The sequence below is a fragment of the Oryx dammah genome, unplaced genomic scaffold, assembly GCF_014754425.2.
Source record: "Oryx dammah isolate SB20612 unplaced genomic scaffold, SCBI_Odam_1.1 HiC_scaffold_29, whole genome shotgun sequence".
NCBI classification, from domain to species: domain Eukaryota; kingdom Metazoa; phylum Chordata; class Mammalia; order Artiodactyla; family Bovidae; genus Oryx; species Oryx dammah.
The window spans coordinates 42,802,415-42,863,362 of record NW_024070213.1 but is presented as its reverse complement, the minus strand read 5'-3'; the positions used below and the strand labels follow the sequence as shown (position 1 = coordinate 42,863,362).

General features: G+C 51.9%; 1 protein-coding gene across 2 annotated transcripts; it reads left to right on the top strand.

The window, feature by feature from the left end:
• Positions 1-11,879: 11,879 nt before the first annotated feature.
• On the top strand, positions 11,880-42,992 carry LOC120858555 (cytohesin-4). 2 transcript variants are annotated; one of them, XM_040234687.1, is made up of 13 exons: positions 11,880-12,003; positions 21,466-21,548; positions 23,443-23,507; positions 24,766-24,832; positions 26,328-26,446; positions 28,189-28,269; positions 29,842-29,954; positions 31,986-32,134; positions 37,039-37,150; positions 38,543-38,619; positions 39,084-39,155; positions 39,682-39,836; positions 41,062-42,992. In XM_040234687.1, exons 1-13 carry the CDS (start codon positions 11,985-11,987, stop codon positions 41,132-41,134), a joined length of 1,185 nt encoding a protein of 394 aa, XP_040090621.1. In that variant the 5' UTR covers positions 11,880-11,984; the 3' UTR covers positions 41,135-42,992. The 2 variants fall into 2 exon arrangements, with proteins under 2 accessions (XP_040090621.1, XP_040090622.1); XM_040234688.1 differs by lacking the exon at positions 11,880-12,003 and adding an exon at positions 14,858-15,156.
• Positions 42,993-60,948: the final 17,956 nt, after the last annotated feature.

Genomic DNA, 60,948 nt, shown 5'->3' with positions numbered 1-60,948 from the left:
TCTTGAGCAGAGGCAGTGACATGAAAAGACAGATGTGGTTGTTGTGGGATCTCACATCCCTACCACTCACAGACCCTGGGACCCTGGACAATACACTTCACCCTGGGGACCTCAGTTTCTCATCTGTAAAATGAGGATAATCATAACTATTTTACGGAATGTTTGTGAACATCAAGGATCAATGGATTGTTTAATGATGTATTCAAGTATTACAGGAATGATTTTTAAATGTAAAACTCTATCAAATGGGACCTGTAGATGTTGAATGGACACATAGATCACCCAGGATGGGAAGCCAGGATGCAAATGCAGGCCATCTAAATGGAGAATGCAAGTTCTCAACCACCCTGGCAGATGGACAGATGGTAAAGGGATGGATGAAAGAAAGGATGGTGGATGATGGACGGAGGCCGGGAGGGTGGGCCAGTCATTGGATGGAGTCAAGAGGCCGCCTGTGAGGCCTTTCCTGCTGAAGTCCAGCCTCCCCCCACTTACCCCCACTACCCCCTAAAAGGGGCTGGACTAGGGTGAGACACTTTGAGGCAGTCATCTCTGGTGCTAAAGGAAAGCCAAAGTCACTGATCAAGATAAATTTAGGTGATAGCTTTGGAAATCAAGTGCCAAAAAGTCGTGGTGAACAGAATATCAAAGTAATGTTAATTTTGTACCTTTGAAATAAAGATTAAATCTCATCCAGCAGTTGTATGACCTCATCTGCCTCCCTTGGTCCTGACCTTACCTACCACCCCAACACCTCCTTACCCCTCACCCATTTCCCCCAAGACATCATTTCACCACCACCCCCATCCCCACCCTGAGCCAGCATGGAGAGTCAGGGAGGGAAGTGATGGAGAATGAAAAAGAAGGCAGATTTGGGCCACCGCTGCCACGTTATTCCCAGCGCGCAACCCTGACCCCCACACAGACCCCTCAGAGGAGCTCCAGGCCATGGCGTCTCTGAGTGGTATCCCCTCAGTCACCACAGGGTGGAGCCCGTGGGCCGGTTTTGGTCTCAGAGGAACCCAAGGAAGAGGGAAGGGAAGAGGGTGGTCAGAACCTCCTGGGTTCCCCATGGCTGGGTGTTGGCTGCTTTTTGTGGATTCTTTCATGAAATTCCTCTCACCTTCCCTCGTGGGAGGTGCTGACATGATCCCAGGTTTTAGAGAGAAGGAAAAAAGAGGCCCAGGAAGGGAAAGTGGGCCACAGCTGGTGGGGACCTGGCCGTGTCTGCCAGGCTCCAACCACTTACTGGGAGCCCAGAGCCCTTGAGCCTCGAAGAGCACACTCTGGGTTGGTCTTGGGTGGGCAAACGGGCCCATTCTATAGAGTTGGAGACTGAGGCTGATGTGACAAAGGCTTTAGTTCCTGTCACACAGCCAAGGGGGACAGAGGAAGCAGGGGAAGCTTGACTGCCTGGCATCATCCCATGCCTTCCACCCCCCGCCCAGAGTGACCTCCAGCCGTGAGGCCCCTTGTCCTGGCCTGCAGACCCAGGCCCAGACAGAAAGTTCTAGCAGGTGGGGGTCAGAAGTCTTTGTCCATCCCTACTCAGTGATGACTTTAGCCAATTCACAGGCCCCATCTGTCCCAGGACCATCTCAGGGCCCTGTGGGCCTGGGGTCACTTGAAGAAACCAGATGGGGCCTCCTCTCAGCACTCCCAACAGCCTGGTGACCCGGACAGCAGAGTCTGAGGGGCAACCAAGGCAATCGGACAGGAGATAAAGAATAAAAAGCCCCGCCACCATTTTTTCCTCTATAACCATAAGGGGCCTTTGAGCAGAACATTCTGGGATTTCAGGATTGCAGGCCCATTGCCATCACAAACTGATCTATAGCACCATCCCTGGACATGAGTCCTATGGCCCAGCCTGGCCTAGGGGCCTGGCTTCCTGATGACTGAAGGTTCTGGTTACCAGAGCTGCCATGATCACATGGGGATGAGCAACCTCAGAGAGAAATAATGGCTCTCATTTCATCCCAGGGCCCCACTGGGAGCATTACCATCTCTGAAACCACGGTTAGCAGATGGAGAAGAGTTGCTGGCTGGCCACCTGCCTTTTGGTTAGAAGGGACTTTACAGTTGTAAAACAGAAGGTTGGGGATCAAAAAGTCCTGAGAACAGATTTCGTCAAACCCTGACACTCACCCCAGCCATTTATTCGTTCAACAAATACTTAACATCACCATGTTCCTCAGGCTAATGAGTTAGAACCAGCCCCTTAGAGTTTATGATCCAGCAATGAAAGCAAATATTATTGTCCTGAAGGCAAAAGGGAGCCAACTAAGTGTTCTGAAGCACAAGAGTGACGTGACCAGATTTATGTCTTAGAAAAATCAGTCTGAGTGCTATGAGGGCAAAGGGTCAGGGTAAGAGTGGGGCAAGGCTTGAGGCCAAAGGACCTACTTGGCCTGTCACAAGAGGAAGGACAATGATGGCCCGAATAGGGAGGTGGCAGTGAGGAGGCAGGACTCCTGAACAGGGAGTCCATGGCTCTGAGAGTCGTTCCAGACACCAGGCTCTAGGGAACATTGATTGTCCAGGCAGGGAGGAGGGAAGAGAAGGGGTCAAAATTGACACTTGATCCCACCTGAGTGACTGGGGGTGAGGTGGGAGCAGGGAAGCAGTGTTGCCCTTTGCTGAGCTGGAAAACATGCAAGGAGCCAGTTTTGAGACCCACTGAGCTGAGAAAGCACCCAAATGGAGCTGTCAGGTGGAAAACTGGAAATGTAGGTCAGGAGTCAGAACAGAGCACTGGACGGAATGTCGGTGTGGGGGTGCAGGCCTTGAACGATAAAGCAAAGGTTGCTAGCCTGCTACACGCCACTGCGCCCGTGTCTGCAGGGCCCAATGTGTTGACTGACGTGAGGAAGAGTGGCAGCTGGTGTTTTCCAAAGAGGGCACCACCAGTCTCCCACCCACATATCCTCTCCCAGTGTGACCCTGTGTCTGTGGTGGAAGTGACACGGAGAGACTTCCAGGGCCAGCTCATAAAAGGCGACTGTTTCCACCTGGCTCTTCCATGGGCCACACCCCTTGGCTCCCAAAGCTGCTGGCTACCCTGGAACAGAGAGCAAGAGAGAGATGCCAAGGAGTTCTAGATGTTCAAGCCCACAGACCTGTCACCAAACATGTAAGACAGAGAGTCGTCAGATATCCCAGGACCAGTCTTGGGCTGACCCAGTTGAGACCAACTGGGGTTGAGACCAGCTGTCCCCATTGAGCCCTGCCTACATTACAGATGTGTGAGCAAAATCAATGTCATTTACATCCACCAGGAAGTTTTGGAGTGATTTGTTACACAGCAGAGCAGACTGGCACTTCATAAATATGTATGAACAAACACTTCAGGACACGTGGAGAAAGAGAGCCTGCAGAGGAGACTGAGAGATGGTCAGGAGGTCAGAAGGAATCAGAGAGTGTGAGTGAGTGGCCCAAGGATACACAGCAGGCTGGTGGCCAAAACTTTAAGTTTGGTCTCCCCTGACCACTACACCTGGGTTTTGCCTGAGATTTTTATTCCATCTTCTTCCCTTTCTTTCATGTTGAGAATCTATATCTCCCAGACTCCCATGTATACAAAAATCTAGGAATATGAAAGTAGAAACTCAGGTTCAGGAGAAAAGAAGAAGGCAAATATGGCAAATGATGTTAAAACTGAGCTTCAGATTTGCCTGAGTTTCCTGGCAGCTGGAGTGAAAAGGGAAACAGGGCAAGTTACTCAGTTCTCCTTACTGGAAAGGCGGAAACAGACGAGTTCCCCGGTGAGTTGCATTTTTCTAACACCCTGCTAGAAGAAAGCTCTGTGTACTCTTGATGTAAGGACCACTGAGTGACATCATGCCTTCAACAGCAAACACAGAAGTGGTTTCCTTATTTCCTGTACTTAACCACTTTGCTAAAGACTGACCCCAGAGCTCTGAAGCCCGGAATATATCTTGACATCATTTCAGAGAGGAGGACAACGTCTCCCTTGCTGAGGTCTCAAGCATCTGAGCATATGTTGATTTTTCTAAATTTTCATTTATTTTTGGCTCTGCCGGGTCTTCATTGCTGCTCGCGGGATTTCTCTAGCTGCAGCAAGCAGCGGCTCCTCTCCAGTTGTGGTGTGCGGGCTTCTCATTGAGCTGAATTCTCTTGCTGCAGAGCTCGGGCCCAGTAGATGTGGTGCACAGGGTTATTTCCCCCATGGCATGTGGGATCTTCCCAGACCAAGGATTGCAGATAAGGGGACTGGGGGAACCCTCGAGGACATGTGTAAACTGAATATTTTATTAAAGCTCTATAATGAGACTTTTGAGCAAAAAATGAGACGGTGGTAGACCGAGGCTGACTCAAATTTACATTCTGAAGTACTGGGTTTCCATCTTTTGAAGACTGACAGAAACTTATTTTGGAGGAGCAGCCTCCAAAATAAGTAGAACTGATATCCCAGGGAGATGACCCAACCTCAACCAGAGTAACCCAAAAGTCAGAACCAAACTCTGGGCTGAATCCCTGCCTGCTGGTGGTGACCAGGGGGCGAGATGGGGGTGAGGCATCTCTGAACCGGTTTCCTAGTCTACAGAGCAGGGAGCTGAGGGGCCTGGGGGACTCTTCTGGCCGCCCTCTCAGCTGCCCTCCACTCTGGTACATCCCCTCCTCCTTCCTGGGACCCTTTTCAGTCACAAACACCCTGGGTCCCTAGCCTGGCTCAAGTAAAGTCACTCCCTTTCTTTAAAGTGCCCTCCTCCGCCCACCAGCAGACCCTACTCTCACTCTTTCCTCTCCAACAGCCCTGCACTGCCTCCACTTCCTCAGCTCCCCTGCCTGCTGCCCTTGCCTGGCCACTTCCCACTCCAGCCACCCAGCCGTAATGCAATGGACACTCAGGGACCTTCGACTCTGCCCCCTGACTCTGCTGGGGCACCCTCATCTCAGGGTCTCTGACCACACCCAGGTTTCCTTCTGTCTCTCCAGCTGCTCCTCTTCCATCCCCATGGTGACCTCTCCCTCCAAGGCCCCACAGCAACACGTTGGTTCCTACTAACAGCCCCTCCCTGGCTGGGAGAGCCCACCAACTACCTAGCTGCTGCAGACACCAGGGGCTCCATTTACCAGGATCCCTGGCATCCAGGTGTGAGCATGGGTCTGCCCTGGCCACATGGGATGAACAGAGCCCTGGTGGGCACAGTCAAGTAAATATGAGATGCCTGGAGCTGCTGCAACCACCTGGTGATCACGAGGGAGGGAGGACATGGGGATACATGGCCTCTGGCTTGTCTCAGACCTCAGCCCCATCCCACCCCACGATGCAGCCACCCAGGCCCACTGGAGACTTTCTGCTTCTTCCCTGTCCCCAGTCCAGTGAACTTGGGAGGAAGGAGGCACCTGGGTCACCTTCTGCCTGTGGGTTATACACACAGTGCCCTTGATTTGTGCACATGTGTGTTCCTGTACACAGCAGAAACTTCTGTCTCCAAACTACTGCAGCCCAAAATGAGAAATCAGAGAAAATTATGAAGGATTGGAAAGGGGAAGTGGGTGTCAGGGAACCGCCAAGTGGAGGGCAGAGGCCTGGGAAGAGGAAGAGGGGCAGGGGAGGCGCAGAGCTCAGGCAAAACCAGATCCAGGCCTGAATTCATCCCAAGCCCCACCCTCCCTTTTACCTCAAGCTTCCAAGCCTTGGCTTGTGCTGTTTCTTCACCTTCTCTGAAGCACAGACCCTCGCTTAAACTTCCAGAGGATTCTTTCCTTCCTTGTACACATACCAAAACTCCAGACCAGCATCCCTGCTCTGGGAAGCCCTCACTGAGTGGTGTGGCAGTGATTGGTCCAGGGATGGGCACGTGACCTAGGCCTAGCCAATGAAAGTCATTCCTTGAGAATCTTTTCAGGTATGTCCTCTTTCTGAACTCAAAGGTGACTTGATATGAACCTGGAGCTTTCAGGGGCCAGATTGGCTGCCCCACGGAGAAAACCCATGAGACAGAAAGAGCTAAGACAGACAGAAAATGAGGGAAAGACAGAGAGAGAACAAGGATATTTTGAATTTCTGGCCCAAAGCCAATCCCATCCCTGACTCTCCAGGAACTGAGTCAGTATATTCCAGTTGAATCCAGACTGAGTTATTCTTACTTACAAACAAAAGATGGTTGAATTCTGCATTATCCTCACTCTTTTTAATGACTCACACTGATCCATCATCTGGGCACAAAATAATTTATTAAGCGTTTAGTCCCTGATTTGCCTTTTGGCTCATCCCTGATTCCCCGATTATCAGTGATACTGGGAGGAGCTTCTGTGAGCTCGCTCACCCGTTTGCACATCTGTGCAGTTATCTCACTAGAGCCAGTTTCTAGATGTGACCTTGAATGTGAAAGTGTGCCTCACTGCCCATACACCTATCCACCCAACCCTGTCTTTGGCTGAGCCATGGACCCTCCTACAAGTCTACTTCCTCTGTCCCTCTGTCCTACAGGCGCCCAGGAAGTCTGGTGGTCAAATCCAGATGAGGAGTGACAGGTCTGGTGGAAATCAGGCTTGTTTGGTGAGCCCATGGACTTCGAGAGCCCTGCTTGCTGCTCAGGTCTCACAGGGCTGACGCCCAGCAGCCCCCAAATGCAGGACTGCCCTACCCACCAGACCAATGCTATCTCCAGCTACAAGTCATGAGAAAAATGAGAAATCAGAGAACATTGTGAAGGGGAGGGACTTTAGAGATGACTCATCCCAGATACTCACCCTACCCACCGCATCCCACCCAGTCCAGCTGACTTAACCACATGCCCCATGAGGGCCAAGATTTTTGTCTCTCATGTGCCAGTGCCCAAAACAGCACACAGCACATAGCAAGTCCTCAAGAAACACCAACTGAACGAGTGGACAAATGGATGGACGGGTTGGGTGGGTGGGGGGGTGGATGAATGGATGGATGGATAGATGGGTGGGTGGATGATTGGGTGGATCGGTGGGTAGATGAATGGATGGATGAATGGGTGGATGGGTGGATGGATGAAGGGATATATGGATGGATGGATGGAGGGTGGGTAGATGGGTGTGTAGGTGGGTGGATGGATGGGTGGGTGGTGCATCGGTGGGAGGATGGAACACTCTAACTGTGCAGCATAAAGGGTTTCAAGGGCAGGTTCTGCCCCTTCCTCAGTCTAAGTCCCCTCCCTCTTCAGGTCTCGGTTACCTTATATGTAAAATGAGACCATTGAATTAAACCACCTCTAAGCTCCTTCCAGGTCTCTTTCCCTGAGGCAACTGTGTTCAGATGAGGAATTCTGAGTGTTGTGGCAAACGAAGGTGTTATCCACATAGTTTTGCTACAATTTGATTCAAGTGCTTTTTGTCTTTTCCCTAAGGTGTGGACAGGATGCTGAATTTCTTTTTAAATGTTCAAAATGATGCTCGCATAAATTCAGAGTGGCAATGAAGTCAGCACAGGGCTTGAATCTGAGTTTTGCTTCTTCCTGGCTGCCTGACCTTGGACAATTGACTTAACCTCTCTGAGCTCAGTTTCCCCCTGTATAAAATAGGAATTGTAACATACTTCATTGAGATGTAAAAAGGATTAAATGAGGTGATATGCACTCAGCACATCACCTGACAGGTAGTGAGCCCTCCAGAAATGGTTGTGGTGGTTGTTTGGGGATTGCTGTGTGTTATCCCATAACCAACTATGAACCTTCACCTAGTGTACATGAAGGAAACAGAGGCTTCTAACATCAGGTCAGAAAGAACTTCAGGAACAGCCCTTTAAGGGGAGCCCTTCTCATCTTCACTCTTCTTCCTAATCTCAAATTCAAGCATAACAGCTAGAGATCATGCGGCCACTTTGGACCATGAGGAAACCTCAAGGACAGAAGCAGTAAGTTAGAAGGAGGCTTCATCACTGATTACCAGGCTTTCATGAGGGTAGTCCTGTATTACCTACCTTGGGCTTCTTCCTCGTAAGAGATATATACCTCTGCTGCTGCTGCTGCTGCTAAGTCGCTTCAGTCGTGTCCAACTCTGTGCAACCCCATAGACGGCAGCCCACCAGGCTCCCCCGTCCCTGGGATTCTCCAGGCAAGAACACTGGAGTGGGTTGCCACTTCCTTCTCCAATGCATGAAAGTGAAAAGTGAAAGTGAAGTCTTTCAGTCATGTCCGACTCTTAGTGACCCCATGGTCTGCAGCCCACCAGGTTCCTCCGTCCATGGGATTTTCCAGGCAAGAGTACTGGAGTGGGCTGCCATTGCTATACCTCTAGTTTCTTTAAACCATTGTTATTTGGGTTTTCTGTTTCATGTAAACAAACTTGGTCTTATCTGTCCCCATTTTGCAGATGGCTAAAAACAAGGCTCAAAGCAAGGGAGAAGTTCACACAAGTGGCAGATGTTGAGTCGGGGTTTGAATCCAGGTCTCCATAGTTCCCCTACTGTTGACTCTACCAAACCCTTTGCCACTCATAGTAAGAGTACCTGAGCTGCAAGAGACATGGGTTCAATCCCTGTGTCAGGAAGATTCCCCTGGAGTAGGGAATGGCACCCCACTCCAGTATTCTAGGCTGAGAAATCCCGTGGACTGAGGAGCGTGAGAGTCGGACGTGACGGAGCAACGTGACGGAGCAAATGAGCACACACACTCCGCCACTTCCCCTTTTGTAGCCGTATATTTGTTTTCTGTGTCTATGAGTCTTTCTTCTGTTTTGTAAATGAGTCCATTTGTAGCAATTTTTTTTTTTAGATTCCACATATAAGTGATTGCACATGGCATTAGTCTTTCTCTGATTTACTCCACATAGTATGATAATCTCTAGGTCCATCCATATTGCTATAAATGGCATTATTTCATTCTTTTTATGGCTGAGTAATATTCCTCTGTGTGTGTGTGTGTGACATCTTCTTTATCCATTCATCTGTTGATGGACACTTGGGTTGTTTCGATGCCTTAACTACTGTAATAATACAAGCGAGTCTTTTAAAGGATAACATTTTCAGACCCACTGTTAACACTTTTTTGCACAGACAATGGTACCTTTCTCCCCATTTCTCTTTTTGAAGTGACCCAGGAAATTTTTTTTTGTGCCTGAGGCCCAGATTTGTTGAGAAAGTTCTAATTTATCATGAATATAAATTCAATAAGTTTCCTAAGAGACAACCTTGAGTTAGGCAAGAACCAGTGGGCAAGGGGTGGTGGCATGGGGGCAGGTTTGAAGAGTCCTGAGAGTTCTAGACCAGTAGTGAATAGGCCCAGCCACTGGTCCTGAGCTGGCCACTCACTCAAATTCCAACTTGGCCACGCATCTCCCAGAAAGGAGCCCCAGTTTTCTCTTTTCCGCATGTCTCCATCCTCAACAGGCCACCCAGGGTAGCTGGGCCACAGGGCTTCCTAAAACCTTGCCTCGAAAATCATGTAATATCACTTTTGCCTCATTCTAGTGGTTGAAGAAAGACATAGCCCAGCCTAGATTCAAGGGGAAGAGAAGCAGACACCACCTCTTAGCGGGAAGAATGGCAGTGTCACAATGCAAAGGGTGTGGAGAGAGCAAACGGGGGGGATCTCAGCCAGCTTTTGCGTCAGCCAGCCCGTCTCAACTGTGTGCCCGTCACTCACTCATACATACATCCATTCATTGTATACATGACCACCTACCAGACTCCCAGCACTTCCCAGACATGGAATACAGAGGGGACCTTGTCTTCATGGGGCTTCAAGATTGATGGGGAAACAGACAAGCAAGCCAACATGCGCCACAAAGTTACAAGGAATGAGTGTTTACAGATCTTTATTTACACCATACTTTTTTCTGATAAAGGATTGAATCAGCCTATCCAAAAAGGCACAAGCAATAAAATTATGCATTTTAACCCCCAAAGAAAACTGAAACCAAAAGGAGAAAGAAGATAGTGTTTACTGAGTAGCCAAGCACCTCACACATATTCTCTCCCTCCATCTTTTTCACAAGCTTGAGGAAAGGATTCAGTTCAGTTCAGTTCAGTCGCTCAGTTGTGTCCGACTCTTTGCGACCCCATGAATCGCAGCATGCCAGGCCTCCCTGTCCATCACCAACTCCCGGAGTTCACTCAGAGTCACGTCCATCGAGTCCATGATGCCATCCAGCCATCTCATCCTCGGTCGTCCCCTTCTTCTCCTGCCCCCCATCCCTCCCAGCATCAGAGTCTTTTCCAACGAGTCAACTCTTCACATGAGGTCGCCAAAGTACTGGAGCTTCAGCTTTAGCATCATTCCTTCCAAAGAAATCCCAGGGTTGATCTCCTTCAGAATGGACTGGTTGGATCTCCTTGCAGTCCAAGGGACTCTCAAGAGTCTTCTCCAACACCACAGTTCAAAAGCATCAATTCTTCGGTGCTCAGCCTTCTTCACAGTCCAACTCTCACATCCATACATGACCACAGGAAAAACCATAGCCTTGACTAGACGGTCCTTAGTCGGCAAAGTGATGTCTCTGCTTTTGAAAAGGATTATTATACCCCTTTTATAGTTAAGTAAACTGAGGTTCATGGCAGATAAATGACTCACTCAAGTTCACACGGGTCCTGAATGGCAGGGGTGAGTCTCACTGCTGAGTCTGGCCTCAAAGTCTGTGTGTGACAACAGAGCAGCTGTAAAAGAGCTTTGGATTTGATGGAGCTTCCTAGCAGCCTGGGGGAAAAGGGAAACTGAACATATTACCCAGTTCAGTTCAGTCGCTCAGTCCTGTCCGACTCTTTGTGATCCCATGAATAGCAGCATGCCAGGCCTCCCTGTCCATCGCCAACTCCCAGAATTCACCCAAACTCATGTCCATCGAGTCAGTGATGCCATCCAGCCATCTCATTCTCTGTCATCCCCTTCTCCTCCTGCCCCCAATCCCTCCCAGCATCAGAGTCTTTACCAATGAGTCAACTCTTCACATGAGGTGGCCAAAGTACTGGAGTTTCAGCTTTAGCATCAGTCCTTCCAAAGAACACCCAGGACTGATCTCCTTCAGAATGGACTGGTTGGATCTCCTTGCAGTCCAAGGGACTCTCAAGAGTCTTCTCCAACACCACAGTTCAAAAGCATCAATTCTTCAGTGCTCAGCTTTCTTCACAGTCCAACTCTCACATCCATACATGACCACTGGAAAAAACGATAGCCTTGACTAGATGGACATCTGTTGGCAAAGTAATGTCTCTGCTTTTGAATATGCTATCTAGGTTGGTCATAACTTTCCTTCCAAGGAGTAAGCGTCTTTTAATTTCATGGCTGCATATTGCCCAGTGGATACCTAGATGAGAAAAAACCAGGTATTTCATTGAGGGGAGGCAAAGTCCTGCTTAGCACTGACTTAATTTTTCTCTGCTCAAGGAAGAGTTGGTGAAAGAGGGTTTATGGGGTGGAATTGATGGGGCTCAGCTTGGACCATCTAAGTTGGATGATCCTTTTTAAAAGCAATTATGTATGTATTTGGCTGTGCTAGGTCTTAGTTGCTGCTCACAGGAGTTTGTTCTTCATTGCAGCATGCAGAATCTTTAGTTGCAGCACGTGGGATCTAGCTCCCTGGCCAGGGATTGAACCTGGGCCCCCTGCATTGGGACTGGGAATCTTAGCCACTGGACCATGAGGGCAACCCCCTGCATGGCCCTTAAGTTTATAGGCAGGGAGGTTCTGTCCTCCAATAATCATCTTCATCTGTGTATGTGTGTTTCTCTGTGTCACTGTCTTTCTCTTTTTACCCACCCTCTCATCCCTCTTTCTGCCTCCTTTGCTTCTATTCCTCCCTTGCCTACACTCGAAATGCAAAGAATCCCCACCACTCAAACTCTGCTGGTTTTAGGAAGTGCTGCTACGGCAAGAGCCTGCACACCAGGCCCCAGCAAGACAGGACTTCCTCCCCAGGCTGTGCTGGGCGGGGCGAACGGGAAGGGGCCTGGTGTGTCTGAGGTGACACAGCCCTGCCTAAGCAGCCCGAGTGGCAGCGGGGTCAGCGGGCTGTGGGAGCGCAGGCCACTCTCCCCCGGGGGCTTCAGAATGGACTTGTGCCACCCAGGTAAGCACCTGGGCCGACCTGGCTGGGTCTCACTTTCCTATTCTGTAGAATGGGGGTAATAGTGCCTGCCTCACAGGAAGCAGCTTGTATAAATAGATATAACACAGGTGGGACATGCAGAAGCAGGCAACAGACGTTGATGAGCTCAGGCTAGGGGCCACGTTGTGTTGCAAGTACTGGGAGTCCAGCAAACCAAGCAGGCATGGCACCTGCCCTAATGAGCTTACACTCCAGAGGAGACAGACAGTGAATATATGAATGTGCTGTCAGATGGTGACAAGCAGGATGAAGAACAGTAAAGTGAGATAAGGAAGATGGGAGAGGGTGGCCAAGAAGGCCTCAAGAGGAGGCACTGTTTGAGCAGAGACTTGTAGCAGAGAAGGGAGTGATCCATGTGAGTTTCTGGGGAAAGAACATTCCAGGCAAAGGAATCATCAGTGCAAAGGCCCTGAGGTGGGATTGAGAAAGGTGGTTTGTGTTGAAGATGATGATGTTGGTGAGGATGATAACTGTCTGGGTGACATAATAACCCTGCAGCCCGTTTGGCCTCTGGTGGGTGATGATGGCCTTTGGGGAGGCTGAGGACACCAGCTTTGCCAGTGAAGGGACTGGCAGGGTTGAGCAGCAAGGGCTGTGGCTGAGAGTCTGCCTGGTAAGCAGGCAAGGAGGCTGAGCAGCTGGCATGAGAGCAGGACCAGGCTGTGTTGCATTGTGTATCTGTGATGCAGAAAGGACTGGGACTAAACCTCTGCGCCCTGCATCTCAGAATGTTCCAGCATGGCCTGGAGCTCCAGAAGACATAGGCTGCCTGGAGCTGTCCAGTTCCCCAGGTCCAGATGACATGAACCCTGTTAGCAACAGAACCCTTTCTTCAAACAAAACCTAAGACAGAGCATTCTGACCCCGCCCACTAGGCCTCCCCTTGCCCCAAGTGTTCTGGGGAACAGAGAGAACCACTGATCTGTTTCAACAGCCCTCATTTACTTGTGTGCTCAGTTGCTAAGTCGTGTCTGACTTTTTTGTGACCCCATGGACTGTAGTCCGTCAGGCTCCTCTCTGTCCATGGGATTTTCCCAGGCAAGAATACTGGAGTGGGCTGCCATTTCCTCCTCCAGGGGATCTTCCCAACCCAGGGACTGAACCCATGTCTCCTGAGTCTCCTGCATTGACAGGTGGGTTCTCTACCCCTGAGCCACCTGGGAAGCCCTCATTTACAAATGGAACCAAAGGAGGGACACAGTCTTGCTGAGGCAGACTCAGTCCGCTCCTCCCAGCTGCCTGTTCAGCACTCTCACCACAGCCCCTGTGCTTCTCCTGGGGGCTTTTGGGGCCCGGTGGCTCATGGAGTGTATGTCTTCAGTGAACACATCTTAGTGGCAACTAGGGGGCAAGAGGAGCCCCAGGAGGAGCAGAGCCAGGCTCAAGGTCACTCAGCAGCTGCGAGGGTGATGGGAGACAGTGAAGTAATTCCTGCCCCCCAACTACCTGTCTTTGCACCATTATTCCTGAGGTCTTCAGACACAAAAATCTTTAGGATGGTTTGTCTCCACCATGCAAGGAGGTTGTCCTCAGGAGACTGAAGCTCACAGAGGTGAACTGGAGGACAGGATGGAATTGCTCAAAGTCAGGCAGCCAATAAGTGGCAGAATAGGGACAAGATCTGAGAGGAGCGAGAGCCCCAGTTTAGCCTGGGCTGTGGGGGAGGGATGGGAGGGGCAGGGCCTCCCAGGGAGGCCAAGAGGTGAGTCTCTGCTTCAGGCTGGTCCTGGAAGGACAGGGATCCAGCGGAGTCATGGCAGGCAGTCTCTTGGGAGATCTGAGGATTCCATTGATCAGTTCGCCTATTCATTCATCCATACAATAAGCAGTCCTCTGGTGTGCAGGTCCTGGGCTGTGCGATGCTGGAGACAGCAATGACCAGGCCATAAACCCAGCCCCGAGGGAGCTGCTGGTCTGGCATGTGGGGCAGGGGAAGAAAAATCCTGCAGGACGGTGACCCAGGGCAGATGTGCAGAGGGGCACAGACCTGCAGCCTAGGAGGGAGACACTTTCCACCCAGGGCAAGGGTGATCTGGGAGGACTTCCTGGAGGAAATGAAGGGAAGGAAGGTCATTTCTCTGCTGCCTAGACTGGGTCTTTATTGGAGATCCTTCACAGCCTGGTGACTTTCCCTCTCTGAGCTCAAGTGTGTCATCTCTAAGTGGGCACCATCATCCCAGCAAGACCTAGGGAAGCGACCTGGTTCAGATCCCACCTCTGCACCAACCTGCCAGTGGTCACAATGGGCCTCTTCCTTCTGTGGGTTTCAGTTTCCCCACTCAGTGGATGGGATGGTGGTGAAGGGGCTGCCTCCCCACCTCCAGCTGTGGGTGTTTGATACCCGCAGGTCCCCTCCCCCGGGTCTGCTGAAACGCTGAGCGGTCTGGGCAACAAAGCCCCGGTGTGACCAAAGGCAGCCGTGGGGCTGGTGCAGCAAGACTGCAGGTTAAAAATAGAGGCAGCTGGGCTGGGGGAGGAAGCCACACGATGCGATGGGAGCACAGGGCCTCAGGGGCTGGGGCGAGTGTAGCTCTGCTGGCCGCCCCCCACCCCAGATCCCCTTGGATTCAAGGCCCGCGGATCGCACCCCCTCCTGCCCTAGAAAGGGGAAGCGGGTCCAGCTGTCCTGGAAGTGGGGCTATGAGCAGATTTCTAAAAATATGCTGGGAAAGAGGAAGGACAAAGGGGAAGTAGAGAGGAGCTGGGGAGCTGGCTGGGGCGGCACCAGGGCACACTGAGCCAGCCTGGGCCTGGGGCACAAGAGGCGGGGCGGGGGTGGGGGGACAGCCCAGCTTGGTGAAGGGGAGTTGTTGGCGAAGGCGGCCTTCCAGAGGTGTGGATTTACAGCCCAGTGAAGGGTAAACAGATCTCATGGCAGCGGCAGTTGTTACTAATATTTTAATATTCTTGTGGTTTTTTTTTTATCGTTATTGTCACTATTTTTATTATTATTAAAAATCCATCTCCCACAAGCCGCGCCAGTGCCTGAAACTTCTTCATCACCTGAAGTGGAGTCAGCAGTGACCCCTCTCATTCTGCGCCCTTGCCACCCTTTCTGAACCTCAGTGCCCTCTGCTCTGAAATGGGGAGAAATCTCCACTTTTAAGCAAACAGGTGAAGCGTCGGAAAGCCCCTGTCCACCACGTGAGGAAAGCAGCAGGCTCGGGGCGGTCTGCACTGTTTCGGGGTTGGAGGGGCGTTAGATGTACTTGGCCAGCCGCCAGCTGTTTGGGTCAGGATCTGACAGAAGGGGACGGTGGCCTGAGAGGGTTCAGGAACACACCTGCCAAACCATGAAAGGAGCTAGATGAATAAAAAGGCAAGACTTCCTGGCGGTCCAGTAGTTAAGACTCTGCACTTCCAAAGCAGGTAGCATGGGTTCGATCCCTGGTCAGGGAACTGAGATCCCGCATGCCATGCGGCCAAAAAATTTAAATCATTAAAATAAAATTGAGCCTTAAAAGAAACATTTTTTTTAATAAATAACCTCTCACTACCCCCTTGTCATTCCACTCTCCCAGGTGGAAAAAAATACCACTTTCCCCAGCTCTATGATGTTGGCCTCGTTTTATTTTTTTACCCAGAAAGAGAAGGGGGCTCAGACTGTGGACATCACCCTGCACCTTGTCTTCATCCTCCTTGGTGGTCAGCAGTTCTGGGTCAGAAGATCCACACTTAGCGTCTCGTGGGGGTTTTGACAATCTGTATAGAGATGCCTGGCTGCAGAAGATGGGTGTCAAAATGGGTATTAAAGCTGTGGCCTCAGAGCCCCAGATGGGCTGGGGTGTGAGCCACAACTCTGCCACCTTCCAGCTGTGTTCCCTTGGGCAGGTCACTTAACCTCTCTGAGCCCCCAGTGCCTCATCTATAGAATGAGATTTAGAAATACCCGGCTCCAGAGTCGGGGTCAGGATCAAACAAGATAATGGATGGCAAGAGCCTGGAGTGCCCAGGGCCTGCAACACAGTAGGTGCTCAACCAACATGTCTTTCCTTTGCCAGCAACTTGGCTTGTTTGTGAAGCAAGATCCCAGATTTGCTGCGGGGATAGAGGGGGTTGGTGGTGCACAGATGGAGGGCCCCAGAGGAGATGGAGAGAATGAGTAGGAGCTGCTAGGCAGGGAGGAGAATGAAGGGTATTCCTGAACCAAGGAACAGAATGTGCAAAGACCTGTGGAGGGAAAGAGCAGCCGGGAGGCCCTCAGGCCAAGGGCAGGGGTGGGTGCAGTGCGAGATGAGCGTCGGCCAGGTAAGACTTGGGGGTCTTCTTTTTAATATTGATTTATTTGGCTGTGCCAGGTATTAGTTGCTACATGAGGGACGTTTAGCTGCAGCATGCGAACTCTTAGTTGCAGCATGTGGGATCTAGTTCCCTGACCAGGGATCAAACCTGGGCCCCTTGCATTGGGAGTGCAGAGTCTTAGCCCCTGGACAATGGGATGTCATGGGAGACTGGATGGGAGGGACAGAGTGGAGGCAGGGAGGGTTCAGGAGGCTCTAAGTTATCTGGAGAGAGTAGCCCAGGGTCTGGGTGAAGGTGGAGGCTGTGTAAACGGAAAGAAGATAAACAGGGCTTGGTGATGAAGGACACATGAGGCTGAGAGTGAGGTGTGTGTCAAGGTGCTTCCTGGGGTTCTGGCCAGGGTATCTGAGAGGCCATTCCTACAGCTTCAGAACTCAGGAAGAAGGCCAGGTTGAGGGGACATTCTAGGCGTTCTGCTTTAGTTGCAGTGACAAACGAGCTGATGGTCAGGACACAAGAGGGGTGGAAGGGTCTGAAGCTCAGGGCAAGGAGTTGGAGCTGAGGGTATGGGTGTGATTCCTTGGCCCAGGAGGAGAGGGGTTAATAATGAGACCCCACAGGAAGAGAGGAGAAGTCAGCCTGGGCCCCAGGCATGGGATCTCCATGGCTCATCCTTGACCATCTACCTTGGGGAGCATCCACAGGAACATGGAATTCCTTCCTGGCTTCTATCCGACAAGCAGCCAGTCAGGAATTTACTTGGCCTCCACCAGCAGGTGTACCCTGGGTGAGAAACAGGCCTTCAGGACAAACCCCTGCCAACAGGAAAACAATGAAAAGCAAATAAACACAAAAGTTGGATCTTTCACTCCAAAGTCAACTAGAAGTGACTGGGTTTTTCCACTGTGGAACTCAGCCTCCCTCCACTCCTGACGGAAGAGTTCCAGGTCCCAGTCTCTAGCACTGCCTCCCCTGCTATGGCTCCGCTCCAGTCTCCATGAAGATGGCCCCTCACTCTGTCCATCCCTGCATATTTCCAAAGGCATGCAGAATCTACCTCTCCTGGGATGGAGGCTTAGGTGTGGGAAAACTAGGGTTCTGATGCCAGCACTGCCACTTCCTGGCTGTGTGACCCAGAGCAAGTCACTTCACCTCTCTGAGTCTCAGTGTCTTAAACTGAGAAAGATCCATTTAAAGGTTAATGAGACGTTTGGTTTGTCCCTTGGTATAAGTGCTACCTCCCCTCACCTCCACTCCACTCCCACTTGGAAACCAGGATCTCTAGACCTCATAGTTGCAGGGAGAGAAAGGAAATCTCCCAAGGCAGTCACTAGAAGGATGGTACCACTCCTGGTTCCTGAATCCCAGTAGATTACCTCTTGGGAACAAAGCACCATCTAATGGTCGTTGATTTAAGGTGTGTAGTACATCTTCAAGGATGGTGCCCCATCCAAGCGGTTTAACACCTCCAACTGACAGCTCAGCTGCATCTTCAACAGGCTGCTCTGTCGCTCCATCAGGCCAGCATCTTCCAGTGGTGAAATGTGTGAGAGGACCATTGAGTCCTTAGGCCGCATGCTCCTCCCACACCTTCTTCAGTGTAAAGAGGGCTCCTTGGTCCAGTGGGATGTTTTGCTATTTTCTGGGTCAGCAGATTGAGCCCTTGGATAGTGGTGCTGGCCCAGGCTCTGTGGGCAGGAAAAGCCACCATAAGCAGAATGAGGGATCCAATTTAATAGATTTGCTGCCAAGTTGCTGGCTGCTCTTGTTGAAAAATAGTGGGTCTCTGTTGCTGGCAGGTCTGATATGAAATAGCAGCAGTAGCCTGGGGACCCTGGATGAGTGAGTCCGCACAGGGCCTCCAAAGAGGCCACATGGCTGCTTCATCCATGTACCATGGTACCAGCATTGGGCTATCCAGGCAGAGACTGGCTGATGTCAACTGGCTGAGTCATTCTCTCTGCCTGGTGATTTAGTGACTCCCCTGTGGTGGCTGTTTCCTGGGGAACATCAGTGTGTTTACAAAAATCTTCACACTCTGCCCACTGCCATAGGGCCACCCGCTTGCCTCTTCCCCAGGCCTTTTTGTTCTCAGTCTTCTTTCTTTCTGACCAGTCAAGGCACCTTCTTCTACTCATGAATGCAGGTATATTCTCACTTCACACTGCTTCTCTTTCCACATGAAGTAAATGCCTTTCCCAAAGCTCTGCCTATTGGAAGGACTTCTCACCATTGTCCTTCTGGAACATCTTGAGCAGGGTTGTAGTTCAATAGCTATTCGGTTTTACTTGTAACCAAACCCTGAGCCATCCATCCCAGAACTAAGTACAGCCTTTTCCTCCGTTGTCATAAGGACACAAGGGACCCATCCGTGAAGACACAGTATGAGCTGAGGGACCTGGTGTAACAGCAGTGGATGACATGGGGGTCTGGGTCAGCTGTCCCTCGGGCTTCCTGGATCCTTCTGTCTCTAAGGATTGCTGTTGGGCTCACTTGACTTTATCACTTGGTGGGTCAGACAGACCTATCTGGCTGCTTGATGAGGGGATCATTACCATATATTCTTGATACAATGTTGCAGAAGCCTTCCTTCTCTGGGCTTGGCCTCTCCTTCAGTCAATAGGGCTTGGGTCTAAAAACTGTCTTGGGCCTTGACTTTTTATATAGTGACTGCCCAATGGGAGCAGTGTGTCCTTGGGTGAGGCAGCTCCATTTGGGCTGAGGTAAGTTCTGAGGAGGGACTCAGCTGCGAGTCCTCAGCAGGTCACACACGCCCACACCAGCCACTGGGGGAGTGGGTGCCTTGGTCCTGCAAGGGAGAACTAGGAGGCACAACGTGGCATCCATTATATGTGTGTTGTACCCTTACCATATGCCACATACTCACAGAGTGTTTGGCAAAAGTCAGCATTTTCAATCCTGACAACCTCCCTCTAGGTTGTGGTTCATGTTTCAGAGACAAGAACACTGTGTTAGCTGTTTCATGTTTGGCTGATGGAACAAAAAGGCTCAGAATAACAGAGAGTGAGACATCCTCAAAACCTCTCTCTCATTGAAAAATGACTCTTCTCCATATGGATGCCTGGAGCCCAGATTCCTTCTAGCCCGATGCCCTGCCATCTCAATACCCAGCTGACATCTCAAAGTCCAAGATAGCCTCTCAGTCGACAGAAGGGGGATGCAGGGAAAGGGACCCCTTGATATTCTCTCTGCTTTTATTTGGAAGAGATCGTGTCTGTACTCACAAAACCTTTAAGAAATGTGATCAGGCGCTTCCCGAAGCGAAGCCTTGAGAGTCGAGAGGATTTGGATGAGCAGACAAGAAGAGGCATCCTAGGGTGGAGGAGCTATAGAGGCCAAGGTGGGGAAGTAAGACTGTTAGACCACTTGAGGGCAGGCTGCACTGGTGGGCTCTTGTTGAGAATGGTGGGGAACAAGGCTGGCTGGAGAGGCCTGGGAGACTGTGGAGGCCCCAGGATCAGGACGAGGACTTTCTCCTCTAAGGAATCAAGATTCCATAGAGATTTTGACCAGGAGAGTATTATGGGACAGAAAGCACAGCAGGGTGAATAGCAGTGGGTCAGCTGACCCAGGCAGGGAAACGGTCATAGCGCCTTGCCCAGGACACTGGAGCACCCTCGTCTCCTTCCATTCATTTCCGGGTGAATTGTAGTCGTCCCCAGCCAAGTCCCACCCTGGCAGCAACTTGCCCCTTTGGAACCCTGGCCAGCCCCCCTCACCTCTCTGAGCTTGAGTGAAATGTCCCCCCAAATCCAGTTTCCTCATCTTTATAGTAAGGATATCAGGACCACCCTACTAAAGGCTCATTACCAGCCTCTCCTGAAGGTAGTTGTGGCCATGTGACAACATGTGGCCAATGGGATGTCAGGGAAAATGATTGCCACTTCCTGGTCACACAAATACATGAATAGATGAGAGATACATGATCCAATGAAGGAATGAAGTTACGGTGAAGGATGAATGCCCCTGGCAAGTATGGATGCCCAGGCACTGAGTACTTGCTGTGTCAGCCTCTTTTTAGGTACGGTGTGTGTGCTCAGTCAGGTCCAGTGTTTTGTGGCCTCACTCCAGTCCTCCTGCCTGGAAAACCCCATGGACGGAGGAGCCTGGTGGGCTGCAGTCTATGGGGTCGTGAAGAGTCGGACACGACTGAGAGACTTCACTTTCACTTTCACTTTCATGCATTGGAGAAGGAAATGGCAACCCACTCCAGTGTTCCTGCCTGGAGAATCCCAGGGACGGGGGAGCCTGGTAGGCTGCCGTCTCTGGGGTCGCACAGAGTTGGACACGACTGAAGCGACTTAGCAGCAGCAGCAGCAGCAGCAGCATGGACTATGGCCCACCAGATTCCTCTGCCTGTGGAATGTTCCAGGCAGGACTGGAGTGGGGTGTCATTTCCTCCTCCAAGGGATCTTGCCGATCTGGGAATCGAAACCTCATCTTCTGGGCTTTCTGCATTGGCCGGTGGACTCTTTCCTTTTTTTTTTTTAATGTATTTATTTTTTGGCTATGCTGAGTCTTGGTTGCTGTGCAGGCTTTTCACTGGTTGTGGTGAGCGAGGGCTGCTCTCTATGGTGGTGCTCAGGCTCCTCACTGCGGTAGCATCTCTTGTTGTGGAGCACGGGCTCTAGGGTGCAGGCTCAGTAGCTGAGACACACAGACCTAGTTGTTCCGTGGCATGTGAGATCTTCCCAGATCAAGGATTGGACGCATGTCTCCTGCAATGACAAGTGGATTCTTCGCTACCAGCGCCACCTAGGAAGCCCCTTCCTAGATGCTGAGGATATAGCAATGAGCAAAATAACTGAAGCGCCTGCTCTCATGGGGTTGAGTGGAATGAGTAGAACACAAACGACACAAGCAAACAGATGGCTGAGCGAGTCTGAGCGAGTCTGTACCCAGAGGGGCAAAAGAAACAAAAAGCTGGTGGAAGGCGAGGGTGGGGCAAGAACTGCTTTAGACAGAGCAGTCAGGGAAGGCCTCGTGGAGGAGGCGGCGTCTCAGCCAAGGCCTGAGTGAAGAGGGCAAGCAAGTCATGGGTTTCTGGAGGGAGGAGAGCCCGGGGGAAATGAGAGATAGCCAAGTGGCTAAGGATGGAGCTGAGGGATGGAGGGGAGGGCTGGGAATGAGCCAGGGAACCCCTAGCTCTTCTCTCTCCAGACCCAGGGGAGCTGAGCAGCGGAGAGGCGGAGGAGCTGCAGAAGATCAAATGGCACCGGAAACAGCTTCTGGAGGATATCCAGGTGTGTTCACACTCAGCTCACAATACACACGCTTTTGTCCACACTCATGTTCATGCCCTCGAACCGCACCCACACATGAGCAAACACTCTTACTCACTCCTGACCCAGCCAGGACCAAGAGCAGGCCTAGATTCCAGCCCACTCAGAGCCTGGGCCTTGGCCCTTAGGAGTGGGAAGGACAGAATTCCCAAGGGGACTCCCCACTCCTGGCTCAGCTTCCAGGCCTAGAGAGAACCACAAGAGCAAGTCAGAGAAAGGGAGCAATTGATTAAGCACCTACTATGTGCAGAACCCCACCTTCGTGGCCTCTATCTGGTCTCATCCCCACCCTGGGCCTCAGCTTCCACCCTCCTAACATGTAGACCATTTAGTCAAGATAATGCCAATATCTGCCTAGCACTTTGCCACCTCATCAGCTCTCAGACATTAGCTCATCTGATTCCCAGAAACCTTCTGAGATAGGCGCTGCTTCTGCTCCTGGAATGAGCCATGCAGCTCAGTCCTGCCCCTGGGCCTTTGCACTCACAGTTCCCTCTGTCTGAGACTCTCCAAGCCCTCCTTAGAGCTCCTCCTTCTCCTAGTTCATTCTTGGCTCAAATGTCTTTCCTCTTAGGGGCTGCCCTGTCCACCCTGGCTGTAGTTGCTGGAACCCCACCCTCCACCCCACCACACATATACCTAGCATTCCAGAGAAAGACAGGATCATTCCCTCAGCAAGTACCTACCACCTGACAGGCTCTTTCTAGACCACTGCTCTGATCATGTTCTGTGTAGTCATTTCAATTGTCCCAAGATCCCAACCCCATTGGACCATGAGCTCCATGTAAGGGGAGCCTGGGTCTGTTTCCCACCACTGCATCCCCAGCCCAATGGTAAGAGCATAGTAGGTGTTCAATTAATAATTTTGCATGAACCCACCCCTCATTTTATTTGTGGAGAATTCACTCAGTGACTGGGCCAAGATCACATGGACAGGAGCTGACTGGGCTTAAAAGCTCTAGGTTCTACGCTGCCCCTAGGTCCCAGGACAAACCCCTAGGAACCACCCCCCCTTCCAAGGTCTTGGTGGAGGAGAGGGAGGGCTGGGGTGCCTTCAGGGGCTCTTGCCAGGTGTGCATGCTGCTGCCCTGCAGAGGGATGCTGGACAAGCTGCCACCTCTCCCCATCTACCCAGTGGTGGTTGTTGGCAGAGTTAAGGGGTCTCCTGGAGACATGTTGGACACATGATCTCACCACTCTGGGCCTCAGCGTCCTCTTCTGTAAATTCTGCTGGAATTGCAAAGTCCCCGAGAAGAGAGCCTAGGCTGTCTTGTACCATAGTGCACCCAGAGAATCTGGCTTGTAGTGGTCACAGAGTCTAGGGTAGGGTAACTGGATGGAGGGAGGGAAACCAGAGAGGAGTTGGGCCTTGATCACAGGGCAGGAATTTGTCCTTCCTGATGCAGAGGTAGTAGGGAGCCATGGACAGAGTTTGAGCAGAAGAAGGGCTGGCACCAAGCTGTGCTTCAGAAAAACGGCAGCTGGGTGGAGGAGGGCTTGTGCGGAAGGTTTGACTCAGGGCAGGACACCTTACAGCGGCAGAGGCAAGAGATGGGAAGACTGGAAATAGAGTGCAGACTGGGGACTCCCTCACCCTGAGACAGGAGCCCCGGGAGAATTAGACACAAACAGAGGCAGTAGGGTTGGCTTGGGATTTTGAAGATAAGAGACATCTGGAAGAGGGGTCTTCCTGGGGAGGGACCCTTAGTGACAGCTCAAGACAGAGGTCTGGGACTCATGCCCAGGGTGGGAGTGATTGTGTTGGGGGTGGTGATGGAGAGGGCTGTGAAGCCCATTTTGTCCTGGCCTCCACCCCTTAACTCTCCCTCTTTGTAATGCCCCTGCCAATCCACAGAAGCTGAAGGATGAGATCGCAGATGTGTTTGCCCAAATCGACTGCTTCGAGACAGCAGAGGAGAGGTGAGGGGCCGGCCGGGGACCCAGGGAAGCTGCCACAGTGGTTTCTCGAGGATATCGCATGTCAGGAGTGAGAGTGAATGAGCCCAGGCCCTGGTGAAACTGGGGATCAGACCCCCAGAGGGGAGGCTTCGGGGTGAAATAGGAACACAGCAGCTCTGACAGTCCATCCTCTGGTCTGGTCTGGTCCTTGCTTCCAGACTGCCCTCTCTCTTCAGTATCAATCCCCGTTCTCCTGCCTCCTCCACCCCAAGTCTCTCCCAGCCCACCTGACCCCACCCCTGACCAATCACTGGCCAGGAGTATCCTGGGAAAGGTCAGGGAGGAGGAAAACTCAGCCCCGAGGATGAGGATTAGGAAGCCAAAGGCCTTATGGGAACAAAAGCCACGCCTGTGGTCAGGCCGAAGCTGGTCCACCCCACCCCACCCATGGGTGTCATCCACTCTGCCCCTTCTGTGGGAAGATGCCCTCTGGCTCTGAAACCTGTGGTTGGTCCTCTCCCTTCTCTAGGCTTCAGTTCCCCACTTGTGCAATGAGAAGGTTGGTCCATACATAACCTCTAGGGCCCCAGGGCACTGTCTCAGAAGATCCCCACCCTGCCCCTGCCAGCCTCAGTTCTCTGATGCCTCTGATCTCCACCTTCCAAGCAGAACACACACATGCACACACACATGTACACTGATGCACACACACGCACGTGCACGGCCCCCATATCTCTAGATCCCCTGCTCCAGCCCCAACAATGACAATAACATATTTACGCAGCTCCTACCACCCGTTGTTTTCAATGCTTTAACCTCTCAGCAGTGCTTGGGGTGCTGGAGGTGGAGTCACCCCCTATTTTACAGAAGAGGAAACTGAGTCCCAGAGAGATGAAGTGACTCCCCCTGAGTGGGATTTGCACCAGAAGTCTGGCTCCAGAGCTTATGCTCTCCTCACCCTCCCCCACCCTACCCACCAGCCTCCTTGTTACGTTGCTTCCACTCCAAGCCCTTCTAAATCCTCTCCCCGGGAGCATCTCTGGCTCCCGAGGTCCCAGCTTTAGAGCTGGTTAAAATGCTGGGGCTGAGCCCATTGGAAATTGGGTTTCCTGGCTCTGGAAGGGGTCCAGACCCTGCATTTCTCACGTTCTCCCAGGTGACTCTGACCCCACTTGGAGGTCCTTAAGGAATACTGTCTCTAGCCAAGGAAAGCATCCTTGGGGATTGGAGGGGTGCCCTGGGTCCAGGGGCGTCCAGGCTGATGTCTTTCCATCTACAGCCGCATGGCCCAGAGGGAGAAAGAGCTGTGCATCGGCCGCAAGAAATTCAACATGGACCCCATGAAGGTGGGCAGTGCGGGGGCTCGGGTTGGGGGGCCAAGGGAACTGCACGCTGGGCATCTCCACAGTCTCGCCTTCTTCCCCTCAACCGACACAATCACCTACTTTCCAGAGGAGGAAACTGAGGCCCTGCTGGGCTCAGCATTTTGTCCAGTGCCCCACGCCATCAGGGCTGGAGGCTCCCCCAGCCCACAGCCAAGTAGCCCCGGGGCTTGAGGTGGGAGCCAGGAGGATGATGGGGGCGCTGCGATGTCTATGAACTTGGGGTCCCGTGACTCTGGGCCCCTGTCTCCCACTCTGTGAGTAGGACTTTGGTTGGTTGGGCCTTTGGACTCTGGGGCTCAGTCTCTGGAAGTGTCTTTTAGTTGCTCAGCTTAGGCAGCCTGTCCTGAGATGCTGGCATAGAGCCCTGAAAGCTCAGATCTCAGCTATGGTCTAACCCCCACCCCCACTGGTCTCAGCAACCCCAGCCCCCAACCTCTCACCCAGCTAGGTGGCAGCTGGGCTCCTTTCCTGCAGGAACCGACACAGGAGGAAGCCACAGCTGACACACGGAAGTGGGGTCAGGGCAGCCACGGGGTCCCTGGAAATTTACTGCTCTGGTTTAGAAGGCTGCCTTTTGTGCATCACAGATCTCCCGTGTTCCCAGACACAGAAATGAAGCCCTGCTCCCATCCACATGAACCACACAGACCACACATATACACACACTCACATTCCTTCCTGACTGCCCCTCATGGAGAGGCCTCTGAGGGGTCCTCTGGGCCATCTGCCTGTCACACAGAGCCTTCCACAGTCTATCCCCACTCTTCCAAGCAGCCTCTTCTCCAAAAGAAACAGGGATGCAAAGGCATCATCACAGAAAACCAGAGCCCAACCCCTCCAACTCCTAAAATTAGAATGACAGACTTTGAGTGCCTGGGTTGTGAGGTGAGATGTTTTGATATTGTCAAATCTGAAAAGTGGGGCAAGGCACACTCCCATTTTCACGTAGAAAGGGGAGGAAAGGCACTGCCAGGGAAAGTGTCTACCTCCGAACCATAGCAATTTCCTCTCCTTTTGATTGAGCTGGGATTTTTTCTAATTTTTATACAATGGACATAGATTACTCGTGAGAAAAAAATGAAACACTATTTTAAAATAATACAAATATTAAGGGGACAAAAGGAATAGCTGAATCATTCAATCTTAAAATTATAAATTCATCGAATCATCAAAGCATATGATCAGAGAGTGGCAGACTGAGGGGGACCTGGGGGAGCAGCTGGCATGAACCTGGTTCCTGGCAGGAACCCATGTCTGTTTGCACACCTCTGCTGATGGGGAACTCATCACCTTACAAAGGCAACTTCAATTAAGGAGGGTCACAAATTCCCAGAACAAGCTGTGCCAATGCTAGAATTCCAGACCCCAGGGCTCTGCCACAGGCGCTCCCTCTCTCCCCCTTCCCAGGCCGGCTGCTGGGTGGGGGCTGCTTACAGGCTCTGTGTACCACCCCCAGGGCATCCAGTATCTCATTGAGCACAAGCTGCTGACCCCCGACGTCCAGGACATCGCCCAGTTCTTGTACAAGGGCGAGGGCCTCAACAAGACAGCCATCGGCACCTACTTGGGGGAGAGGTAAGGAGGGTGGGGCCTTAGGAAGGCAGGGAATGAGGATGTGCAGCTGTGCACAGCTATGTGTGAGGGGTGGGTTGTGTGTGCAGGTAGCTAAGGAATGAAGCATGTTAGGAAGGTCGTAACTCCTGAGGCTTGAGCAGGTTAAGCCATCACTCTCCTTCCAGACCTTGAACCAAAGCATGTCTGCCTTCATTCCTTCCTTCATTCACTTAGAAAACAAGCAGATATTTTTAATATCTACTGTGTTTCCTGCATAGCTCAGTTGGTAAAGCATCTGCAATGCGGGACACCTGGGTTCAATTCCTGGGTCGGGAAGTTCCCCTGGAGAAGAAAACGGCAACCCACTCCAGTATTTTTGCCTGGAGAATCCCATGGACAGAGGAGCCTGGTAGGCTACAGTTCACGGGATTGCAAGAGTCGGACACGACTTAGGGCTATCTTTACTCGGCTTATAGGTGCACCAGGCAGTGTTCTAAGCCCTGGATTTACACCAGTGAACAAGACAAAACTACAAGACAAGCCCCCCTCCTGACTGGGGTCGAGGAGTGGGGATAAATTGGGAGTATGGGATTAACAGATGCAATACCATACATAGCAGATTAACAACAAAGAATTACTGTGTGGCACAGAGAACTATATTCAATATCTTGTAGTAAACTACAATGGAAAAGAATTGAAAATAAAGAATATATATATATATATACAAATCATTTTGCTGTACACCTGAAAATAACACAGTTATAAATCAACTATACGTCAATTAAAAAGAAAAAAAACTTCTGCCAGCAGGGAAGGTACATTCTAATGGGGAAGACAGGCAACAAAATATGTAAAGTAAGTTAGAAAAAATTAAAAGGTGTTTGGACTACAAACAAGCAAGAAAGGGAGATGAGAAAGTTCTGGGAACCGTGCTTCAAAGGCTGTGACTTTAAATAGTGTGGACACAAAGGGTCCCACAGAGAAGGTGACCTTTGGCTGAAATTTAGAGGAGGTAAGCAGTGTGGCTCTGGGGGAACGGCATTTTGGGTAGAGGAAACAGCACATGAAAAGGCCCTGGGGCAGAAGCCAGCTGCAGGACCAACAAGCCATTGACACAGGAGCAGAGGGATGGAGCGTGGGAGGAAGTAGTTGGCGACAGGTGGGGACCCCTGAGAGGGCCCTGGGCCAAGGGGTACTCTGAGCGGATCCCTCTGGCCGCTGGGGGAGGGCATAGACTGTAGGGGGCAGGTGTGGAGCTGGGCCAGCAAGCCAGCTCCCCCGCTCCCAAGCACCTCAGAGAACACTCTCCTTCTCCTAAGCAAGCTGGGAATGCAGCTGGCAAGAAGGGCAGGGCTTTCTGATTTCAGATCTGAGAAGACAGAGGAAGTGGGGGTGGACATGGTTCTCTCCATTTTACAGATGAGAATACTGGGGCTTGGGGAGGTCTGGTGGTTTGTGAGGGGTCACCCAGACAGGAAGTGACTCAGGACAGGCCACTCCGAAGCCAGAGCCCCCCTCCTGACTGAGGTCAGTGCTGGTAAGCCAGGAGCGTGTGGGGGGGTCTGCTGTGAGTGGGAGGACATGGGTGTGCAGATAGCGGTGGGAGGATGGTGATGCAGGTCAGACGTGTGAACAGACCAGAGGGTGGCTGGATTCAGAAGGAGGATGTCTCTCCCCTCCTCAGCCTCCCCCACCTCAGCCCCCTCTAGAAGGGGGTACAGATGCTCAAATGTGTCCCACCCTCCCTTCTGTCTCCTCTCCAGAGACCCCATCAACCTGCAGGTCCTCCAGGCCTTTGTAGATTGCCATGAGTTTGCTAACCTCAACCTCGTCCAGGCCCTCAGGTGAGTGGTCCAGGGGGCAGGGGCCTGACTCCCAAGGGGCTGGAGGGGTGTTGGGGGCACCATCATCCACATGGCTAACAACACAAAGCATCAAGAGTGAGAATTAATTAATGAGGGAATTCCCTGGGGATCCAGTGGTTCATACTCAGTTCTTTCACTGCTGAGGGCTTGAGTTCAATCCCTGGTCAGGGAACTAAGATCCTGCAAGCTGTGCAGTGCAGCCAAAAAATTGTTTTTAATAAATAAATAGAAGCAATTGATGACAGTATCCCCAAAGAGAGCTGAGGTTAGATGAGATAACAGGCATGGACTGCCTGTATCAGCACCTGGCTTGTTACTACTACTACTACTAATTATTATATTACATCATTATTATAATAATATTTAATCATTTTAATCACTATTACTATTATTATGACTGCTATTCCCACTGCTTTTTAAATTAGTGCTTATTTTATTTATTTTATTAATATAGCTTAGTGTGTACTACATTTATTATTACTTATTATTTTCTAATTAGGATAATATTTTTGCTACTCAGTTTTACAATGATGGGAGGCATTAATATATATGGGTAAGGAGCACAAACTCTGGAGCTAGACTGCACAGTTCATACCCTATATCTGCTACTCACCCCTGGGGAAAGTCACCAAAAAAAACAACAACAACATACCTCTCTGTGCCTCAGTTTCTTTATCTGTAAAATGGGGTTAATAACAATACCAACCTCATAGAACTATGTAAGAAAGTGCTTAGAATTGATCCATAGTAAGGGCTTAGTAAGTCTTGCTGCTGCAGATGATGTCTGGAAAACCATTTCCTGAGTAGGGGCATTTGATCTGGGTTTTGACAGATGATTAGGAGTTTGCAAGGGAGAGAAGGAAAAAAATCACCATTATCTAAGCAATGTGGCCTTCCCTCCAACTCTCATGCTTTTTAAAGTAGAGGGGTAGGTTGGGAGTCTCCAAAATTCATTTGTTCATTTATTCATTTCTGCATTCTCTCACTCACTTAAGCCTTTACTAAGCAGGCACTGGCTCAGTAAACACAGACCCAGTGTTCAAGGCTCAGCGGGAGATGTGAGAGGAGCAGGCATGGCCCTTGACCTTGGCGAATCCAGGTGGAAGATGTGCATATCATTCAGTTCCAAGAAAAGGAAGCTCAGCCAAGGAAAGACAACCTCCCTGGGGTCCCACGGATCCCAGGGCCCAGTGGCCAGGTGGAGAGAGGCCTTAGAACCTGAGAATCTGCATTGGTCCCCTCATGGTCTGGGGTGGACTGGCCCACAAATCTGGGCCGCAGATGGGCAGAGAAGAGTGTCCACTAAGCTCCTGTATTCTAGAAGAAAAGGCATTTCTTGGTGCCCTCCTGCAGCCTTGGTGCTCACAGCACAGATTCCACTGACCCTTCCCGTGAGTCTAGATGTCAGGTGCAGAGTCTCCCGTTTACAGGATAAAGAGACTAAGCATGAGCGAGGAGAGTGGTTTCTTGAAGGGGAGGAATGGGGGCCCTCTTGCCCCCCTCCGAGAGTCCTCCACTTCCACTGCCCGTGGCTCTGTTCCCTGCCCCCAGACAATTCCTGTGGAGCTTCCGGCTGCCAGGCGAGGCCCAGAAGATCGACCGCATGATGGAGACCTTCGCCTCCCGATACTGCCTCTGCAACCCCGGCGTCTTCCAGTCCACAGGTGCCTATGTGGGAGGGGACCTTGCCAGGTGTGAATTTACCTCCTGAGGCACCAGGTCTCTCCCAAGCACCCAGACCCTGGGAGCCAGATCCTGTCATCAACCCTCACTGAGCACCATATCCATGCCAGACCCTCTGCTGGGTGTGTGTCAGGCAGCGCTGCCTACATACACATCTCCCAAGGGTATGATCCTTGGGAGACAAGGCAGGAAATAATGGCATGGGGTGCTAAGGTATCAGTGTCTCATCTGAGGGTGAGGATGGGGGATTCAGCATGTCCAGGCTGGCTTCCCTGAGAACCTGATTTCTGAATGGGGTTTTAAGGATGAATAGGAGTTCTTCAGGAGGTCAAGGGGAGAAAGGGCCTTTGGGAAAGGGGTTCTAGTTTGAACAAAGGTACAGAAGCATGAAACAGACTGGGCAGGATGCAGGGGGCCAGGGTGGATAAGAAGGATATCAGCAAAAATCGGTCCTCCACACTTCCCAACAGGGTGGGAGAGAATTGGTGGCAGGCTTGTCTTGGCCTCTTCTCTGGATCTGAAGGTGGCATAGCAATAACAAAGTCCAAGTACTAAGCACTCCCCAGATGCTAAGTGCTTTATCTATGCAAGTCATGTAATCCTTACATCGACTCTACGAGACCAGCAGTGTTCTCATCCTTCCAGACACCGACTCAGAGAAGTGAAAGGGGCTGCTCAGCGGTGCGTCCATGGACAAGTCCTACAGAGCATTTGCCCACCTTGTGGTTATACATAAATTAGGGATTTGCTTGCTTATTATCTATCAGCCCCACAATTTTAAACAACCCACAAGGGTGGGGACCATTCAGATTTTTTCACCAGTGAATCCCCATTCTGTAGCATTTATTAGTTACTCAATAAAAATTTTAGGAAGGAAGGAATTTTAATCACTGTTGAACTATTTAATCTTGTGACCTGGGACATGTAACTTACTCTCCCTGTGCCTCAGTTTCCTAATCTGTAAAATGGGTGGGGGCAGTAATAGTGCCTCATTAGTGTTGTCATGGAATGTAAAGAGCTTAGCATAGGGCAAGCACCATCAACATTAGAGCCACTGTTATCAGAGGTAAAATCACTAATGAACATGAAGCTTTTTCAAAGTTAAACCTTCTAAAATATTGCAGGGGCTTCCCATGTGGCACTAGTGGTAAAGAACCTGCCTACCAATGCAGGTTAGACATAAGAGATGCAGATTCTATCCCTGGGTCAGGAAGATCCCCTGGAGAAGGGCATGGCAACCCACTCCAGTATTCTTGCCTGGAGAATCCCAAGGACAGAGGAGTCTGGCGGCCTACAGTCCATGGGGTCACAAAGAGTCAGACACAACTAAAGCGACTTAATACACCTCATATTGCAGATGGGGAAGCTGAGGCTCTGGGAACTCAAGTACCTTTCAAGGTCAACCGGAGAGCTGGGGTCACAGCTGAACTTCCCTGGCTCTGGACTCAGGGTTTTAAAACATCACAGAGTAGCGATCATCTCCCTCCCAGACGCTCGCTCAGCCCAGCCTGGCTCCTGAGCACAAACACGTGAAAGTCTGAATAATAGAACAGGAGCTCGGCTCTGGGAACCCCACAATGCCAGCAAGATTACCAAGCAGCACGTGACCAAGCCCTGAACAGGGTAGCAAACAATGAGCATCCTCTGAGTTCCAAGGAGGCAGAGAACAGAGTGGGCAGGGAGGCAGGCAGGGCTCCGCGGGGATGGGGGCTGGAGCAGGAGGGTTTAAATGGGTAGAAAGGGGAGAAGAGGGCGTGCTAGGCAGGGGGCCCAGCAGGAGCAGAAGTGCCGGGTGTGAGGCACACAGGGGCTCGGGCAACTGACAGTTGAAGCTTGTTTGCAGCAGGGAGCTCCGGAAGAGTGGGAGGTGAGGCTAGGACTTGAATGCCAAGCCGGGAGGACAGGGTGCACCTTCAGGGCATTGAGACAGCCAACTCTCCGCCCCTGAGGGGTTAGGGCGGAGGAGGGGGCGTGGCCAGGGCCAGGACTCTGACCGCTGTCGCGTCCCGCAGACACCTGCTACGTCCTGTCCTTCTCCATCATCATGCTCAACACCAGCCTCCACAACCCCAACGTCCGAGACCGGCCGCCCTTCGAGCGCTTTGTGTCCATGAACCGTGGCATCAACGACGGCAGTGACCTGCCTGAGGAGCAGCTGCGGGTAAGAGGGGCGTGGCCCCGCCCAGCAGGTCTCCAGGCATCCAGGAGAAGCCTGCCTTTGGGCGCATGACCCAAGAGGGGCTCATCTAAGAGAGAGCTCTCCAGGAGGGGGCCCTCCCAGGTCAATAACTGTCTTGAGATGTGCTAAGTTGCTTCAGCCGTGTCTGACTCTTTTGCAACACTATGGACTGTTGCCAGCCAGGCTCCTCTGTCCAGGGGATGGACAGTCACAAAAGAGGTTGGTCCTGAAATGGGCTTTCACAAGCAATCCCATCTTAAGAAGGAGGTCCAAGACTGAACACCCAGGAGGTCTGCCCAGACCTCAGCCTTTGGGGAGCTCTAGACACCCATCACTCACACCTTCCTCGAAAGGGTGCCTCACACCACCTAGTCTATTTCTTGGAATCTCAGAGTCTTAGACTCTCAGTGGGTCAGAGCAGAAAATTCCCAGTCTCTGCTCAAACCCCTCCCTCTTTCAGAGAGGAAGAAACAGGTCTTCCATAGGCTACACATCAGCTCGAGAGTTGAGCGGAACCCAGGCTTCCTACCCCATCCCAAACAGCCCCCACCCCTGCTACACTGCACCAGGCTCTGGCCTGGCATGGGGCACCCAGGGATGATTCAACCCAAGTTCAGGGTCTGGTGAGAAGATAAAACACATGTGAATTCCAGCCCTGTCTGATTCATGTTATGCTGACCATAGGAACCTATCTATGGAGACCCAGTGGACAATATTATCAGTCTCCCAGAGGCAGGGAAAGGGTGCCATCCTGGAAGACTTCACAGAAGAGGTGACTTTTGAACTGGCCTTGATGGTTGAGTGGGAGTTTGCCCAGAGGAGAAGCAGGGAAAGGACATTCCAGAAAGAGGAAGTGGCCAGCACTTGGCCTGGTAGGGAAAGGGAGGGGCATCTGGAGTAGCCATCTGGGTACATACAGACAGTGATGGGCACCAAGGAGGGGCCAGAGCATCCAGGGCTTTGAACAACAGCCTCCAGAGTTTGCTTGCTTCCTATGGGCAGCGTGGAGCTGGGAACTATCTTAGAAAGACGGGAGTGAGATTCAAAGCCTGACTCAGCAAAAATGAACGGACAATTCATTTCTAGGATTAGAGGTGCCCAGAACTCTACAGAGTTTCAGTGCCCTCCGGGTCAGAGTCTGGCAGGAGGGGAGGAGACTATGTGAACCCCACCCTGGCAGCTTAGCACCCTGTGTATGTCCTGCAGCAGAAGTCTGGTGGGGGTGGGGGAGAGCCTGGATCTGGAATGATTCTGGTGCTCTTCAGTGTTTGAAAACAGCCATGCCTTTAGCCCTTCACCCTCCTTGATCCCCAGAGAAAATTTATTTTGAATGAGGGCATGATATAAAATGAGGGCTTGAGAGTAGATTAGAGCTCAGGTCAAGTCCCATCTACCCCACCCCCACCCCCCCCGCCCCCGTTGTTCACCTCCTGGATGACCTTGAGTAATGACTCACCCTCTCGGGGCCACCATTTATTTCCTCAACCAGGAGAATGGGAATAATGACGCCTGCGTCACAGAGCTGCTGTGAGTAGTAATTTTTAAAAACGTAAAGGGCATAGCCCATGCCAGGTACGTCGCACAAGCTGTAAATGGTAGCTTACGTCGCTATTAAGAATCATTAATAATTATTTAAAATCCGCAGCCCTTAGTAAACCGCCTGAAATGTGAAAGGCTTTTGAAAACTCATCTCATTGTGGTACTTGGAGCAGGAAGCTGGGCACACCTGGTCTGGCAGGTAACGAGTTAACAGCCCGCCAGCACCAGTCCTGTTGGATCCCCCAGGTGCCACTTTTTTTGCTTCTGTCCCAGGAGAGCCTCCTTCAGCAGCTCCCTCCTTAGGCATTTTTCCCAATTCAAGTCTTTTGTTAATAACAATGCGCTGCATTTGTATAGAGCTTGTAACTTTCTTCTCATAGGGCTTTTGGGTCTATTATCTCAATTTAGCTTCAAACTCTGCCTGGGAGGTCTGGAAAGGGTTTATTATCCTCCTTGGCAGCCAAGAGGCAGGGAAAAGAACAGAGCGTTGGAGTCACAGCCACATCCAAGTGCTAGCGCCTCCATTTTCTAGTTGTGTGACTTTAGGTAAGAGTCTTGACCTCTCTGAGCTCCCAGCTTATGGGATTAGTGTAGACATGTAAGGTATTTAGCACAACACCTATGTCTCTGGGCTGGCTAATTAATCCAGAAGCTTTCAGGGCACAAAGTGAACCACACTGGCCTAGTCTTTGCTCTTCAAGGCTTTTACAGAAAGCTGCTGTGGACTGTGGGGTCTTCTTGCTTTCTTCTGGGGCTTCATCTTCCCCACATGTAAAGCAAGGACTCAGCTTTAAGTATCTTTAAGTATGTTTGTGGCTTTGTGGAAGGATATATAACATTTTTAAGTGACCTGATTTATGAAATTAAATTGACCCAGACACATCACCTAAAGAGAGGTCACTCTGTGACCATGAGGGTACGCAGGTGGGAAAGGCTTTGGAGAGGTGCATGATGGGAGCAGGGGCTCAGCAGGTTGAGCAAGTCTTGTCCTGGCCATCCTGATGGGGACAGGACAGAGTGCCTAAAAGACTCAGGGCAAAGGCACAGGGTGTGGACCCAGAGGACAGGAGAGCAAATCCCAGCTCCGCCTTTATGGCTGAGTGTCCTTGAGTGTGAGCCTCAGTTTCTCCATCTGCAAAGTGAGCTGATGACACTGACCTTACATTGTTCTCCTGAGAAGCAGACAAAGCACCTCAAGTGCCTGGCTCCACTCACCATGACAGGGCTGCCCAGAGAGGGAACTGGGGTGGAGAAGGGAAAGAAGGAGAGGGGATAGAAGGAGAGCTCATCCACCCTCTGGTGCCACAGGTGGAGAAACCAAGGTCCAACAGAGGAAACAGTTAGTTCAGGGCATCTTCTGCTGTGGGTAGGGCCAGACCGCCTGGGTTCTTGTCCAAGCATCTCCATCAGAAATGACTGTATATTGGGCTCCTTAAGTTCTCCTGATGACCGCAGGCATCAGGTACCATCCCCCCGCCCCTGCCAGTTTACAGCAAAGGAAAGTGAGCTCCAATAGAGGTAGCTGGCCAGGAGGGCTCAGTTTGTCAGGAGTCCAGGTTCAAACCCATGTCTATCTGAGCCTTTCCCTCTGCAGAGACCAGAAAGCAAGATTTGGCAATGCAGATTTTGACTTGTTTCCCAGCTTCCAGTTTCTTCCTTGGCTGGAGGAATTCTCAACTCATGTCAATGAAAAGATGGGGGACTGATGGTCAGCTTAGGTTTGGCTAGATCTGGGTACTTCATTGAGGTCAGGGCTCAATCTGGTCTCTCCATCTCTGAGCAACCTCCTCTTCCAAGTTGGCTTCCCTCTTAAACAGGCTTTCCCCCAAGTTCCCCAGAGAGGACCTGGGCAACTCCAGGCTTCCATCTTGCTTAACAGTTTAGAGTCTCAGAATGAAGGCTTATTGGCTGGTGTGGGTCACAAGTCCCTCTCTGAATCAGTCACTGTGACCAGTATGATGAAATGCTCTAATTAGCCAGATGGGAGTCATTCACTGTCTCCTGGAGCCATGAGGGAGTGCTGAGTGGACAGTGTCAAACCCCTGAGCAACCTGGACAGAAAGTAAGGGGGTGATTCTCCAGAGGAGAACGGAGGGGTGGGGAAGGATGGACACAAGGCCAGCACAACCACTGGTGAGTGGCTGTTGTCTTTCTGACCGCGTCTACCCAGCCAGGAGAAGACAGCTTGATTTGGTGGTGGCGGGTACAAGGGTGTTTTCTTACAGCAGGTAGGGGGAGCCTGGTTTTACAAGGTACAGGAAATGTGGGTGAACAGAGCTTCTTTCCTCGTGGGGGCAGAATGTGTAGGCTGTAGAAGGCCCTCAGAAGCTGCCAGGGGGCTCCCCGTAGGTGTCGTGAAGAATGAGGACCTGTTTGTCCCCCTGTTTGCCCCCTTGGGCCTTCAGAATATTTGTATGGGCTGCCAGCTTTGCTGACAGAGAACAGGCCTTAGAGAACAGAACTCCTTCAACCAGCCGGCGCTACTAGGGAAACCTCAGGGCCAGGCTGGGCCAGAATGGGAGGGGCAGCAGGGCTTCCTGGCTGCTCTAGGAATGTGGGGGCTCCAAAAAGGGAAAGTGGTCCCTGCCCTTCCCCACTCACCCTACCTCAGCCAGCTGAGTCCTCTCCATCAAACCCAGGAAAACCTGCTACAGGCCAGCACCCTCCTCCCCTACTCTCTTAGCCTACCACCACCCCTAAGCTCCTGGATCAGAAAAGACATTTAAAAACCAGCAAACACCATTTCTAAAACTTTGGGGAATCGAACAGTACTTGTGAAATTTTTCATTTAACATTTCGAGGAAACCATCTGAACAGCAGCACATACAAGCACAACAGAAGGAAATGATTTCATTATGTCGATGATGGAGACCCAGCATTGTGCCTGGTTTTAATCAGCAGAATTAGACAATTTAGAATGTTTTTCCCAAACAGTTGGAAATCTGGGCAGGTTGTCCATGGAAAGCAGTGTCCCACAGCAGGGGGTTCAAAACACAGAGGGATGATCATTGCCAACATCTACAACTCTCCCACAGGGAATTCTCAGCCCTGGCTTGCATACCTCTGGTGACAGAGAACTCATTGTCCTATAAAGTTGCTTCTTCCATATTTCAGCAGCTCTAACAGCTAGAAAGTCCTTCACAGAGAACTGAAATCTGCTTTCTGGGAAATTCCCATCCCCCAGAAGAGATCTCTGGTCTCTGCCTAGGAGAGGGGCCTGTAAGAGACTAGATCAGCATCCCACTTTGAGGCACACAGAGTCAGTGACCTGCTCGAGGCCACATAGGCCAGACCCAGGCCCTGGGTGAACGTCACAGTGGATCTTTCCCTCCCTTCTCTTGGGGCAGAACCTTTTTGACAGCATCAAGAGCGAGCCCTTCTCCATCCCCGAGGACGATGGCAATGACCTCACCCACACCTTCTTCAAACCCGACCGCGAGGGCTGGCTGCTCAAACTGGGTGAGACGTACACTCCTGCACTCTGGGGCACGTGCACTGATGTGCCTGCAACACTCACGCAACACGGCTGACACACGCACCCATTGGACCTGAAGCCTCGGGTGGTGGCATTGAGAGTCTCCTGAGCCCCAGGGCAGCCGTCTGCTTGCCCCAACCCTCCCTCCGTCTGTCCTGGGGATGAGGGGACAGAGGGGGAGGGAACAATGAGCAGGAAGGGAGATAGCAAGCTGACAGATTCATAGATAAGCCCTTCAACCGCAGATCTTTCTTTCTGAAGTGATTCTGAGGAAGCCCAGGCCCAGTGAGGTTAAGGGACCAGCCCAAGCCACATAGCCAGCCAGTGGCAGAATTCGGTGGGCAGATGGCTGGCTGTCCCTGAAAGACGGGAGGGCGGGAGTGTGAGAGGATGTGGCTTGGGGAACCTCTCCTCAACAGGACTGGGGGCAGGGAGGGCCTTAGGCCTGCAGAGGGGAGCTGTGGTGGGTGCCTCAGCAGCAGCCGCTGCAAGTTCTAGCAGCGGAACTGTAGGACCTGGCCATCTGAGCCTGCCACCCTCACACATGCTGGGCACCTCTGGGCAGGGGCAGCCAGCCAGGCACAGAGGCTTTCCAAGTCAGGGGAGGACAGACGCCGTACATGGGAGCAGGGCCCTGGCCTACGGGCCCACTCAGACCCTCCATCTCTCCAAGCCCACCTCCCAGTCCATCCACCTGCAGACTGCAGCCTCCTTTTCTAGCCCAGCTGACAGTTCTCAGCCCCAGGGCAGCTCTTAGTCACAGGTCCCAGCTCCTCCATCCATCCTTGGCCTCAGTTTCCACAGCTGTGAAATGGTAACAGTCATCCCTGGGAGGATTAAACATGTGGGGAAATGACCATGCACTTGGGCTCTGGGGCTCAGACACTGGGGTTCAAATCCCAGCTCTGCTACCAGACCTTGAGCAGATGATGTACCCTCTCTGCCCTGCAATCTCCTCATCTGTAAAACAGGGTTAATAATGGTCCCCTCCTCATAGGTAGTCATAGGGATTAATAAGTGAGTGTTTCTTGAATCCTCTCGAACACTGCCTGGCAAATGAAAGGCTTAGCATAACACCAGGCAGGGAGCCGGCCAAGGGATGAACAGAGTGGTGGGGGCAGGAGGAAAGTGCAGGAATGGCCAGCCTGCCCCTGGGGCCGGACTAGGGAGGAGCTCTGGGGCAGCCTGGAGGTGATGGAACCCCTCAGGTTTTAAGTTGGGGAGAGATAGATAAGGGGGAGGTGTGGCAAGCTAGGGGGCAGGGGGCTAGGGTGGGGGCCCAGAGGTGGGCATCAGAGGCCCAGCTCTTCCGTGGAAAGAAGTGTGGGAGCCCAGGGCAGAGGAGGGTTAACTGACTCCATCACTGGCTCTTGCAGGTGGCCGCGTGAAGACCTGGAAACGACGCTGGTTCATCCTGACGGACAGCTGCCTCTATTACTTCGAGTTCACCACTGTGAGCCTTACTCTACCCTGTCCCTCTCTTCAAACCCTTTCCAGATTCTCACTAAGCAGTCCATCGCAGAGCTGGGGCCTCTTTGAGATCATTTGGTCTTCCTCCACACCCATCTTACAGATGGGGGAAACAGCTACAAAGAGGGGAAGAGGCTGGGCCAAGGTGCAAGGCAGAGCTGGGGCTTAAAGTCGGGCCTCCTAACTCCCAGCCAGGGCTCTTCCCATGCTGCTCCCTTGCCCTCTCCAGGGCTGATCAGAGTCTGGGGAAGATGGGCACACTCCTCTTTGGGGTCTGGGGTGCCGCTGAGTTCAGACAGAGGAGCCTGGCAGGCTATAGTCCACAGGGTCACAAAGAGTTGAAGGCGACTTAGTGTCTAAACAACAACAAAACTTCCAAGTTCACTCCCTGCCCTTGACTCGAGACTCCCTTTGCTGATCCTGGTCTTTCTTCTTATTCTCCTGCAGGACAAGGAGCCCCGGGGAATCATACCCCTTGAGAATCTCTCAGTGCAGAAGGTGGATGACCCCAAGAAGCCAGTAGGTGTCAGCGAGGTGGCCTCAGGCCAGAGCAGCTGTAGGAATTTCCAAAACAGAGTGCAGGGAGAGGGCGGCTGTGCTGGGCTCTCCAGGAGGCGAGGCCATGTCCGTGACACCTTCCAGTAGCTCAGGCTTGCCTCAGCCTCCCTTTTAGGGACTGGGATCCTGGCGTGAAGAGGCATCAAGAGGGCCTGGCCACACTGTCTCTCAGAGCCTGGCCCGTGATACTGGCTCTGGGACCTTCAATAAGTTTCTGTTCCTTTCTGAGCCTCCATTTTCCCATCTGTCAACTGGGATTTTAAGAGGAATCATGGATTTAGGTCAAGTCAGGCACATAGTAAGTTCTAAACATAAGGAGCTGCCCGTTCTCCTCTCACAGGAGGGCCTGGCAGTCAGGTGTGTCCTGCTGCTTTTCTAGACGCTGGTCTTGCCCAAGTGTCTAGGCCTCTCTGAGCCTCCCTGAGAGCCACACAGCTGCCCTTTCCTCCCACCCCTGCCCTGCCCTCACCTGGCCACTTCCCCACAGTTCTGCCTGGAGCTCTGCAACCCCAGCTGCCGGGGCCAGAAGATAAAGGCCTGCAAGACTGATGGCGATGGTAAAGTGGTGGAGGGCAAGCACGAGTCTTACCGGATCTCAGCCTCCAGCGCTGAGGAGCGGGACCAATGGATTGAAGCCATTCGGTAACGGGTGGCTGGGCTGGTGGGGAGGGGTCTCTGGTTACCTTTCAGAAGTCCCTGCTCCTCTCAGGGTCCTGTTTCCTTGCCTGTACAAAGGGCTAACTCCAGAACTTCCTTCCTGTTTCTGGCATGCAAATCCCTTCCACCATGTTCTGTGACCATCCTCTCTAGGCCAGGCCCAGAACACAGAGGAGCAAGGCACAGAATTCATAGGGATGGTGGAGGGTCATAGGAGATATTACGAGTAAAGCTCTTTGCCCAGTGCCTGTTAGCATCAGGATCCTAAGTGGTCCTGGAAAGGCCTGGTACAGGTAGGGAGGAGGACTTTCTAGGTGGAAGGAGCAATGCAGGCCAAAACAAAAGCGCAAGTCAGGCATAGGGATGCCTGGACATCTTCCTGGATAGTTGGTCCTGGGCAGCATGGGACCAGGCAATGCCGGGCAGTGCAGGGGTAGAGCTATGTGGGGACCAGGCAGCGTGGGGGCTGAGCCATGGGAAATGAGGCTGCAAAGGATGGCGAGGCCTTAGTGGCCATGGCAGAGAGCTCAGGTTTCTCCTGGGTGGGCTGGAGAGCCATAGACAGGTGTGATCAGGGGAGAAAGACCACCATGCAGGGGCTGGGATTCGACAGGTGTGATGGGCAGTGGAGGGACAGGAGGGAAGCCAGGTGAGGGGCAGGATAACACCTTGACTCTGAGTCTATGGGGAGATACCAGTGAGGGTGAGTCCTCTTAGACAGAGGGAGACACGGAAGTGGTCAATGGGCAGGGGACCAGGTATGTCCCACAGACTTGTAGGGTCTTTTCCCTTCGGTCTTGCAGCAGCCCTGTGAGGCTGCCAGGTCAAACCCACTCTCACCTTCATTTTACAAATGAGGACTGAGGTCCAGAGAGGGAAAGGACTTGCCCAGGGCTACACAGCCAGAGGAGCAGAGCTAGAACTGGCAAGCAGGTCTGCTGGTTCCACCTGGGCTCTTGTCACCTCCTTCCAAGTCTGACAGGGCCTGGGGAGGCGTCCAAAGATATGTGGGGGCAGAATTCCCGAGGCTCTCAGCCCTGCCTGTGGCACACCCTGGCTAGGTCCTTGTTGGGGTCATCAGGCTTTACCTCTGCAGTGGGGCAGGCCAACCCTGCCCTGGGAGAAGCACACCCTTGTTACAAGCCCTGGGAGATGAGATCCCTTTGCCAGCCCATCCAGCCCTGAAATCTTTTCACTACCCTCACTCCAGAGCCAGCATCACTCGTGTCCCCTTCTACGACCTGGTTTCTGCTCGGAAGAAGAAGATCGCCAGCAAGCAGTGAGCTTCCTTGGAGGTGGTGCCCAGTGTCCTGCGAGCCCCATGACCTGTGGTACCTGGAGACCCACTCCCACCCCAGGGCCCGCACACATCCTCCCTCAACCCCCTTCACTTCGACCTGACAGCGGGGGCGGGGGTGGGGGAGGCAGGGCTCAAGAGCCGGAGTAGGTGGGAACCACCAAGGTCTCAGAGCCTGATCGTGAGGCTGCTGGCCCTGGCCATCCAGGAAAGGCCCCACCCTTGCCCCAAGTCCACTACAGGAAGGGGTAAGGAAAGCGGCCATAGCCTGGCACCCTGCCCTCTCTCTGGGCCTCAGTTTCCTCTTTTGTTAGAAGTCTCCTTGCCCTCTGAAATGCCATCAGCCTTCAAAGCAGGAGGGGCCTGAGTGCTTCCTACCCTCCACATGGCGACGCCTCCTCCTTCTGCTCAGGGGGTTCTCAGCCAGCCCCTCCCCATCCTCAGTAGGAGCTTGGCCCTCCCTGCCCAAGGGACACAGGAGACACATCTCAGATCCATGGATATGACCTCTGGGAGACCCAAGAGCACTGGACTAGGAGCCTGGACATCACAGTCTCAGTCCTAGCTTTGTCTCAACTTGCTGTGTGCCCTCGGCTGAGTCACACTCCTTCTCTGGTTCCTGGAAAACTGTGGTGCTTGGCTAGGAATGGCCCAGCCCTTCTGGTTCTGTGCACTCCACCCCTCAACCTGCCAGCAATGGCCCCTCTCAGACTGCTTCCTGTCTGTGGAAGTATAGGAATGTGCTGGGTTTCCCAAGGAGCTTCTGGCTGGAGATGTCTACACCTGTTTACTGAGCCGGAAGGGGCTCTGGACTGAAGACTGCTAGAAGGCAGAGAGCAGAGTGGACCCATCCTCAAGGATGTTCATTTTAGAGAAGGGACAGGTGGGACTCCTCAAGCAAATGGCAGAGACATGCAGACATACTCAAGCAGACATACTCAAGCAGAAATGGTGGTACAACCAAGAAACCAAGAAGAGAGCTTTGTGATCTGTGGTTACCAGGAGGGCTGCCTGGAGGCAGCAGCCATGCCATGAGTAATGTACACCCTTGTAGCAGAGTCCCTGCCACAGTTTCCCTGCTGGACCACTGCCCAGGGCTCCTGAGGTGATGAGCAGCTGCCCCAGATGGGTCCTAGCATCCTGAGACTCTCTGGCATAGCACCATCAAGCGTGAAGCTGGCTTCACTACCCACAGGCAGGCAGTTCCGTCTCCAGGGAGGCCCTAGCCTGGAGGAGCATTCCACAGACAGGTTTCTTCTCAGTAGCAGGACTTACCCTGCCACACAGGCCCTGGGGGAGTCCCTAGAGGGAAGTTCCCTTGCAGGAAAACAGGATATGGGGTTACCTCGGCTCGACTGTCAGCCTGCGTAGGTGAGCCGGACAGGGTGAATTCCCCCAGGAAGGGGAAGCAACCTTTCTTCCCCCACCTCACAACACACACACTCTCTGTGGGGTCAGGACAGAGTAGCTGCCTTGCAAGTGCTGAGGCCACTGTCTCTGGAGGTGTGCAAGCACCTCATAATGATACTGCACTGAGGTGGATCTGTTTGGGTGTGACAGGAAGAAGATTTACAGGACCTTTGAAGTCTTCCACAGGCCCCGTGGCAGCATGGGAGCTGAGTGCCACATCTGCTGCCTTTTTTGGCCCTGAAGGGGCAGCCAGGCGTCAGGGGCTCTGAGGTCCTCTCCCGCCACTGGCTGTGCAATCTTAGTCCGCTCTCTTCCCCTCTCCGGTCCTCGGCTTCCTCCCCTGTCACTGAGAGGGTGGAATGGGGGATTTTCTGGGCATGAGTGGCTGTTCTGGGAATCACTCAGAATAGAGAATAAAGCTCATGAGTCAACTCGTGGGTGGGGCTCTGTCCTCTCCATGACCACATCTGCCATCCTTGAGGCCAGCGTAGACCCTTCACCCTCATCCCTTTCCCAGCTGGATACCAGGAGGGCCAGATGGGGAAGAGTGGGCACTCAGCAGACCCTGGACCCTCATACTCTGGCCACTGGGGGCTGCCACCTGGACAGAAATCTCCAGGAGCTAAATTTGAAGCAAGGGTCCCTCTAAGCAGGGGCAAGAGTGCACTGGTTCTGCCAAGGCCAGGGGAAAGCAAAAGAACTTCTCAATAGGCCATGCTGTCTGAAGACAGAAAGGATGCTGCTCAGCAGATAAGTAGTGAGTTCCCTGTCCAAGAAGGGATACAAGTACAGATTGGATCCAATGATCACTTGGGGAGTCACAGAGGGTCTTGAATTTGTTACTTTTCATTCACACTTTCCACAATCTTATATTAAGTGCCTTGTTTCAAGCACTGGTAGAACAAGACAAAAGCCATGCCTGCATGGGGATGACGTTCTGGTGGTCCCGAGTTCTAGGCAGCCCCTTCAGATGTGTAGGCCACTGAGATGGCCCCCACACCTTAATCCAGCCCCTTGTCTGAAATGCCACCATTGCGTCACTCTTTGAAGATCTTAAGGCGTTGAACTTATCAACTTTCATTCGGCCCAGGTTTTTGAATCACCTACTATGTGCCAGGCTCCACACACAGAACCAAGGATCCAAAGATGATCAAGGCAAAGCCCTTGCCCTCGAAAGGAACTCAAGTCTGGTGGGGAAAGACAGCCCATTTCAACTCATGCTGTTACACAAAGTGGAGCACATGGGCCGGTGGAGGGCTGAGCTGGGCAGCCAGGCAATCCTGGGGCCTTCTCGAAGGAGCCGTACTTGAGTGTCGGCAGCTAGGTGGGAGAGACACTGCGGTGAGCTCACTTCAGCTCTGCCCCTCCCCATCGCACACATCCTGACTGCGAATTCCTCACAGGCCAGATTGTCACTGCTCGGTGCCTGGCACACAGGATGCGTGAGAATTCTTTGACTGAAGTCAACTGAGAAGACTCTCTGGGCCTCAGCAGTAACTAGTGCAAGTATCTAGAGGCGCAGGGAGCTGTGGGAACGGTGAGGCGGCTAGGTGGGGGCGTGGCTAGAGAGGTGGGCGGGGCCACATAGCAATCTGGTCCAGCTCTGCCTTGCTGGCCCGGGACTCACCAGCTCCGGTGGGCTCTGCCCTCCTTCCCGGCCTTCTGCCACTCCTCGCTCTGGGCAGCAGGGGGCTCCCACCGCTCGTGGATGAGAGGTTCCACGACGCAGCCAGCCGGGAGCTGAACTGGCTGCCCCTTGTAGGAATGAGGCCTCAGCCCAGAGTAGAGCCTTGACGTCGGCCTCCTGGAGAAGAATGCACCCGGTCGACAAAGGCCTGTGGGCTCCAGCAGCCCCAGAGACCTGAGGGCACAGATGCCCATCGGCCTCCCCCCTCCCTTCTTGTGGGGCACAGTCACCCTGCTCAGTCTAGGAGTCGTGATACCCCGGCTCTCTGGCTTTCTGATTGTGTGACCCTAAACTAGTAGCTTGCCCTCTCTAGATGTGATCTTCCTTCCTGAAGGGTTCAGACAGGTGAGTTTCTGGACATAAACCTTTAACGGGGACTTCCCTATACGTGTCAGACATGGGTACCAGGTGGCCCCTGCCCTGAGATGAAGTGAGGCTGATGTGTGTGGTGGGGTTGGGTGGCAAGTGAGAAGGTGCCACAAAAGCCCCTTACTGTGATAGGCCACAGGGGGCAGTAGTGAGGCAATCCGGGGTGCCGGGGGTGGGGGGGGTGGGCGGGTGGGGGGGGGGGGGATGGGTTCAAAGCCCAACTCTACCCTGCGTCTTAAGCAAGTTTCCTAGGCATTTTGAGCCTCAGATTGCCCATCTATAAAATGAAAATAATAGACTATATGCAAAATACTTAGAACAGTGTTGAGTACCTACTCAAGATTAAGTGCCATTATTATTATTGTCGCTTCAAGGCAAACTATATACATGCTTTGGTGAAGATACAAAACAGGCTGGACCATTGGAGGAGGAACTATTCATGCAGAGGTCGAGGGGGTTGTAGATCTGGGAAAGCTTCTTGGCAGAGGTGCCCATGAAAGATAAAATAACTGGAGGCCTGGGTTTTCTAGCCAGGAGGAGCCAAAACAAGGATGCTTATTCTGGGACTCCCTTGAGTGTCCTAGAACAAGCCCCCAAAGCAAGAAGGTGAAAGGTTGAGGGGCTAAGCTGTGTGCCCCAAATGTAGTCCCTTGCATCTCCAAGGCTATTTTACCCTTTGTCATGAAACTGACTGGGGATCCAGTAACATGGCTGCTGAATGAGGCCAGCATAGAAAGAGAGAGAACAAGCTTGGCACAGGATGGCCTGAGGTGGAGTAGGAGTGGGCAAGGAGGACCCCTGCCCAGTGCCTGGAAGAGTAGAGCTAGTCCTGGGGCCCTGCGCCCAGATGCCTGGGGCCAGGAAATGGGGAGGGGGCGGGCAGCCAGGAGTCGAGTGGCAGGTGTGAGAGACCTAGAGAAATTGATTTATTAGAGACTATGAAAGGAGCTAAATATGTTTGCCAGCTCAGCGATGACTCAGGCTTTCCCCAGGGGTCCACAAAGTGTGAGCATCAAGGAATCAAAGTCAGGCCTCCTCCCACCCAGGCTCTGCCAGCCTGGAGCCTGTCCTTTGCAATGGAAGGACCACCCAGAGTGCCCTGAGAGCATGGTCCTCAGGGGGCAGCAGAGACCTCACCCCTCCAGCCAGCATCCCCTGCCTGCCCCCTTACCAGCCAAACTTCTCCAGAATGGCTGAAGAATGAAGCTTCAAAGTGAGACATATCTGGGTCAAAGACCTGGCCTGGCCTGGCCCCAAATTGCTGCGTGATCTTAGACAAGTGACTGACCCTCTCTGGTCCCACATTCACCAGGAAGGACAGATCCCCACCAAGTCAGGGCCCTTCCTCCATCTCCCTGTCTGGCAGTGTCATTCCTACCCAATTTGGCTTCTTCCAGACAGCTGTGAACACAGCCGTCTCTGCCTAAAATCTACCAAACTTCCCTCCAGGAGACAAGCCAGATTCCACAGGGCCTCATTTCCAGAGAACTCGCTCTTCCGGTGCCGGGTTCCTGGCTGGTGCTGGGCTCTGGGAGAAACAAGAATGAATCAGAGTCAGAGGCTGGAGGCAGGGCAGACAAAAGAGGAAGGAATGGTCTCCTCGTGGGGCAAAGGGCTGGGGGGCTGCAGTAAGGGGGTGGAAAGGGGACCTGGGAGGACCAAAGGAAGAGGGCTGTCAGGGGAACAAAGGGTCAGTTGAGGGGGCACTGCAGGGACTGCTGGGGGAAAGGCGTGGATCCCCTGCACAGCAGTGAGCATGGATGGGGCAGACCAGGCGCAGTGAACTGTTCATCCAGCATGGAGGGGCCTGCGCCTGGAACAGAGGAACTAGGGAGCCAAACAGAAGCAGGGACGAGACTGGCCAAGGAGCAGTTAGCACCAGGGGCTGGGGAAGGGGTCACAGCAGGAGACAGGGGAACTAGAGGTTGTTTCCAGGTGGTCCCTCTGGCTGCTAGTAGGGACGGATTAAGGAGGTACATGAAGGCAGGGGCATGGGATGCTGGGGGAAATGACTAAGGGACAGCATGGAACCAAGACCATCTGACCTGAGACCTATGCAGATTTTAGTCATCAAATTACCAACCAAAATGGGGCCCCTTCTGAGAGTGCTGGAATGCCAGATGAGAGTGGATGCTGGGACAACAGTAGCAAACGAGGACTGTCCCCGGTCCCCAAGACATATGATCACCCTGGATACTGAACATATACTAGGTACCAGCAAGGAAGTGGGGACATACAAGGTGGACCAATGGGCTGGAAGGAACATGACCCAGGGTTGCTTAATCATGGAGAAGCAAAGGCAGCTATTTCATCTAGAGCAGATGGGGCTCTACCACCACCTAATTCCAAGGAACACTTCCCCTTATGAGTCTTCCCAAGTCCTGTCCCAAAGGGGTGTCATATGGAAGGATCATGAATGCAAGCCTGCATTTGTATACCAGACGCCCTCTGCAGAAATTTGAAGCCACTGTTGTATGAGAGTGGAGTCTTTCTTGCAAGACTGAGAATGGGGACTCTGACAGAACTGCCACAGGTGCCAGGGGCTGCACATCCCATCCTTCCCAGCCCAGCTGAAGACCCCCTCCTGCAGAAAGTTGTCCCCGACTACTCCAGCCTTTAGGGCTCCTTCAAGATTCCCAGAAGTTTCAGAACACAGGCCCCCTAGCCCCAGGACCTACTAAGGGGACTCAGTACCTACTTCTGTCTCAATCTTAAATATTCACAGTTGTGGCTTTTGGAGAGCTGGCTTCATGGTCTGGTTCTTCCAGGTTCAACGGAGGGTATAAGATTTGATTCTGCTGCTGGACTCCGAGGCTCACAAGCCCCTTCTCCCCATCTCTCTACTTCTACACAGAGAGCCTCCAGCTTCATTCACAAATGCCTTGGCCTGTAAAACCATCTTTCTTCTTCATGAGGAAACTGAGGCTCACAGAGGTCAAAGGGCATGTGCTAAGGGGTCACCCACCATTGAGGCTCCATGAGAAAGACAGAAGCAGAAAGTACCAGTATTTATTGAGCATCCTTCATCTCATCTGATCTCGTAGCTCACAGGGTAGACAGGATTATTTCCATTTAACTGATAAGAATGTGGAAGCTCAGTGAGTCTGTGACTTGCCCAGAATAACATGGCCAGGAAGCAGCATCTGATCGGATTGTTTTTGTTGAGCTGTTGAGGCCGGGAGGACCCAGGAACCTGCAGGGAGCTTCCAGCAGAAGTAGAGGATTAACTCTGTGACCTTTACAGTCCCCTTGATTCTTTGAAACTAACGCTTAACTTTCTTCTCTTCCTGCCGCCTCCAAAAGATCTTCATTTAATAAACAAGAGCCCAGAAAGGACCTAGCTTTGACCCAAGGAAATTATGTTTTGAATAAAATGTCTCCTATGAAAAAGGAATAAAACACGCTCATTGGAGAAAATTGGGAAATGCAATGGTCAAGAAGAAAAAAGCTTAGATCAAGAATTCTTCAACCTGATATCATAAACGTTTCAGATTATTTCTAACACACTTATACACTTTATGTGTCACATCTCTGCAGTGCTTCTGCTGCATAGAAAAGTTTGTAAAATCCTTAACACGACAGAAGCAATATTTCCCCAGTTGTATCAGTCAGCTCAGGCTAGGTTATGCTGTAATAACAAATAACCCCTAAACCTCAGCACCTTCACACATAAGAGTTTATGCCTTGCTCACACTGTATGCTTAGTGGGGGCTGGACAGGGGCCTCTGTTTATCACAGTCACTCAGGGACCCAGACTGGGGAGGTGCCATCCTAACACGGTCCATCCAGAGTACTCTCTGGACATGGTATCACTTCTACATCACTTTGGCCTACATTTCATTGGCCAAAGCAAATCACACAGCCACTTAACTTCAAGGAGCCAGTGAGTTACCCTCTACCACCAGCCTACCAAGAAAGGAGAACAGAAATACTTGAATTGCAGCACTAATGCCCATTATAATTAGGATGACCAATTGTCCTCATTTGTCAGGACCAAGGGCTTTCCTGGAATGCAGGACTCTCAGAACCATAACTGAAAAAGTCCAGGGCAAACCAGGATAAGCTGTTCACCCTCCCTATACCGTGTTACATATTCTTTACAAACTCATTTCTCAATGACTGCACAACAGTCCATCTAGTAGATGAGTCATGGTTTTTCTCCCTAATCCCCTATTGTTGGAGACTTAGATTGTTTCCAGTTTTACACGTTTATAAATCCACTGTCTTAATAGCTTCATGAATAAAATCTTGTTCATATAGCTTCTCAGAAGTGCAATTACTGGCCATTTTTCAGGCTCAGAATACTCACTGTCCCTCCATATTTCAAAAGAGTTTGGAACAACATGACTTGCCTTCTACAGCAGAAGCAAGGTCCACTCCTGAATACTCACCCGGAGCCCTGGGCAATCGTTCTCCAAACTTTGCAGCAGAATCCCCTGGAGGGCTTGTTAAGGAGGGCTTGTTAAAACAAACTGCTGGGCCCCACCCCCAGGGTTTCTGATTCAGTAGTTCTGCTGCTGCTGCTGCTGCTGCTAAGTCGCTTCAGTCGTGTATTTCTAGCAAGTTCCCAGGTGATAATGGGGGTCTGAGGCCACACTTTGAGAACCATTGTCCTAGTGGTTCAGTGTCCCTGCTTTGTAATCTGACAGGTGATGCTACTCAGCTACGCACCATCTGTAATTGGGAAAATTGTGTAACTGATCTCTCTCAGCTCAGTTTCCTCATCTGTGAATTGGAGCCATCGTGAGGATGAGCACAAGCAACATTTGGAGAGGTTTTAAAAGCATATTAGGGACTTCTGTGGTGGGTCCAGTGGTCAAGACTACAAGCTCCCAATGCAGGAGGCATGGGTTTGATCCCTGGTTGGGGAACAAAGATCCTGCATGCCACTCCACGAGGCCAAAAGAAAAAAAAAAAAAGCTGTTAAAGATGGTTATAGTTTTCAGCAATAGATTGAGTAACTTCATGTTTAAAAATATTTGTTAACTTGAACAGAATTGCAGTTGTTAAAGTCTTCGTGCATTTTATGTCTTGAGTGGGAATGGATTTTTTTCCCATGCAGTGATGTAGCATTTGTATTTCCTTTTGAATGTGAATTATCAGCTCCTGTCCTTTGCCCACTTACCCTCAGGTTTCTCTGTCTTTCCTCATGGTCTGCCCTAGCTCATTATAGACCAAAGATAACAGACGGACCCCATGGCTGAGCTTGTTTGCTACAAAAAATTCTCCAGGGTTGCTGCTTGCTTTTCTACTGAGGTCATTTTTCTGGTCATTTTACAGAGTGGCCAAATCCATTTGACTTTTCCGTTTTTATTTCCTCTATCACTTTTAAGCTGAAATTGTCTCCCTTCCCCTGAATGTGAAAAATACAAAGGAACTGGATTGTGAATGATGGAATCTGGTGCACACTGACAGCTGGGGGTGGAGTGGGGAGTGAGAAGAGGGTACCCTCCTGGCCCATCTCAAGCCCTCTGGTTTATGCCTCTGGGCATATTCAGAAATCCAGGGCTTCTCAGTAACACCCACCACCGGGCACCCTCAGTTATGCCCCAGACATAGCCATGTTGTCTGTCTGCCCAACTTCCCCCCTCCCCCACCCCCTAGAGAGGCACTGGACAGTTCAGGTTTGGATGGAGCCACTGAAAACTGTAAACTGCCCATAGGCCTTCGACAGCTTCGGGTTCAGATCTCTCAAGTGTTTGCCCTGTAAGCTTCACCTAAGTCTCTATTTTCTCACCTTTAAAACGGTATTGATAATACCTGAAATTGATGGTAAATTTCAAATAGATCACCAGCCACGGCGTGCTTAGCACACTGCTGGGTGCAAAGAAAGCACTCAAGTAAATGGGACTCCTGCTGCCCAATTCTGTTTCCAGGGCGGGGGCATGAGCCCCACAGCTTTTCCTCTGTGTGGACTGAAAATACCCAGCACTGCGAGCCCCAAGTCCCCAGGTCTCCGCAGAAATGAACTTCAGTGCCTCGAAGCAATCGAGCGCCCAGGCTTCCAAGCGCGACCCTAGACTCTCAGCCCATCAGCCCTGCCCGCGCCCCTGGGCTCCCGGGCTCGGATAGGCCGGGCTGGTGCCGGGAGAGCAGAGGCAGCTGCGCGCCCACCCCTATCTCCCCCGGGCGGCAGAGCTGGTCTCGGGAGCCCAGCCGCCGGCAGATGAGCCTCGCGCGCCTCCTGCTCCCGCGCCACCGCCACCAGGCGCGCTGCTGGGGTCTGATTTCCATAATAATCAGCCACAGATCTTCCGAAAAGGCCTGGAGCGGCAGCCGCCGCCCACCAGGGATGCTCCGGATGGCGGCCCCCCCCACAAACATACCCCCTCCCCGACTCCCCGCCCAGGAGGGAGCCTCATTTTTAAAAGCTTACAAGAAACCGTGCGCGCGGGAGGCAACTGCGAGACACCAGGAACGTCACTCTCTCCATTAAAGGGGGTGGAGGTGGGGGGCAGCAGAGAGGACTTCGAGGTAGTGTAGACCAGCCCCAGGGACAGGAGCAGAGGTGGGAAACTGGGGAGCCAAGGGCGGAGGCAAATCTTCACTGAGGCCTCAGAGAGCCTCTGAGAGTGGGTTCTCTGCTGCGGCTGCTGCTAAGTCATTTCAGTCGTGTCCGACTCTGTGCAACCCCACAGACGGCAGCCCACCAGGCTCCCCTGTCCATGGGATTTTCCAGGCAAGAGTACTGGAGTGGGGTGCCATTGCCTTCTCCGGGGTTCTCTGCTAAGACCCACTTTACAGATGGGGAGACTGAGGCCTGGAGAGGTTTCAGGTCTTCCCCTTGATGAGTGGCTGAGCAAGGACCTGCTTCGGGGCTGGGGGATCCAAAGCTCGAGACCTAGCCTGTGGCCACCTCCAGAGCAGGGTGCATGTACGCTTCCCAAGATGAGCCGACCTTGGAGACAGACTGCACAGAGCCCACAGGAGGAATGCCGAGGTCCTGCACTGCACCTGGAGCTGATCTGGTCTGGAAGTTCACGGGCTTGCCGAACTGAATTGAACCTCAGCTCTATCACCTACCAAGCAGGGGTAAGCAAACTGCAGCCTGCCAGCCAAATCCTGTCCACCACCAGGAACCAAGCATAATATTTACATATTTTAATATTTTTAAAAATCAAAAGAAGAATAAGATTTCCTGACACGTGAAAATTATACGAACTCCAAATTTCAATGTTCATATATACAGTGTTATTCAGTTCAGTTCAGTTCAGTCACTCAGTCGTGTCCGGCTCTTTGCAACCCCATGAATCGCAACACGCCAGGCCTCCCTGTCCATCACCAACTCCCGGAGTTCACTCAGACTCACATCCATCAAGTCAGTGATGCCATCCAGCCATCTCATCTTCTGTCGTCCCCTTCTCCTCCTGCCCCCAATCCCTCCCAGCATCAGAGTCTTTTCCAATGAGTCAAGTCTTCAGGTGAGGTGGCCAGAGTACTGGAGTTTCAGCTTTAGCATCATTCCTTCCAAAGAAATCCCAGGGCTGACCTCCTTCAGAATGGACTGGTTGGATCTCCTTGCAGTCCAAGGGACTCTCAAGAGTATTTTCCAACACCACAGTTCAGAAGCATCAATTCTTCAGTGCTCAGCTTTCTTCACAGTCCAACTCTCACATCCATACATGACTACTGGGAAAACCATAGCCTTAACTAGATGGACCTTTGTTGACAAAGTAATGTCTCTGCTTTTCAATGTGCTATCTAGGTTGGTCATAACTTTTCTTCCAAGGAGTAAGCATCTTTTAATTTCATGGCTGCAGTCACCATCTGCAGTGATTTTGGAGCCCAGAAAAATAAAGTCTGACACTGTTTCCAGTGTTTCCCCACCTATTTCCCATGAAGTGATGGGACCAAGTGCCATGATCTTCATTTTCTGAATGTTGAGCTTTAAGCCAAATTTTTCACTCTCCTCTTTCACTTTCATCAAGAGGCTTTTTAGTTCCTCTTCACTTTCTGCCATAAGGGTGGTGTCATTTGCATATCTGAGGTTATTGATATTTCTCCCGGCAATCTTGAGCCCAGCTTGTGTTTCTTTCAGCCCAGCGTTTCTCACGATGTACTCTGCATATAAGTTAAATAAACAGGGTGACAATATACAGCCTTGATGTACTCCTTTTCTTATTTGGAACCAGTCTGTTGTTCCATGTCCAGTTCTAACTGTTGCTTCCTGACCTGCATATAGGTTTCTCAAGAGGCAGGTCAGGTGGTCTGGTATTCCCATCTCTTTCAGAATTTTCCACAGTTTATTGTGATCCACACAGTCAAAGGCTTTGGCATAGTCAATAAAGCAGATGTAGATGTTTTTCTGGAACTCTCTTGCTTTTTCGATGATCCAGCAGATGTTGGCAATTTGATCTCTGGTTCCTCTGCCTATTCTAAAACCAGCTTGAACATCTGGAAGTTCACAGTGTTATTTGAACAGAGCTATCCTCATTAATATTGACCACTGAAATCATTGCTTTCCACTACCATGGCACAGTTGAATCGTTCTGATGGAGAGACATGGCCCATCAGGTCAAAAATATTTACAACCTCACCCTTTCCAGGAAAAGTTTGCCCATCCTTGTACTAATGGGACAAGTGATGAAGTCTCTGAGCCTCAGTTTCCTTGTCTGAACAAATGAGGACAACATTAAATGAGGATTAAATGAAAAGACATCATTAAATGCAAGGCATCAGGCAATTAGCTCCTTTCTAGGCCCAGCTTAGAAATATTGGTTTAGCCAAAAAGTTTGTACTTTCAGAATTTTCCATAACATGAAAAACCTGAACGAACTTTCTGGCCAACCCAATATCTTTCATTTTCTTCTAGCCCCTCCCATCCTAAATCTCAGCTACTTGAATGAAGTGAAAGTCGCACAGTTATGTCCAACTCTTTGCAACCCCATGAACTATACAGTCCATGGAATTCTCCAGACCAGAGTACTGGAGTGGGTAGCCTTTCCCTTCTCCAGGGATCTTCCCAACCCAGGGATCAAACCCAGGTCTCTCGCATTGCAGGCAGATTCTTTACCAGCTGAGCCACAAGGGAAGCCCAAGACTTCTGGAGTGGGTAGCCTATCCCTTCTCCAGAGGATCTTCCTGACTCAGGAATAGAACCAGGATCTCCTGCATTGCAGGCGGATTCTTTACTTGCTGAGCTACCAGGTCAATGCACCTTCAACTCAAAGTGTTATCCACCCACTGTCTAACCTTGCTTGCCCTCTTTCCATTCTTACCAACTGAGCCCCCAGCCCTCATCCAATCAGTGATCAAGCCTGACTGGCTTCCTCTCAGCTCCCAGCACAGTCCCTGGCTCACAGTAGACACTCAGCAAACACAGTCTAGTTAAATGGATGGGCAATCTTTCCCTTTTTTCCATTCCCTCTGTTCTGACCTCCATCATCTCCTGCCAGGTCTCCCTGACCCCTTCACGCTCTCTCTGGTGTCACACCTCCCCCTGGCTCCTCACTGCTCCCTCTATTCAAGCCATGCTCCCAGTGCAACATACAAGGTGCTGAGTTACTGGCCTTGTTCCTTACCTCCAGTCCAATGGGCCTGGCATCCTCTAGTAGACCCTTCCCCAAGACTCAGTTCAGTCCCAAACTCCTCCTGGAAACTTCAGATCTTTCACCCACTTCCATGGCCTCAGTTTACAAAACTACTCGGGCACCAGTGGGATTTCAGTGCCATTATGAATATGCATGAACATGAATGCATGAATATGCATGCTCCTCGTGAGCCCTTGAGTCCCCTGAGGTCCGAGACTGCGACTGGCATTTCTGTATCATCAGTCCAAGCAAAAGCATGGCCCAGAGAAAGTTCTTAGTAAAATTTTTAGTAAATGCAACAATGAAGGCAGGAAGGAATTAAGACATATGGGATCTTACCCTTCCCTTGCTCAGCAACTTTCAGTGGCTCCCCAGTTCTCCTCTATAAAGGCCAGGCACCCAGCCTAGTCTTTAAGTCTTCAAGCCTTATAGGCAGTGACTCTGATCACACACCCTGATGAGGGGTGGGAAAGGGGGTGGGGGAAGCGGGCAGGAACAGAACTGGATCCCCCAGGTCTGTCTTCCCTAAGCAGCCCCAGTCTGCAAGCATTTGCCGTGCACTTCCTGCTCCCTGTACATCCTCTTGACTCACCCCCATTTGTGCCTATGGGAGCCCAGGCTTCAGGGACGCAGAGGCACCTGAAGTAGGGAAGCCAACTCCCGTCACATTGCCCAGATCCCACAGCAAAAGACAGTGAGCAGGAGGCCTTGGGTCCAGGGTGAATCTTGCCTTTACTATGAGGACATCGCTTCACCTCTTGCAATAAAATGGAGAATAACCTTTGCCAGGTAGGGTTGCTGGAAGGTTAGACATGTTGTGGTTTAAAGATTCTGGCACACAGTAGGTGTTCAATAAACAGCAGCTCTTCCAGGCCTGGTGAGAGCTTTTCTGCCCAAGAAAAGGCTTGGGGAGCAGACCTAGAGCTCCCCTCAGTCTGCAGACCCAACCTTTCTCTTCCCCTCTCTCCTTCACCCCCGACAGCGCCTGCAGCCAGCAACTGATGCTGCCGTGGACAGAATGACAATGAGGCCAAGGCCTAAGCAAGCCCATCTGGGAACTCAAGGCTCAAGGATGAAGATGAGGCAGGGACAGGCAGGGGTAGGAGAGGGGCAGCCAGTGGGGGAGAAGTTCTGGATGAAGGTGAGGCAGAGGCTGCATAGGAGAGGGCAGGGCAGAGCAGGGCAAGGCAAGGCAGGGGTTGCCAGAAGTACGGGATGGGGCTGGGATGAGGCAGGCCTGGGATAGGAACCAGAATGGCTGGAGCAGGGTTGGGCTCACTGGAGAGAAGACGCTGGAACAGGGGTCCAAACAAAAATGACACCACACCCATGGGGCAGACTGTGAGAGAGTCAGGGGTCCTCCCAGGTCAGGAGTGAGAAGAAAGTAGTTTGAGAAAGAGTTGGAGGAAAAAGGAATCTAAAAGGCGAGTGTGAGCAGGGAGAGGACAGGAGGGAGCTGCAACACTTGAGTCCTGGGGATAGCCCCACTTGTGCCAACTTCCTCCCTTGCCAGGTGGGGCCAGTGCAGCCAGAGAAGGCCAAGGACTCACCTAACCACCCCAACTCCCCTCCCCCACCCCAAAGAGGAAGCTGAATAGAGATCAGCTTATCTCCAGACTGAGAGAGGAGGCAGAGGGAGTGGGTGGGGCTGAAATAGTGGGCAGGGTGGGACCAGTACAGACTGCTGGGGCTAAGAAACCAGAGAGACCACGGCCATGCCTCTCAGCTAATGCAAGCCCACATCACAGAAGGATGGTCTGATTCCTGCCACCTGCCCTGCTCATCCCACCTCCTCACTTTTGCTTAAGTCAGTGCCCCACCCCCCACCCCCTGCAAACCCCTGCCCCAGGGGTGCCTTTATCTCCTTCACTCCAAACACTTCATCCCCTCCAGTCTCAACTCACCATCCCCTGTCCATTCACCTTGACTCTTCAGGCCCTCAGACAGTGCAGCCCTGATCTCCCTCAACAATGCCTTTCTCTCCCTCACATGTTGGTCCCCCATAAATGTGCTTTAGTCCTCACAAACAGTTTGAGATTCGGCCTGGCCAGGATCAAGTCCCAGCAGCTTCATTTTCTAACTGAATTTGTATTTTGTATTGGAAGCACAGCTGATTTACAATGTTGTGTTGGCTTCAGGTGTTTAGCAAAGTGATCCAGTTATGCATGCGTGCTCAGCTGCTCACTCGTGTCTGACTCTCTGTGACCCCATGGACTGTAGCCCTCCAGGCTCCTCTGTCCATGGAATTTTTCAGTAAAGAATAATGGAGCAGGTTGCCATTTCCTCCTCCAGTGGATCTTCCCGACCCAGGGATCAAACCCCGTCTCCTGCATTGGCAGGTGGATTCTTTTCATTGTGCCGCCTGGGAAGCCCTGATATGCATATATCCATTCTTTTTCAGATTCTTTCCCATATAGTTATTACAGAATATTGAGTAGAGTTCTCTGTGCTATACAGTAGGTCCTTGTTGATTATCTATTTTAGATATAGTAGTATGTATATGTTAATCCCAAACTCCTGGTTTATCCCTACCCTCCACATTTCCCCTTTGCTAACCATAAGCTTGTTTTCTAAGCCTGTGAGTCTGTTTTGAAAATCAGTTCATTTGTATCATTTCTTTAGACTCTACATATAAGTGATATCATATGTTATTTGTCCAGCAGCTTCATTTTTGTATAGTAGCTGCTTCATAAGTACCAGCCCCCCTCCTTTGGACACACACACACCCACACACAGCATGTGATGAGCAGCAGCTCCGGACTGAGCCTAGGTGCCCTTCTGTTCCCAGAGGGTGTCTCCCCTGCCTTGGCCTCTCAGCCCTAGCCTAAACTGTCCAGCTTGGGAGAAAGGCCCATTGCTCATTCCCCTTGAGTTTCTGCAGCTCGGGCAATCAATCGGTCACCATAGCAACCAGCGCTCCAATCAGAAGCAGACACTTCACTGGCTGAGCTAGAACCACCCACTCTCTCACCCACTCAGGCCAGGCTGTGCAGGTCCCTTACCTAGGACTACCTGGGCTCTGGCACAGTCTGGGGACTGCCAGCATCCTCAAGACCCTGAGATCTCCAAAGAAAGTGCATTTTCTTGGGGGTAAAATGTGACAGAATGACCACTCCATCTGACCTCTTGATTTTCACATGCTTGGTTTCCACATGTTCCTGCTGTCAGTGCTCAGAAGAGGCCTGAGAGGTGGGCATCATCAGCACCCTGGACAGACAGGAAAGCTGAGCCCAACTAGAGAGAGAGTGGTGAAACTGGGTATATATTCCCTCCTTAAGACCCTACCTTCAACCCTCTCCTTCCTGGCCAGAATGGGAGTAGGAAAGGGGAAAACAGAGAAACTCTCGGCCCCACTACAGGCAGCACCTGCCTTCCCACTAAATCTGTGCTTGATACTTCCAGTGCCCACTAGTACCAGGCCCACCAGGGATCATTAGCCAAGATCTATGGACTCACCCATCCACACTCGGCTGTGGCCTCCAGCCCCAATCACCCACCTTTCCCATGGTGCCAGCCAGATGGGACAGAGCCTAGACTCTGAGCCAGAAAGGCCCACATTTGACAACTGACTCCTTGTTGTTGAGCCTAAGCAAGCCAGGTAACCTCTCTGAGCCTCAGTTCCTCTGTTGGGAAAGTAGGAATAACTATCCCTGTCTTACAGGGGAGTGGTAGAGTCAAATGAAGTGTGTAGAGACCTCAGCACAAGCCAGAGTATGTAGCTTGTACTCAGTGAGCGGAGAGAAGCCCCTCTCTCCATCCCCAATGCCCCTCTCAGTGCCCAAAACCATCCCTTGGAGCTGACCTAAGGCTCCTCCAGGACACCCTCACTAGGAGAAGGCAGGAGGCAACTGCTGTCATTATTAATAACCAACCCAGGAAAATGTAAGTTACAAAGGAGATTTAGAAAAGGCAGTGCAAATGCAATCAGAAAGAGGCAGGATTCAAACCTAGGTCTGTCCAGTTGAGACTCGAGCCCTCTCTTCTGCAGCCCAGGCTCTCCTGGTCAGTGCAGCTGCAGCCAGAGCCCAGCACCCTGTGCCCCTGCTGCCCAGCTCTCCCCAGTGTTCAGCACTGACTGAGGACCCACAGTATGCTTGGCTCACTAGGTACCCACCATGATTCACAGGGCTACAGAAGCGAAGTCAAGGGGATGCCGAGACGCACTGGGGAATCCAACCTGTTTTAGGGTGATCGGGTAGACTTCTGGGAGTAGCACCACACAGGTTTCTCCTGCTACCCACTGGAGTTTTTGCCCCTCTGCCTAGAAGTTTTCCGTTACCGTGCTCTGTCTTCCAGGACCCAAAAGGTGCTGCCCAGAGAGCCATCTGGCCCACCATCACAAGCCCAGCCGCAAGGGTCAGTTGTCTCAGTCCCACCCAACCTGACTCCAGCTTCCTTCTCCATCCTGCCAGTTGGACTTCAAACCCAAGATTGTCTCTTGTGCCCTTTCCTGAGCACCTACTATGTGCAGACACTGCAAGGGGCATATTTACAAATGTTAGCCCAGCCACTCTGCTGGGCTGTCACCCTCTTGAAGAAGAGGAAATGGAGGCAAAGAGAGGTAAAGTGGATTTCTCAGGGTCACACAGCTGACATAGTCCTGAACTAGGATTTGAACTCAGGTCTGTGAGACTTCAAAGGTCTCTACATCAGTGCAAATAGCTGAAAGAAGACACCAGGACTCCACCTTTTGGATCTGCCTCTATTCCCTGCTCCCCTTCCTAAAGACTCTTGTAGGACAGGATGGAGCAACTTGATTCAAGTTATCATATTTCTGCTTCCCTCTTTCCTCTTCCAGAAAACAAATTGATTCATCAAATTACACCTTTAATCTGTCCTGGGGAAGGTGAGGGATGAGCCTCAGCCTCCCCAGGAGGAAGCATGGCTGATTGTCAGCCCACCCATCCATGTGCTGGGAATGTTTCCCCACGCTCTATCCTCCCATGATTAAACACTAATTGCCACCATGCTCTCAAATTGAGGACTTTAATTTCCCGAAACGAAAAGTACATTTCAATCAGTTCCTCTCTCAAACCATCCGTCCTAAGAGGAGCCAGGACCAGAACACAGGCTCCTCAAGGCCACAGACAGATGAACCTACTTCCTATATGCCTGTCTTCCCCTTCCCCGACCAGTGCCTCATCTGTCCTTCCCAGGTACCACCCAAGCCTGCGTGCATGCTAAGTTGCCTCAGTCATGTCCGACTTTTTGCGACCCCATTGACTATACCCTATCAGGCTCCTCTGTTCATGGGATTCTCCAGGCAAGAATACTGGAATGGGTTGCCATGCCCTCCTCTAGAGGATCTTCCTGACGCAGGGATCAAACCTGTACCTCTTATGTCTCTTCCGTTGGCAAGTGGGTTCTTTACCACTAGCATCACCTGGGTACCACCCAAGAGATTCCTACAATTCTGGGTTCAAAAAAGTGAGGCAGGGCCCCCAGCGCTGAGGTCAAAATCAGATGACAGGAGCAAAGGAGCGTCAGCCACAGGCAGGGTGGCGGTTGCTCCCTCCACTCTCACTCCCCCTTAGATGCTTCAACTCAGCCCAAGAGAATGGAATGAAGGCTGGACAGGGGGCCCAGTAGAAGAGACTGGGAGGAGGGCAGAAGACCTCCTTCTCTGGGTCTCAGGGTCTTCATCTGTCCCAGAGAGACTGGGGAGGGGCTGAATCAAGAGCTAGAAGGCTCTTTGGTCTGTGCCTCCTAGGGACCAGGACTCAGCTTGCTGCAAATCCTCTCACACGGGTCCTGAGGTACTAGCACACCAGGTCTGGAAAGGGGTCCAGGAGCTGACTTTTTTTTTTTTTTTTTTAAGTTTTTCAAAAGACACTAATATACTGCTGGAGGATTTGGGTACTGCCAACCGAGGGTAGTCCAGCCCATTCAGTTGACAGATGTGAATGTGGGCCCAGAGAGGAAGAGTGTCTAGCTCATTGTCACCCAGCAAACTAGAGGATTAGACCAGATGACCTAATAACTCTTCCAGTTTAAACACTTCAAATAAAGTGGCAAAGACAGAGTGAAGGGGGCTCAGGTGTGGCACCCACTGCCAGGGAGAGAAAGGGTTGCAAAGGGGTCCAGGGCTGAGAACCCTCGAATTTCCACTCGGAACCATATCCCTTCCCCAGTGTTGGCTGTGATCTTGAGCAAGTCACGCATCCATCCCTAAATGGAGAGGGGTCTGGGGACTCACATGAGGTCTCTCCAAAGACCATTCTGGCTCCAGGGTCCTCCGGTCAGGCCAGCTGGAGTCATCATCACCACCATCATGGTCATCAACCTGGCAGACGTAGTGAGCATTCCCTGAGTCCAGGCACTGAGCTAAGCAATCTGCCTGGCTTGGAGTTGTCTACCCTTCCCACCATCCTAAGAGGGGTTCTCTTGTTCTCTACCCTCTCCCTGTCCACACCAACCCTTAGAGAGCAGCACAATGAGACTCAGAGACGGGTCTTTCACAGCAGAGCAAGCAGGGAGAATCGGTCCTGTAGGGATTCGAACCCAGTGCCAGCCAGTGGCGTCAGCGCTTCAGGCAGTGCAAGGAAGACCGAGCAGGACAGCGCGCACCCGGGGCCCCAGAGTTCATTAGCCGGGCGCCACGCGGGCTTTCGTTCAAGCTCAGCTACTGGAGGATGCCCGCTGCGGCCCTGCCCAGGCGCTCCCGGCACCCAGGGCGGGAGAACCGCTAGGAGGGGAGCGCGGGGTGGGAGGTGGAGCAAGGTCCCCTACCCTCGGGGACCGCCCCTGTGCAAGTGCACTGAGGGAAGAGGAGGGGGGAGTCCTTCAAATTGGGCCAACACACAG

What these genes read in the sequence shown, in the direction of transcription:
- LOC120858555 (XM_040234687.1), top strand. An exon ending in AACCTCGTCCAGGCCCTCAG is followed by an intron (nt 28,270 to 29,841) that starts GTGAGTGGTCCA and finishes CCCTGCCCCCAG; the next exon opens with ACAATTCCTGTGGAGCTTCC. An exon ending in CAATGGATTGAAGCCATTCG is followed by an intron (nt 39,837 to 41,061) that starts GTAACGGGTGGC and finishes CCCTCACTCCAG; the next exon opens with AGCCAGCATCACTCGTGTCC.